Source organism: Melopsittacus undulatus, chromosome 3 (genome assembly GCF_012275295.1).
Source record: "Melopsittacus undulatus isolate bMelUnd1 chromosome 3, bMelUnd1.mat.Z, whole genome shotgun sequence".
In the NCBI taxonomy this organism is placed as follows: domain Eukaryota; kingdom Metazoa; phylum Chordata; class Aves; order Psittaciformes; family Psittaculidae; genus Melopsittacus; species Melopsittacus undulatus.
Genome location: NC_047529.1, coordinates 48,753,811 through 48,821,240, shown reverse-complemented (window position 1 = coordinate 48,821,240; position 67,430 = coordinate 48,753,811). Strand labels below are relative to the sequence as shown.

The 67,430-nt window shown below is 41.7% G+C and overlaps 2 protein-coding genes across 4 annotated transcripts; both read right to left on the bottom strand.

The window, feature by feature from the left end:
- Nucleotides 1-22,673: 22,673 nt before the first annotated feature.
- CYB5R4 (cytochrome b5 reductase 4) lies at nt 22,674-62,853 on the bottom strand. Of its 3 annotated transcripts, none has more exons than XM_013130066.3 (16): nt 62,742-62,853; nt 61,340-61,493; nt 58,167-58,267; nt 56,879-56,963; nt 53,225-53,263; nt 49,752-49,806; nt 48,124-48,181; nt 47,928-48,021; nt 47,331-47,363; nt 46,548-46,670; nt 36,007-36,147; nt 27,552-27,704; nt 26,774-26,924; nt 25,858-25,944; nt 24,264-24,428; nt 22,674-23,298 (listed from the first exon to the last, which is right to left on the bottom strand). In XM_013130066.3, exons 1-16 carry the CDS (start codon nt 62,814-62,816, stop codon nt 23,244-23,246), a joined length of 1,569 nt encoding a protein of 522 aa, XP_012985520.3. In that variant the 5' UTR covers nt 62,817-62,853; the 3' UTR covers nt 22,674-23,243. The 3 variants fall into 3 exon arrangements, with proteins under 3 accessions (XP_012985520.3, XP_033916577.1, XP_033916576.1); XM_034060686.1 differs by lacking the exon at nt 62,742-62,853 and adding an exon at nt 62,299-62,426; XM_034060685.1 differs by lacking the exon at nt 53,225-53,263.
- Nucleotides 62,854-63,942: 1,089 nt separating this feature from the next.
- RIPPLY2 (ripply transcriptional repressor 2) lies at nt 63,943-66,278 on the bottom strand. The gene is made up of 3 exons (XM_034060746.1): nt 66,072-66,278; nt 65,861-65,925; nt 63,943-64,102 (listed from the first exon to the last, which is right to left on the bottom strand). The coding sequence occupies exons 1-3, from the start codon at nt 66,276-66,278 to the stop codon at nt 63,943-63,945; spliced, it is 432 nt and encodes a 143-aa protein (XP_033916637.1).
- Nucleotides 66,279-67,430: the final 1,152 nt, after the last annotated feature.

Below are 67,430 nucleotides of genomic sequence, written 5' to 3'. Positions count from 1 at the left end.
ATGTATAAGCAACAAGTCTGAAAAACAATTCACCAAACATCCTGTATAAGTGTAAATTGGGGTATTATCGGTGCAGAATTCCCTTCCTTGCCCTTGTTCACTGACTATTTCTGGTTCTGCAGGATGCCATTGCAAAAGCCTGATCAAAGGCCTTCTTGAATGGAGTTTTTGAGAGGCTGGATCTCAAATATAAGTAAACTCTTTCCATCCAAGCTAAAGCTCAGAGAAGATCTTAGCTGCTTTCAGTGTAGTGTTAACGCCCTGCAAAAAGAGGAGAAGCAAGGTAAACTATTTCCTTGTATAAGGGAATAGTTACAACTCCAAAATCATGGCGGGCTGCCCAGGCTGCCTCCTCTCCCACATAAAGCCCTTCCAGTACTCTTGCCTATTCAATTGGGTTTATCAAGTTAAGAGTATTCAGTCCTGTATATACAAGGAGACAAGAAAACCTGCTACTGAAATTCCACAGATTTTGTCACTTTATAGTAGGTAAACAGTGTATTTGTAAAACATGTCTCAAATTGTCCTTGTGAGTCTCTAGAAGATGCATTCAAAAAAGGCACCAAACCCTCATCGCTTCACATTTAAAACAACCAATTTTTCTTAACACCTAATAAGGTCTTGGAGGCTGCTTGCATCATCATCCCAGAAAGATGTGAGAACAAGCAGACTTCACTTGTCAAAGTGCAAGATCAAAGGGGAAGATCAAAGCTACATGACTGAAAATCCAATTATTCTGTTCTTTTGGAGGAATAAATGGCTTGTGTAAACCAGAGCATACAGTGGGCCAAACACCTGCTCTGCAAACTGTCTCTCCACAGTGTTCTCCAGTATGCATCATTCCATAGGCTCTGAGGTCTGTGAGACAAGCCCTGCACTTCTCCTTACACAACTGACCACTCTTCAGTAGGTGCAAGAGGAGATACAAGGTTTGTAAAGCATTTTGGCAGGGCTCATCTTTACTGTATTCACAAAGGCCCAAGTTAGTGAAGAACCAGCCCTACAGCATCAGTATCCCTCATATTAAGAACCTGAACACAGTCAAAGCAGCCTCCACAGAGCTGTGTGGTTTCTAAGATGCAAGCTTGAGAGGGCTGGTCAAATCCCCAGCTGTTTCTCAAGAAGATGACATAGCAGTCATGTAAACTCAGCTTTGCTGGCAAGTTTTCTATGCTTTGTGAGAAAAAAACATCAGGGAAGATGCTAAATTATTTAACCTGTTTTCAAATATGCAGAGGAATATGCAGGTCACATAAGTCCTACTACATGGGAAATCTGTTATTCAATACAGGAATCTGTTATTCTTTACAGGAAGATAATCTCACAGGATCTTCTGCACTAAAGAAAAGAACCTTGCTCATTTAGCAAATGTACTAAAGTCCTGCTAATAGACTTATATTTCCTGGGACGAATGGTATAGAATTTTGAAGGGACAGTAGATGGATTTAAGATGGTTACTTACTTTTTTTTTTGGACTTAAACATGCTGCCATATAGAATCTACTCCTGTTTTGCTCATTCTTCTTGTCGAATGGATAAGGGCAGAGGATAGGTGAAGATTAAACCTCACAGTGACTGTAGCATTTAGGAGCAAATGCTGCTGCTCCAAACAGTCTGAGCTGCCAGAGGTATGGGATGTGCTTTTGAACAGTGGTTCAGCCTGCTGCAGAGGTAGGAGATGGCTCTTCCTTGAGACACTCATGACAATTGCTGAAGCTGGTGGACACTTTGTGCCTCTTAGAGCTAGCTTTCCTGCCCCTGCACTTAGGTACCTACCTTCCGGTTCCTAGCTTTTAGAAGTCTTGCCCCCAGAATTTAGTGCAGTTACATTTTATGTACCTTCCTGCCTCTCTTCTTCCAGTGCTCTAAGAGCATCTTTCGAGGCCTTTCATCATTTAGGAAATCGACAACTGTATGGAACAGTCAACCCAATAAAGCCTTTCTCTCATTTTATAGTGCATAGAAGAATCTAGATTATAATCTTCCTGGTTGTGATTTCTTTCCTTTCATCTCCCAAACAGCTGACAATTAGAGCTGTCACTCATATCTCCCTTATTGCCATTTTGGAGCATGCATTGGAGCAACACACACTGGAGCTTCTGCACATGTTTTCTTGCAGTGGTCACAATTCAAGGTGTAGTTGTCACAAGTTTAACTGAAGTTACAATTTTAACTGAAGTGATTCCTCTCTAAAATGATCATCTTCCCTTCACCTTCTTTGGAGCTGATGCTGAAAGTTTTGCTTTGTGTTCTGCACTGACCTGCGTTGATCAAAAGGGACAAAGTTCAAAGCAGTGATCACCGAGGCCAGAAAGGATCACCTTCACTACATCCTGAGCTGGTCAATCAGTTTAGCATCTTTACTGGGAATGAGCCAGGCATTTATTCTGACTCACTAAGGAGAAAATTTGTATCACACTGTGCTTTAATTAACATACCTGGGTTTAAACTTACACTGGCAGAAACATCTTTTGCAAGACAAAGTCAAGTCGATTTGGGCCACATGAAGTTATTCCTCTGCCACATGATTTTGAGTCTTCCAGCCTCCTGCCCCCATTTTCTGCCAGGTGGATATATACGTACCTGTTATCTTCTGCAAGTGATTCAAACTTTTTGTTTTACTTGCCTTTAAATTTGCAATGACTAGATCTTCCTCACTCCATCTCAGTGGATTTCAAATGGGTTCTTCATTTCAGATAGAAAATACTTCTAACAGGACCTTGTTTTCTACCTACAGATACAAATACAGATGGGATTGCTAGCACATACATTTTGGTTAGAAACATTTGTGAGTTGATGACAAAATCCAGACACTCCTCTTTGATCTCTACAAGCCCAGTCATCAGGAACAGAATCAATAAATCCCTTGGGAAGCTACAGAACCCACTAGGTGAGTGCATTCCTCATGGGTAAATGTGGGAGTATGCGCAAGATGGGAGGAATATACTGCTGTTTTAAGGTTTAGTACCATCACCTGCAACCTAGGGAATGCTTTACTCCTTCCTGGGGCATTCAGCACCAGCTCATGGCAGATGTCTGGCACTGGGACTTAGCAGCCAGCACAGGCTGGATGCTTTTCCACACCTACTAGCATTTCTTACCTGTGTTGCCACAGCAACTTATCATGCCCAGTCTGTGTGAAGACAGTAAGCTGTTTCCATAGGAACCAAGCATCCAGGCCTGCACTGAAACTTCAGACTGGGAAAACATGAAATTTGGCCAATAAAAGTCAAATCAAAGAATGACAGGTGGCTTAGTTAACCAAGGGGAATCTGCATTGCATACTCGTATGGAGAGAAAGGCAGGGAATATCTACTCTGGCCCAGGGCTAAGTAAATTCAACTCACTGATCACACACACTAAGATAGCTCTATAAAAACATGATTTTTTACCCCCCCCCCCCATGATTGGCAACTTTAATACTTAGAGTTTCAAGGAGCTGAAATGTGGGACTGGGGTATGGGGAGTTTGGGTTTTTCTTCAATGCAAATTTCTCCATGTTTATGCTAAGTGTGAAAACAGGTATGTTAATAAAACCATTTAAAGTAAGAGCAGGAAAATCACAACTGCTAATCTTTTAGTAGTATATCAGTAAAAAAACAAAATACAGGAAAAACCTGCATTGAAGACTGTTACAAAAAATAATAAGAAAACCTAAACCACAGCACTTTGTAATGTTGTCACAGAGAGACACTAAAGGATACATGCAGACTACAGCTACACTTGGAAAAATCTCTGCTTCGGTTCTAATCAGATATTATTACTTTATGTCACTAGTGATAGAAGACCTAAATAACGCTACTGGGGATTCAGGCAGCCAGTTGGGCTTCAGATGTATGGAAAACAGTCTGACAGGCATGAAATGAAATGGGGGAAGAGACCCTGTGTGTAGGTCTGGCTTGGCATTGAACATCAAAAATGGCACTGAGCACCCTGAAGCCCCACCCAGCTCAGCTGAACCAACTCTCAGACCTGCACAGCCTGTGCTGGTTTGAGTTCTAGTGATTACAAAGGGAGGTCAGAAACTTAGCTGCAGGCACCTAATTTTAGGCATCTCAGCTTCAAGCTGAATCCTGCTCGGGGGAGATTCCTGAAACAGACAGCCAAAGCTCCGAACTGTGAGGTGCTTAATTCTTTCTAATGACATTTTTCTGTCATTATCTCTCCTACCCTGTAATGTTCATACATGTAATAATGTGTATGGATGAAAGAATGGAAAAATAACTCAACTTGACAAAAACATTCATGATACTTTCAACATCATCCTGCAAATGAAGAAATAAATAAATTCCTACAAGTTAGTGCTTATACAAGCAGAGATAATCGTTTTGTGTGTAAAACACCTGCTGATATTCAGCTAACAGCAGACCACGTCTCACACACACAAAAGGAAGTGCCATCGATCACAGCACAATTAACATGCATTGCATTTTCCCACCTGCGGCTAGTTTTACTGCCTTCAGCTGTTTAGAATTAAATTCTGTTATGCTATTCTATGAATCTAAACTCTTCCTAGGCTCGCAGTGAACCAACTAGACTTTGACTATGGATCCTAGGGCTGGGAAAGCCTCAGATGATCTTGATGATGGGACAATCTCGCCTAAAAATTGGCTACTGCCAAAAGGAGAGGTTCTGCCTGACTAGGGACTGGAAGAGCTGCAGCACATCAGTTCTGTGTTACAAGCATGAAAAATAAATTCACTTTTTAATCACAGCTGTGGTGTAGCAGGGCATCAGTTCCTGTATGCACATCCAGTGCACTTGAACCTCTGTAGCTGAGCTGTCAGGATTAATTTACCCATTGTTACAGGAGCTCAGTGGACGGGAATCTGAGACAGTCCTTGAAAACCTCCCACTGTATTCTATACAGTTTATGTGCTTAAATATGTTGATTAACCTCCAGGGTGATCCCTGCTACACCACTGATCAACTTGTACATACATGTTTGTAAATAGTTTATAGGTTTACTCCCACAGAAAAAATAATGTAAGAACAAGAAGAGACTTTTCTGCATAGTTAAAACATTTAAGAGATGCTTTGTCTGTACAAAAGACAATCAGTAGCAATGCATCATGCACGTTGTGGAGTGTTCACACAGGACTGTGTGTTTCAAGAACTAAGCAGAACCAGTTTCGAGAGCCTCACCTGGTGCAGCTGATAATGGTGCTGCAAAGCCCATTGCAACAGAGGTTCCTGTCACTATGAAGTCAGCACCTCACTCTCCTGGTTGGGAGATCTGATTCACTAACGTGAGCCAAATTCCCACTAAATTACATTTCTTTCTTTAACAAAATCTGTGAGTATCTGCGCAAACCCAGATACTTTGTGTCAGCCTTGATATTTATCTCACTCCTCTTGGCAACCTGAATTAGCTCAAGGTGGTAAAGAACTTACCCAGAAGAAACAGATGAAAAAACACTGAGTTTAAGGAGCTCAAGGTGCATCACTGAGCAATTGTCTACAGCTTGCAGGGGAGGCCATGGGATACAGCAGCACCCCTTTCCTCACCACCTATGGGCTCAGGGCAGCCACACAGGTGAACAGAGGCAGCCACTCCCCTGCTGTAGCTAACTGCCAGGGGTTCCCACTGATGACCAGCTTTGCTTTCCCCTCATTAAAGGTGCACATGGCTTATCCTTCACTGTTTTATGAAGGGAAACCTGTTCAGCTGAGTCCAATCACTTCACTGATAAGGCTTCCCCTCCCCCCCCCTTATTTGTAATAGATAAATATAGTTTCATATGAACTAAGACATTGCTCTCCAGCTATGTTATTTGATTATCACCATCTCTGCAAGTTTTCATTTGTAATCTCTAATCACCTAGTCCTGGTCTATTAGGATTTCCTTTTATAAGCCCCTGTCCACAGTAGACATAAACAGTACCTACATTCTATTACTTTCAACAAAGAGAAAATTACTTCAATTTGTATGGTTTGGGGTTTGGGTTTGTTTTCTTTTTTTTTCATTTCCCTAAAGAATACTTTTCTACCTTCTTTTAACTACTTCTACCTCTAAAACCATAAAACATGGTACATAAATGTAATCTGATTTGCAGGTTGTCATGGGTTCAGCAGTAGCTCATGCTCTGCCAGGGAGGAGGGAGAGATAGGGCGCCTGGTCTGGGCTAGTCGGGGAGGTATTCCATACCACAGCATGTCCTGCTCGGGGAGGGGACTGGAAGCTGGCCAGAAGGGAAGGGGTTAACACTCTGGGCTGGGCTCGGAGAGGGAACTGGAAGCTGGCCGGGAGGGGAGGGGTGAGCTCTCTCTTCCGGGCTGGCCTCGTGGTGGCGGGTGGTATCGTATTCTCTCTCCTTGTTTGTCTCCTCTAACATTGGTTTGTTATTGGTAGCAGTAGTGATTTGTGTTATACCTTAATTGCTGGACTGATTTTACCTCAATCCCTGGGAGTTGTATTCCTCTGGCTCTTCTTCCCATCCCTCCGGGAGTGGGAAGGTGAGGGGGGGGAGGGGAAACAAAGGAGTGTGCAGATTTAGTTTAAACCACGATACAGGTACATGAAAAAGAGTAAACAAACCAGATGCAGCACTGAGTATCTCTGCAACTTGAAATGATAATAATTCCTCCTTTTTCATGAATATAATTTTTCCTACATAGACTACCTACCATACCATAAGTAAAGGGATGGTATGGAAAAAACTGCTGCATAGTCAAGTATTCAAATTTACAATTTCTGTGCAGTAATCCAATACTGTAGGCAAAGTTGCTTCTTATTTATTCACAAAAACACACATGTGGCCACAACACTCCAACAGCCACATGCTTCAAGAGACTAATCAGCTGCTGATGCTGTCATCCTTAATACAATATTACAGGTTGAGTGAATACACATGTGAAAAAATATGATGAACAGAGAAGGTGCATGGTCCTGATGTGCCGGGTGAGTTATGCTCCTCAGCAACAGAATCTGCACGAAACTGAACTATGGATTAACAGGAATTGTCACCATGAAAAAGGAAGTCTGCACACACATTCATAGAATCAAAGAGTATTTGGGTGTGAAGCAATCTCAGGAAGTCTCTAGTCCAGACCAGGTTGCTCACAGCTGTACTCAGTCAGCTTTGGAAAGCCCCCAAGGGCATAAACTGAGCCACCTCTTCAGCAGGCCCTTCCAGCCAAAGTTTCCACAGAATTCTACTCAAGAATTGTGCTGGAAGCATTTGTCTGAAGATCTGAAGTACTTTATTTCCCTGGCATGTTTTATAAGTCACAGAAGCTGCTCTGCAATATGCCTTTGTAAGCACCGCCTCACACAGGAACACAGAACAGTTGCAGGAATGTGACTGTTTGATCACATCACCAGCAATAAAGGTTAATTACAAGAGAAAACCAGACTGTCGGCAGCTCACTTCAACAGCCACATAAGGCTGTGATGCTGCCTAATGCAAACAGGCAGACCACAAACATCACTACCTTAAACAAAGACCATTTTCACTGGCTAATAGAAATTAGCCTTGATGTTAGATATTCAGCATGCTGTCCACCACTTCAGGGATTTAATATAAGATTTAGAATCTGCAACAAGTCTTTCAAGTGTTAGAGTAAGTAAAACTTGAAGTTACACTTCAGCCACTTTTAACACTGCATGCAGATTAGAGAGTTGAAGTAATGTCAAATGGCCGTTTGTTGCTAAGCTACTTGTGCAAAGCTAGTTGTGAGTAGTAACAGATCTATTAAAAACTTCAAAGGAAATCAGAGGCTTTTAAAAGTATGACAATTCATCTTAAATTACATCTTTTACATCCTCAAAGTGCCTGAAGTTTTGAGAGCCTGTCTTGGGGGAAACAAGCAGCTTTCAAGTACATACTTGGGTGTGATGTGGATTTCAATCTTTGCAAAATGAAGCTTAAATAGGCATTTTCCCAATTGTAGAAATGCCATTCTTAAAGATGCCCTCCTGAAGTGGTCTAGGAAGAATCACTATAGGGATATAAGCCTTGGTAAGGTCAAACCAATGAAAACTGTAGGTGGAATTAGAACATCTGGGGACTACTCTCCTTTTTCCAAATGCAGCTCAAAGAGTCACATTACAGACCTATCTGCAAGAGAAGAATAAGAGAGGGGAAATGCACCGGTCTTCCACAGCAGCATTTTATGAGACAGTGAGTTCACATAAACGGTTTGTTTCTGACAATTCCCATCCAAATTGTGATTTAATGTGCAGGTTTTGTGGGTGTCACTCCCACAGGTCTGTGTGGTGGGTTTATGCTTTAGTTTGGTTTTGGTTGGTTGGTTTTTCAAACTGCAGAATCAGGACGCAGCAGTCTGATGTAAAAGGCAAAAGGTTTATTTCCAAGACACTAATAATATACCTTCTTATGAAGGAGGAGAGCAAACTGTTTATTTCATCTGCGTTGATTCGGAGAAAACTCCATGTTCCCCTTGTTTCAGCGTGCAGTCTGAGCCACTGCTGTTGAACAGTCACTGGCACACAGAGTTTATGACTCTTTTAAAAGTAAGGTGGGTGTTGCAGTGTTTCATAATGCAGGACTTGTTCTCGAAAAGCAGCCAAGAGTTACTATGACTAAGGATACACCTACGTGGAGGTTTCTTTGGCTTCCCCCCCCCAGATCAATTTTGCCCAGAAAACAAGAATGCATGGGAGGAGACATAGAGCGAATTTTTCAACCTGGCTCTGTAATGAATCTCCAACAGAAGATGGGAACAACTGATGCAGTGAAATAATAAACACTGCGTAAACAAAACATTAGAACTTGGGGTTTTTTTTGTTAATGAGGACCTACTAAATGATTACATGCTTCAAATTCCTTATATTTAACTGTGTGGTTTTCTTAAGGGTGCTTTTCTATGAACAATTACCTCTTAATGGACAGACAAACATCTCCTTAAGCAGCAGCAGAAGCATTATCAATGACACCACATCACACTGGCTCCTCTCACCTTGTTTTAATCAGTGATTAAGCATGTAAGAATTCCAGAACTAAACCAAATATATTTGCAACCTCACATTTACTAAAGGCAACAAAACCCAAGCAGCTGAGTGTTTTAAAATACAGCTGGCAAATAACTGTTACAATTTATCACCCCTTTTTACTATCAGCAGCATGCAGCAGCTAGCTATAAAGCAGTCTTACTCATGGATCACTATGTATAATTGGGATTTCAATCTGTATGCCTTCAACAACAAAATCCAGTATAAACACAGAATTAACTATTGTATTTTTCATGCTTCTCATGTGGAGAAACTTAAATACTTTACAAATAGTCTCTCTGCAGACTTGTTAATATACTGTACTCAAGTATTTACTTCAAACTACCATTTTAATTACACAAAACAGGTATCTACAGCTGTAAATGTAACAAATTACATGAGTTTATCCAAAATATGTTCCAAACAAAGAGCTGGAAGACTGCAGATATCCCTTTTTTCCCATGAATGATTTTCCATGTACGTTCTCCATTTGACTCTGACAGCACAGTAATTAAGCCAGTGCCTTTTGATAAATGTTTCCAATTTCCTTTTTGAAAACAACAAAAATAGTTTGTTTCTTGGTGAACTACCATGCAGAGGTGCAGAGAGCATCAATTCAAGAGAGTTTATCTGGTACTAACCAGGTAATAGGAGAATAATACCCACTGCCAGGCCTCGCCTGGCCCCTGGCCCCAGCCCAGGAGCAGCTGGGTGCTTTGACACTTACGGGTGCCCAGGCCAGCACATCTCTTACACTCCCATGTGGCCTCATGGCTGTTCCCCAGGTTGGAGCAGCGTCTGTGAGTGCTCACAGCACATGATTTAGATGATGCTGTTAAAAGGTGTATGGAAAATATGCATTCTTTATTCTAGAGGAAAAGATGTGTCCAGCCAGATGCATTGCCACCTGGCAATTTAAGAACTTCACTGTCACTGCTGCAGCAGCTGCTAGCACGTGCTGGGGAGCGCTGGGATAGCCACGACACAGCCCACCTGCGTGTGCTCCTCTTTGCACGTGGTGCTGGCGTGTGGCTGCTCTAACAGCATCTCTTGCGCCGCTTGTTGGGAGTTTGTGCCCGGTGTTGCAAGCGGGAGCGATCTCGCACCAGCACAGGCCCGGTTGATCTTGAGGCGCTGCGTCTTTGTCGTGCTCCAGAGCCACGGGATGATGGTGATGGCCGCTGTCTTGTGGTGCTGCGGCTGTGGCTCGCTCATGCTGGTGAGCCCTGGGCCAGCCTGGGCGCAGCCTGTCTGTGGGGGCTCCTCCCAGCTCGAGCTGGTGCTGGGCAGCTGCCCTGGGAGCGTCTTCCGGGCCGTGCATAGGGAGCTTGGGCTCGACGCTGCAGGCGGGAGCGGTCTCGTGCCCGCACGGGCCCACCAGGTCTGTTGCTCCTGCTTCTTGGCAGTGCTGCAGATCCGCGGGATGCTGCCGATGGCTGCTGCCTGGTGGTGCTGCGCCTGCGGGCATCACGGGATGGGGAGTGTTGTGACAGCCGAGGCACCGCCTGGCTGCGGGTATTGCTGGCAGCGCGTGTTGCTGGCCGTCGGCTTCCCTCCTGCAGTCTTCTAGGCCATCTGTAGGGTGTCTGGGTCTGACGGGTGACCCGGGTTTGGTGTCGCCGTCGGTCAGGCCCAGGGTGGCTGGAGCGGCTGCCGCCCTCACACACTGGGCAACCGTGGCATAGTGCTGATGGCATCTCACTGCTCCTGGGGCTGCTGGACTCCTGTGCTTGAGATTCCAGAGTCTGCACCGATGATGCTCGGCTGGCAGTGCTGGGGCTTCTGGAATCCTGTGCTGCATGACCAAGTGTCTGCCTCGATGATGACTGGCTGCTGGTGCTGGGGCTGGGGCTGGGGCTGCTGAAATTCAGTTCCCCAGATCCAAGAGACTGCTCCGATGCTGCTGGGCTGTCAGGGCTTAGAGAAGGAAGCTCTGAGCTGGCACTGGAGGCTGCAAGGGAAAGCAGAACATGAAGGGCTTCGCTCCCAGGCCTGGGGCAGGGTAGGCCAGAGCAGTGCCCCAGCCCTCCTGGAGCATTCAGGCTCTGCCAAGCCCACACCAGGCACCCACTGCCAGGCCTCGCCTGGCCCCTGGCCCCAGCCCAGGAGCAGCTGGGTGCTTTGACACTTACGGGTGCCCAGGCCAGCACATCTCTTACACTCCCATGTGGCCTCATGGCTGTTCCCCAGGTTGGAGCAGCGTCTGTGAGTGCCCACAGCAGCGCAGGAGCAGCACAGGAACAGCTGCCAGGGCCTGGGAAAAGAAATGGGTTCATGTCTCTAAGGATAAAGTGCCCGCAGCATGGGATTATCCAGCAGAGCTCTTGTTCTCAGCCCTTCTGCTTTGAGCCCTTGCTGAGACAGAGATCCTGTGCCGACCCCCAGGGTGCATCTTTGGCAACTTACCCGTCTGGCTCTGCCCCCTCCCTGCCTTCTGGACAAAAGCACTCCCTGGCATTGCAGCTCCCATGCCTCTCGTACAGTCCTTCAAATGCATCGTTGTCTTCCCATGATGCTTGTCTGATGGAGAAAGGAAAATTGATGAGCCCCTGCTGCCACAGCATAAGGCATATGCAGGGCCTCCCCACTCTTCTTTTCCCCGACACCCTGTTTCCAACTCCTGCATGGAGCTAAAGCCTAGACTTGGGGGTGAGCGGAGGGCCACAACTGTGGGGGCAGGTCCAGGCTTGGCACAGTGCTGGCAGGGAGGACACTGACCTTACGGGGATTCGGATCCCCATGCGGAACATTTCTGTTTGAAAGAGTTTCATATTTTGACACAGAGGGCAGTGCAAGCAAAGTGCTCCAGCACGCATAGCCAGTCCCTGCAGGAGAAACAGAAAGAGCATGAGTGAGGCTCTGGTGCTGCTGAGAGGTTGCTGTGCCCGGAGCAAGGGAACAGCTCCTACCTGGATGCAGGCCCTGTGGAACCAGGCACGTTTGCACACTGGGCACACCATGGTTCCATAGGTCGTTCTGCCTTCAAGTGGGTCCGTGCAGATGAGGCAGTTGGCGTCCTCTGGAGCCTCCAGCTCTTGCTGCTGTGGGCGGTGCTCCCAACAGAAGGAACTAGGGGAAGAGGGAAGGGATGGGTGAGATGAGAAGCACTGTGTCCTTCCCTGGTGATGGGGAGAAGGGTAGAGGGGGTACCTGTATGGCATGAAGTAACGGGTGACGCATCCACCCTCCGTGGCACAGGGAAGATGGAACCTGCGGTCGCAGCCCACCCCATCGCAGGTGATGGTGGCCCCCCTTTCACCACACACAAAGCAGACCTGGAAAGAGCAGAGCAGCTGCCATCAGTGGCAGCCTCACGGTCTCCACAGCCAGACCCACACCTTGGGGCAGGGCACAGGATGTGGCTCCAGCTGGATCACAGGCCACAGATCCACCTGGCAGAGCAGGCTCCTGTGCTGGAGCCTCTGTGAGGCTGCTGGGAGCAAGACTTCTGTCCCAGAGCTGGGTGGAAAGGCTGGGATTCTGTTCTTGACATCTGCGCTAAGCTCCTGCAAACCTCTCCTGGCATGAATCACCCTGATCATCTCAGATCCTCACCCTCTCAGCTGCCTGCTCGACTGTACGTTCAATATCCGTAGAAATAAATATCATTTGATCTTCCTGTTCTGTCCCTTGTGGCAGAAGGTCACTGGCAAAACGCTGCAGAAGAGCAGAGACAAGGAGCAGATGAGGGGCATGTGGCAGGACAGGTGCATTGCAAAGATGAAAGCAGCCCCAGAAGAACTCACCAGGCAAAAGCGATGGGCAGAGATCCATGGAAAATTCAGTTTTGGCCCACAGATGTCCGTGTCTGCCTCTGTGCGGCAACACAGAGCACATGCTGGAGGGGAGAGAGCAAATGCCACTGAGAATGAGCAGCTCTGTGGGGCCAGGGATGCGTCCCTGAAGGATTGCCCCCAAGTGCTGCTCTGTCCCTGTCTAGCTGGCTGCTGAGCAAGGCTGGAAGCCTTGGAGAAGAAAGGGCACTGTAGGCACGGGTGTCCTGGAGGGTGCACACTGCCCAGCCCTGGTCCCGCTTGCCAAGCAGAGGAGCGGCCCTCCCCCACGGTGTCTTTGGAGCTCCTGCCTCCCTGTGCCAATGTTCCTGGTCCATGCCAACAGCCTCAGGAGTCCCTCTGCCAGGCTGTAGGAGAGGGACTTTGCTCTCACCCTGCTCCGTCGCGTCGGGTGTCTCAGAACTACTTTCGGACATGTCAGACATTTGATGTGGGCGTTTGGAGAGTCCCTGTCTCAGCAGCGCTGGGGCTTCTTCTCCAAATGCTCCTCTGCTACCTCTGAGGCAGAAGAGAGACGTGGGTGAGTTTGCAGCACAGGCCAGAGCTCTGCGGTGCGAAGCCCCCTTCTCCGTCGCAGGCCCCGAGAGCCCTGTCCCTGCCCTCTGCTCCCCGCACCTCACCAGGTCGCAGTGATGCACTGTGCCCTGCGTTCCCCTTTCTATAGGCCTGCCACCGCCACCGGTCACTGTGGTCTCTGTGACATCATCACTGCTGGCCTGCATGTGCCCCAGATACGGGTAGGGGCACCCCCAGCCATACACCACCCATTGTGACCCGGCCACTGCATCACAGGGCTGGCTGTGAAGTGCAGTCAGGGACCTGAGCCCTTGGCACCCAGGTCAGTGGGGCAGCTGCTCCACCTGCAAGTGCAGAGTCAGGGGCCAGCTTAGGGACATGGTTTCCTGGTGAACTTGGCAGTGTTAGCTTAACGGTTGGACTCGATGACCTTTACGGCCTTCTCCAACCTAAATGGTTCCTGTGACCCTCATTACCATTCCACTATTATTTTAGCAGCATTTGCTTGCTCTATGATTTTCCTTCAGTCGTCGATTCCTTACCATTAGATCGTTGCTTCATCCAGAAGAAAGCCCTTTTATTTAACCCACCAAGAATGACTTCCCTGAATAATTCACCTGTGACACCAGGACAAACACCAGACTGTGTCTGGAGCACAGCCAGAGTAGAAGAAAAGGAATGATGGAATAGTTTGGGTTGGATGGACCTTCAAAGGTCCACTTAGTGGCTGGTGTATAGTTTATCCATAAAAATAGAGAAGCCGCTGTTGGTTGTGGCAGTCATTGGGACTCCATTAAACTCATGTGGTGAGCGCAGCTGAAAGAGGCAGCTAACAGATGAGTAGTTTCTCTGCTTCCCTTTGAGATCTCCTGGGAACTTCTGGGGCTGCTGGAGAGCTGGGAACTCTGCAAGGGTTTTCAGGGTGCTAGCTGCAGCTGGGAAGGGAGAACTACAGGAGGACTGTGTTCCAGCAGGCTCTAGAAACTTCTAGTGAGCTCTGCCAGCTGCGCCTCATCAGAAGGTGCTTTGAGCTTTTTCTCCTTCTCCAGCTGACTCCTAGTTTGGGAAGAGCATACACCCTTTCAGCAGGTGCTGTGGAGAAGCCTATGTAGCTGCTGGTCTTAAAATGCAGCTCCCAGAGATAGCAGTTGATGCAGTAGTCCGGGGGGAGATTAGTTCTTCTCTGGGACCCTGAAGATACAAAAGCCTGAGCCCCTGGCTGTACTGAAGAATGTGATGGAAGTCTGTGCTTATCAGGCTGGGAAGTGAAGATTTCCAGGGTGGCAGAGGCAGAAGCCTGTGAGTTCTGGCCTCAGGAGGAAGGCTTCTGCTCCCCATGCAGATATGCAACTACAGAATAGCTTCGGTTCAGTGGGTCCGGATGCGGGGCTGGGGCTCTGTCCAAGAAAGCATCTGAGCCTGAGAAAGAAGGCTGGTGGTAATGGGTGACTGTGAGGGATGGAGTCCTCATCTATCAACCCAACCTGTGTTCTAGGGGATGTTTTCTGTTTACCAAGGGCTCAGATCTTGGATGTTGTAGACACACTGGTTGGGCTTGTCCAGCCCCTGGGCTATCACTCACTTCAGGTGAGCATTAGTGATACAGTCAATGGCACCCGGAGCGTATGCGTTATGGCTATAAGTTTTCACAGGTCGTGGTTGAGGACATGTGCCCCAGATGGTTTTCTCATTTATGGGGTAGGGCTAGAGAAGGAGTGGACAGACCCTGTAGGTCTACAACTGTTTGCATATTTAGTGTCAACAGCAAGGGCTGGGCTTTTATGACTATGGGATCTTCTTTGGGGATCAAAGGTGCCTACAAAGCAAGGTGATCTTCCTGATCAAGTGGGGCAAAACCATCGCAGGAATGATGGGGGAGGGCAGTGAGGAACCACAGCAGGTTTTGCACTTCATGTGAGGGAACTTTGCTTTGGGACCAAACAATGAGCCGGCTGGGAGCTGCTAGGTCATACTCAGAGAGCAGACCAATGGAGGTGTTCACCACAGACCACCAGATCAGAAAGAAGGAGATGACTCCTTCTTCAGACAATGGGAAGAAGCCATCCCAGAGGAGACAAGGCTCAGGGGATTTTATCCATGTGTATAAATATCTGATGGGCGGATACAGAGCCAGAGCCAGACTTCTTTGTGGTATCCAGTGAAAGGGCAAGAGGATATGGGCACAAATTGAAATTTAGGAAATGCCATTAATAAAACCCCCAAAATGCACAGCTTTTCACAATGTGGGTGTGTGGAAACTGGCACTGACTGCCCAGAGAGGTTGTGGCCTCTCCATCCTTGCAGCTATTCAAACCTTGCTGGACATGGCCCTGGGCAACATGCTCTAGCTGACCCTGCTTTGAGCTGAGGTTGAACTGGGTGATCCTCAGAGGTACCTACCAGCATCAGGGATTCTGCAGCTCTGTGGGAAGCCACAGTCCTTCTTTTCCTTTACATCAGTGAGGAACAAGGTACCTAATTTCTGGTGATGTGCATGGAGTTTATGTGGAGACAAAAAGCGGGAATGATTTGCAGCACAGCTTTCCCAAAGCATATTTTCTTTTTGTGAGTGAAGTAATCTACCTTGAATGGCTTAATTATTGGCAATAAAAGAAACCACAAGGCTGACCTGCAAATTACAGGGAAATGATGGACAGGGGTGGTGCAGTTGATGTCATCTACCTGGAATTGTGCAAAGCGTTCGACACTGTCCCACACGACATCCTTGTCTCTAAATTGGAGAGACATCAGTTTGATAGGTGGACCACTCGGTGGATAAAGAACTGGCTGGATGGTCGCACTCAAAGTGTTGTGGTCAACGGTTCAATGTCCAGCTGGAAACCAGTAACGAGTGGTGTCCCTCAGGGATTGGTGTTGGGACCGATCTTGTTCAACATCTTTGTCAGTGACATGGACGGTGGGATTGAGTGCACCCTCAGCAAGTTTGCCGATGGCATCAAGCTATGTGGTTTGGTTGATACGCTGGAGGGAAGGAATGCCATCCTTGCCACGCTTGTGAGGTGGGCTGATGCCAACCTCATGAAGTTTAACCATGACAAGTGCAAGGTCCTACACCTGCGTTGGAGCAATCATAGGCACAGCTACAGGCTGGGCAGAGAAGAGACTCAGAGCAGCCCTACGGAGACGGACTTGGGGGTGTTGGTCGGTGAGAAGGTGAACAGGAGCCGGCTGCAGTGTGCACTCGCAGCCCAGAAAGCCAACCGTATTCTGGGCTGCATCAAGAGGAGTGTGACCAGCAGGTCAAAGGAGGTGATCCTGCCCCTCTGCTCTGCTCTCGTGAGACCTCACTTGGAGTATTGTGTGCAGTTCTGGTGTCCTCAACATAAAAAGGACATGGAACTGTTGGAACAAGTCCAGAGGAGGGCCACAAGGATGATCAGGGGACTGGAGCACCTCCTGTATGAAGACAGGCTGAGAAAGTTGGGGCTGTTCAGCCTTTAGAAGAGAAGGCTGCGTGGAGACCTCTTAGCAGCCTTCCAGTATCTGAAAGGGGCCTACAGGGATGCTGTGGATGGACTTTTCATTAGGGACTGTGGTGATAGGTCAAGGGGTAATGGGTTGAAATTTAAACATCAGAGGTTTAGACTGGATATAAGGAAGAAGTTCTTTACTGTGAGGGTGGTGAGTTGCTGGAATGGGCTGCCCAGGGAGGTTGTAAGTGCTCCATCCCTGGCAGTGTTCAGGGCCGGGTTAGATGAAGCCTTGGGTGCTATGGTTTGGTGTGAGTTGTCCCTGCCCGTGGCAGGGGGCTTGGAACTGGATGATCTTGAGGTCCTTTCCAACCCTAACTATTCTATGATTCTGATGTCATCTTCTACTTTTAATCTTATTTCCCAGGAAAGCATAGCTCTTTCCTGGTCAATCTCTGCAAAGCACATGAGAGCCTATTCTCTCTCTCCTCTTCCCATCCAATACCCCTGCATCTGTAGCTCAGCTTCAAAAGAAGCTGGGTAATGTATCATTTTGCTGAGCACAAACTTACTGTAAAAGTAATTTTAACCAACTGAAAGCTTATGGGAAGAGCCATTCAATTTCAACAAGGCAATTGAACCAATGCTAAAGAACTAAAACTTGTACTAGTACAGGACAAAACACCCCACAATTTTCCAGGAAATTAACATGTTGCATCCCTGGAAAATTCTTTGTGAAGATTCTTAAAGACTTACACCATAGGCTGACAGTCTGCCAAGGAAACAAATACTAGGTATATGCTTTTTTAGGGGGTTTTAGTTTCCAAAACTTAGGATCTCTTGCTCTGTTACAAAAAATCCCCATACATTATAACTATCGGAAGTTACAAAATAAGCTTAGGTACTTGTTGAGAACTAGATGCCACCACAGCTGTAGTGCAAATATATTACAAAAAACCCCAAATTAAAAGCCAAAAAAAAAAAAGTTACCTACCCTAATTGATTATAATTTGTGACAGTCAAAATACCAAAGTATAAAGCTTTCCATAAGAATATTAGTTCTTAATGACTTAAAACAGACTACATCACAAACCTATCTGACCTCATGAAATTCAACAAGGCCATGTGCAAGGTCCTGCACTTGGGTCATGGCAACCCCAAGCACAAATACAGGCTGGGTGGAGAATGGATTGAGGGCAGCACTGAGGAGAAGAACCTGGGGTGCTGGTTGATGAGAAGCTCAACTTGAGCCAGTGTGAGCTTGCAGCCCAGAAAACCAACTGTATCCTGGGCTGCATCCAAAGGAACATGACCAGCAGGTAGAGGGAAATGATTCTCCCCACCTACTCTGCCCTCGTGAGACCCCACCTGCAGTACTGCGTCCAGCTCTGGGGACCACAAGACAAGAGGGACATGGACCTGCTGGAGCAAAGTCCAGAGGAGCACTTTTGCTGTGAAGACAAGTTATCAGCTTCTCAAAGGAAAGAGAAGACTATTTAATGTTCAACATGTCGCACCTCAGGATCATCAGCTTTTTTGTAATCCCCCAGTGCAATGGGATCTCCACAGCACACTGGTCCAAATGATAACTTCATTATCTGATTCATGGACAATCTCATGCAGGAATCACCAGCCTTGCCCCTTTACTAGGCCACATTTACATACTCAACTTTTATTATGAACAGAAAGACTTCTGAATTCAGTACCTGACAGTGACCAAATGAATTAATCAGAAACTACCAAAAGCAGCCCCTCAAAAGATTTCAAAGGTAAAACATTCACATTTTGAGACCTCCAAGAGTTTCTTCTACACGTTAGTCTTTTGCTCCAAATCAACATCAGCATCTCAGAATTACTTTTAATTAAGTATTAATAAAATATTAAATGAAATTAATATAATTAAATTGATTAAATAAAATTAATAAAGTAATTGATTTACATTTTAATTACTTTTAATTTTTAATGTAAACATAATAAATAATTAAATTAATATTTCCATTCAAAATACAGCTTCAACAGGCTATGGAAATGGACTCTTCTCTTCCCTGTGGACAGCAGCAGCTGAAGATCAATGTAGCTTACTCCAGCTCCATAAAGATCTGACTTGGAAGAACCGCCACAGCAGAATACATCTGCACTCAACATCTTGTTGGACTTGCAAGGGCAACTACCAATTAGACTGCTTTCCTTGCTTCACATTTTAGGTATTTTAAGATCCACATGCCTTACAACACTGAACACAACTGATTGTGTCAGGGTTTTCCCTGCTTCAGGATGATGGTCCTGAAGCCTCCAAGAGCACTAATTCCTTCAAGCTGCAACTGTAAACAGTGATTACCAATAGTACACCAGATTGAAAATAAACTTTAGCAGATGCACATTAACTGAAGACTTCACAAACTTTTACAGCTGCTCTGAAGTAGTTCCACATTCATTATCACCACATGGACTGCAGGAAGCCTTCGAGAAGTCATCATCTATTGACAAATATGGTCTATGCCCTAAAGAAAAGGATACAGTCATTGACACACTGTGTCACTACAGCTACTTACACAGATACTCCTGGATAAAGGCAGATAAGGACAATCAAAGCACCAGGGGCAGGATATAGGCAAAGCAACCTGTTAAAACCAAAAAGCCTGAGAAGGAGGAAATTAATGAAATCGTTCTACACAGGAGATCATCCCATCACATCCTGGGTGATGGGAAGATGAGAAATTCCTCACTGCCCTAAGGAAGACATAAAGTTTAGTCATTAATACAAAAATGTAATCTTCTAAGTCACCACAGTAATTCTGCATTTGTGACAAGAAAAATAATAAAAATACATTGAGGGTTTTGTTGGTATTTTGTTTTTTTTCCAGCATAGCACTGAAGTTTCTGCTCAGCAGAAACCTGTTCAGAGCTTTGTAGTACAAATCACCTTAAATAATCCATTGCAAAATTACAACTGAAAACATTCAGATCCTTCTAGGTGACAAAATGATGACACTACCACTGTTTCTGGTGAAATAACTTGCTATCTATTGGCAAAAACTGACAACCAGATCCTTTTCTAATTTCAATATATGAAAGGTCACTGTAGAGATGACAGCTTATTTTATCATTGCCAGTCACTGTCAGATAGCAATTTTGTCACAGAAAGTCAGGAGAATAAAACTCCTATACTGATGTAGCATTAAGAAGCAGGCATTATTTATTACAGCACCAGACGCATGGGGGACAGCTCTGCCTAACGTGCATGCCGATTCTTGCCGGTTTCTTGCTTATAAGCATTCATCTCATCCACATACATTAGAACTCCCAGAAATCTCACACATATTGTAATTTCTCCCCTGAACTAATTAACATGGCTTAGTACCCACTAGAGCATGCACAGTTTATTTTGGGTGAGGGTCCCAAGGTGGCTGTATCTTTGTGACCTTCGGCTGAACCTCTCTCATTTCCTTTTATGGTCTTAGGTTGGCTTCTCTTCTGGCTTTGTGAGAAATGGTTCCCAGTTCAATGAGCTGGATAGGCAAAAAATGTTCTTTACCCTTTATCTCGGTCCTTCTTGACACGTATATGGTTTTGTTTGCCTGAAGATCAACTTGGCAGCTTGCTTCAGCTAACAATGAGTAAAACAATTTCACTCCTATAATTTCCCCCCTTTTGAAACTTTTCAAGGCCTTTGAGCCATGTGATATATTTCAACTTCAGTTTTGTCAATAGCAACATATACTCCTGCCATATTTCATGTGATGATTTCCTTAATACAACCTAAAGCAATTCCAATGAATATAGTGATTACAATAATTACAATTATTTTTTGCAACAAGCTAGCAAGTCAACCAGTAGGCTAAAATCCCATGGAATATTGTTTGGACAAGTGGCTTCCACTGTCCTGGTATTATTTCAAACCCCAAGTAGGTAACTTGTCACAGAATTTGAGCCTTTTCTTGAGATACTTTATAACCTCCTTAGCACAAAAAATTTAAAGGCTATGTTAGTTCCACACATTTCTCATTAGTTTCCATCACCAATAAAATGTCAGCTACATATTGCAAGACCAACCCTTCTGGATTATCTTTCTTCTGCACTTCTAATTCTTTTGCCACTTGGTTTCCAAAAATTGTTGGACTGTTCTTGAACCCTTCAGTTAGAATGGTCCAGGAAAGTTAGGTCTTACAACCAGTTTGAGGGTTTTCCCACTCAAAAGTGAAAATGGTTTGGCTTTGCTGATTGAGAGATACGCAAAAGAAGGCACCCTTTAGATCTCTTACTATAAACCACTGATGATTTTCTGCGAGGGATGTTAATACAGTGTAAGGAATGGCAATGATAGGGTGGACATCCTGAACTATTTGATTAATAGCCCCCGGATCTTCACTAATCTATAGCTGTCTGTTCCAGGCTTTTTTAACAGGTAGGGTAGGAGTGCTGTCCTCTGACTCCCATTCTATTAAGAACCCAAATTTCTTAAAATTTTCTATCAAACCCTTTATTCCATTTCTTGCCTCTAATTTTAAAGGGTATTTTTTTCCCGTCTTACCAGTCTTGATACAGGTTTTAGGGTAATGCTTACAGCTTGAGCTTCTTGGGAGCATCCTGGAGTTCCACTAGCCCAAACCAGGGGTGTTACTGCATTTTCTACTTCCTCCGGTACTCCTTCGAGATTATTTGGTTCTGTTTTTCCCTGCAACATCAAAGTCCTTGCCTTGATGGCTTTAGTCTTGGGTACCAATAACCGTACTTCTCCTCCTTTAAATATAATTTGAACATCCAATTTACTTAACAGGTCTCTTCTCAGGAGGGGTACTGGGCATTCAGGCATATATAAAAACTGATGAGTTAACTATTGCTTGTCAAATTTAAAATTAATGGGATTAAAGAAAGTCCATTTTTCCAGTTGCACCCACAATGATCACAGCTTCTTTGCTTAGACTACCTTGCTTGATATTCATAACTGAAAATGAAATCTAATCTAATAAAAATACTTTATCTAATAAAAAATACTTTTTGTTTCTCCAGTTCCAACATAAGCAGGGGTTCAGCTGGGGTCTGTTCCCCTGGTCCTCCTCATAGTTGACTTAAAGGAAAGTTTCAATGCTCCCTCCCCGGACAGCCTTAGAGGGCATTCATTCTTCCAATGTATATATTGTCCCTCACTGATTGCTATGTTGTACTAATTTTGCCTTGTTTAAACGATCCTCTCCCATTTGATTTCAGTGTTTCAACATACATTTTAAGGGAGATTTCCGGATATCCTCCCATGGTTTAGACCCACTTGTCCCCATTTCTTAGAAATCCTAGGGACATCACAAATTATTCTTGTCTTAATTACACCACCAATAGATTAAATTGATATTTACCTCAACAGTAGGACCTGGTGAATTCCTTTTTCCAATGTAACAGCATATATATAATATGAGTCTTCTATCAATTTCACCTTTCTGAAGCGTATTATTAAATTATTTTTTTTTCATGAATACTGAAGTATTAATGCCACAAGTGGAAGTCTGGCTACTACTTAGGAAGAAGAAATACCCATTCAACATAATAGGAGGATGTAAACAGTGTTAGATATCACACAAAACAATGCCTCCAGACATTACCGACAATATCTAGAAAGGGGGTAGTTGCTTTGCTGCTGTTTTCTTCTATTAGACAGGAGATTAATGCCTCATGATAACATATTTGAAATAGTGGAGCAAAAAAGCCCAAATTCAAATAACTTCATTTAACACTACTGCAATGTGTCAAATATTTTTAGCACTTCTGTGGTCCTTACACTGGTATCTGCAGGGCATAAACTGCCAAGATTTTACCCTCAGAATGTCTCATGACAGTGGATGCCCAGTGTCAGTGAGGCTACACAGAGTTTTGTGAGAGGCCACAACTCTTTACCTCTGTTCTTAGTTCTCAGCTTGTGTGCCAAGCTAGTGCAAACTTTTCTGTATAACATTATAAAAGAAAAATACAAAAAAAATATACAAAAATGCATGATATAAAATTGTAATTTTTTTATTATTTGATGTAAATTTTATACTTTACCAAAGTTACATCTATTCTTTGCTTACAAAGCTAAAAAATGCATCTGGATCACTTACAAGTCAAATAGAGAAATCAGATGAAAAAGAACATTTTTCAATGACCAGTTACCTGAGTTACAGTGCAATATTTCATTTCAGACAGTATTGCTCTTAAGACCTTTTACAGTAAGAAATAATAAGCTTTTTCAATTCAAAACTGAAATCAGTGCTTCGAATAAATTTCAGAATTCTCATGAACCAAAACCATGAAATATCTTACATAATGTACACTATACATTTTTGCTTGCCTCTTTAATAAATTAATACCCTGGATGACTTAAGTATTAGCAAAAATATTTACAAAACCAAGATAAAACACATTATAAATTTTTTTCAAAGATACATTACTTCTGGGAAACAGTTTGGTACCAAGAGTGAGATTTCAAGTCTTACAAAATTGCTTCTCACTTATTTAAATTCATGAAGGTAAATAAATAACATTGAATCATACAAACAAACATTAATGTCCTCCTATGGGATTATGCAGTGAAAGGGTGCACCTCTTCTTGGGAGTAACCAAGATCCTTCAGATATCTGAAAGTCAGAAATCAAGTTTGCAATATTAATACTCGGAGAACAAAACCCACCACAGATACAGCTAAACCTTAATTTCAACACCGCTATTTTGTTTTTATTCAGACATGTGCAACGCAGTTTACCTTTGCAAATACATTTAGAAAACAATTCAAGCTCAGGAGCCCATATGTACTATATGATCTTTTAGGATACTGAAACAAAAAAAATCTAAAAAGAAATAGAGATATCACTTGCATTATCTCAGATTTCTGAAGAGTTAGCATAATTAGTGGCCAATTCCACTCTCCATTAGATCCACACAGCTTACTTCAGTAAGGCTGCAGAAATGCAAGTAATGTCTATATTGGTTCAGTATTTTGCAGCTGGGCAAGACACAGTGAGAGGGCCTTTTATCTTCAAATATATGGCATATAAGATAAAGAAAGTATTAGGTACAGACAGAAATAAATGCATTAATTTAAAAAATTGAGAAGGGCTTGTGATAGAACAATTGCTTTGAATTTTACTTTTTATAACTCCATTTGTCAAGCTAACACCAACACAGAAAGCTTATTTCCTATTAGAGCAACTTTGCTATGAAAATCAAATTAAAAGCAGCATTTAAAACCTTGGGGAAAAAAAGGTTATTGTTAAAGAGATGCTCTTAGAAAGGTTTGGAGAACTTACTAGGGCCCATGAAATTTACACATTGCTGATATTTACTTAGCTATGCACTAAATAAGCTCCTCAAGTATGATGCCAAGTGTTTTTTAACTTTAATTTTAAAACAAAACAAACAAAAATAACAAAAAAAGAACCCCCCCACAAAACCAGAGAACCACTCCCAAACCACCAGTTTTCTTTCAAAGCAGAAAGCATAAGGTCATTTTTGAAAGACTGCCACATAAGAAATGCTATAGCAGGTTAGATAATCAGATTTTTAAAACTCCCTCATTGTCTAGTTCATAATTTAAAATACTTACTGTACGCCTTGTTCTGTAAAGGGCGTTGGACCACAGATGCAGATAAGGACTTTGGAGTCTTTTCTGCTTCTTTTCACAAACTCAGAGAGAAGAGATGAAGAAATCATCCCCTGTTTACCCACCCAGTCCCTTACTGGTTGTGAGAGAATGAACTGAACCTCAAACCTGGTAAGCAGAAGAATATTTCATAAATAATCACTCCTGATTAGAAGAAATCTGCTACACAAAATGCTAGTGACCAAAACACTGGTGCTTCCTAAGATTACATTCCTGTTCTGCTCAGGTGCCATGGCACAGCATCAGATCTCACAGACATTTAGTTATTGCTACTGATCAAGTTAATCAAATCACCTCCAGTATTGTGTATTTAATTATTCAATACACCCTTTCAATTTTGCTGCATATTTCACTTTACGAAGAAAAACAGCTGGTACCACTTGATACTAAGGCATGGATTTTCCTGTTCTGTTATTCCCTTATACAAATGTTGGTGTAGCTCAATGTACAAGTGATGAAATAAGAACGCTTAGCGCAGCTTCTGAAAATGTCAGTACAATTTCATCATTCATGAGAAAATACCGTAAGTGGTTTCAAAAACTCACTAACAGTAGTTACTGAGTAAAAAACAAGGATTCGTGCATCTGAGGCTGCTACTGAAAGGGAGAAAGGGTTTTTACTGTAAATTTGTACAGTATCTAGACTGTGAAGTTTTAAATGTGCCAGACACCAGCAGGCTATGAAATAATATTGATTCTTCACTTCAGTGTTGTGAAGGAACAAGTGAAATCAATTTGCTCATACAATTTCAGATAACAATTAAGTAAACATAATGTACAGTAAAAAGAATGTACTTCTATCATGTGAAGTCTGGGCAGTGACAATTTATCTAGGGATAAATGCAAGAGTACTGAAATTAAAAGGCAACCTGGTATTCCTTTGTCTCCTGACAAGAGCTATGGCCTGCTAAACTAAGTTGACATTACATGTGCAGTAGTGCATTTTAATCTGCAATTACATTCTAATGAAGGAAAAAATGCAACAATTCAAACTTAAATGCAACAATACAAAACCAGAAAGTATAAATGAAAGTAACTGGCCTATTTTAAACTGCAAATTTCTAGATAAATATTTTCTCAACTAAGTGACACCAAAGAGACTTTTCAAGACTTCCTGAAATCCAGAATGTTGCTCCCAGGAGTACACTATCCTTCTCTAGCACTCCTGTACTTCTCTTTGCATATCTGTATTTTTTATTGCTAAGGCTGATTTTCTTCACCTTCAAAAACCTTCTCAGACAGACCCAAAGATCATCTCAACTAACATGTAGTCTCCAACAAACACCTATTAAGCACTGTCAAATCAAATCCCTGTCTGTCTATGGGGCTTACAGATCCTAATGACATGGCCTGTTGCTATGCATCTGTAACCAATGTAAGCACATCTTACATTCCCTAGGTCTCATTAAATTCTTGGCTAAAAGTTTCCTGAATCAGCATGTCTTTGTGCCAAAGCTGTACAGTTAGTCTAAACCCCAAGACTTGCTCTCCTACTCACTGAACTGGTATAAGTTGTTTTCCAGAGTACTTTTAAATACCTTTCATCTTTAAGAGCTAATTGCTGTAGTTGGTTTCTCCAAAGTATATCATCTTCTGTTCTATTGAAGAAGATTAGCTTCACTGTCCTTAAAAAAATAAAAAAAATAGTAAAATTAACTGCTGATTGTTTCCCTATTTGAAACGCATGTTAAAGAATCACAACTTACTGCATTATACAGAAGCCTTTAACTTACATTTGTTGTTTGTTTGTTTGCAACTCTGCAATCCTCAGATCTTTCTGCCACTAACCCAGTATAGTTCTTTTTATTTGCTGTACCTGAAAGTCTGTTGGACGTATGACCTGTGTTCTAAATGTCATAACCCTGTCTGTGGTTGCAACCTCTAGTTCAGAAACTGCCTTCCTAAGAAAAAAAAAGTTTTTTGAAGTTACTATGACCTGACTGAAATGACAGTGGAGCTTGTCGAATTTCATCTAGTAGTTCCTCAATATTGCTTGGGCATTACGATTAGTCACTGGTATATCAACTCTGACTACCTTTTTAATATTACTTTCACCAGGTTCTACAGGTGAAACTGGAATTTCAAGGTTAGGTCAGTATTAATTTCATAACGATGGAATCTAAACACATAAAAGAGAAAATTAGCTGTAAGACCAAACTATAGTTCTGTACTAGGTTATCTTATTCCTATTTTGTGTGTTGATTTATAAAATCTATTTACCTGAAAGTTACTGCTTATAGGCATTATATCTGTGTGGAAAAAACAACAGCCACTTAAAGCCCTGTGGAATGCAGTTCAGGAACTGCTTGCATTTAACAGCACATTGTCTGTTTCATATCAGTTGTCCCCAGGGTATTAAGTCTGTCATTTTATTAACAACAAGGCTTGCCCACTATATTTCATCCTTCCTTTGGATTACTTTAGCTTAGGGTTAAATCATAAAAGTGTACATACCGGAGGCAACTAACTTCAGTCAGAGCAAAATTCAGCAGTTTAACCATTGGTGTGAAGCCTGTGCCTGCTGCCAATAAAAACAGATCTTCTGAGGTTTGAACCTGTGACTTCTTGAAGCTACCTTCAGGATTGCTGACAGAAACATAGTCTCCTTTATTAAAAAAATACATAAATAAAAGAAGGTGAACACTAATGAGAACAAAACAGGCTAATCACTGCTATGGGGTTTTTCAAGGCCATTTCATACTGCCTTCATCTTAGTATTAGGGTTCCTTTCAGAAAGGTACTATACATTTTACACAAGGATCGAGGATTCTTGTTAAAAGAAGAGATATTCAATTAAAACCTATTGTCTTGATGCATTTTACACTATATGAGTTCATAAACATTTGTGAAATCAGGTGTTAAAATCGACCTTGGTATCTGAAATGGAAAAGGGAGTATATCTTAAGTCACATAAAACAGACCTAGTTTTCCTGGTTCAAAAGTACAAAAAGTTGTTCTATAGAGTACATACTTTCAAAGTGATCAACTATGATGTGTGATACAGTTAACATATCTGAACAGTTAAACATGAACATATTTGGATGATCAGACAGGAGAGCTTTATGTAATGGACAGCTAGTTACAGTAAGGGCATAGAAAATAAGATTTTAAAAATATCATAAATATGTCCTGATGCATAAGGTAAACAGTAAGAACAATCCAATACTCAGGCAGGGAAACTGGAAAGATAAAGTGAAAAAACAAACACAAAACTACCACAGTATATACTTACCGATTTGTAGATGGTCAAGGGCTTGTGTGAACAGTCCACATGGATAAATTTTAATCATTAAATATATATGTGCACTATCATGGCAAGATGGTTCTTTGAAATCCAGCAGCAAAAAAGGCAATACAGGTGTGTATGGTTTTACTACCTCCGTCCCTAGACAAAAGACAAAAAGATAGCTGAAACAATATGAAAAGCACTTTACATCCAGCAAGTATATTCCAAGCAAATAACAAAATAAACAAATGGTAAACAAAGAATCTGTATATCCCATCAAAATAACACCATCACATGCTTTTATGTAAGTATATTGCTTTCCACAGCACCAGTTCTTATTACAGTAGCCTTCTGCTTCTAATTAAAATCTCCAGGCCACTGTACAATATGTTATTTCTACACTACTTAGCAATTCAAAACTCTGGAAGAAAAGATTTAGTCATCCCAAAGAACAAGAAAATCTAAACACTTGCATTTAATTGCAAGTAGCACTGCTTGATTTTTTCTAAAGTGAAACAGAAAATTCTTAGCACTGCATGATTTTATTTTCTCTCACTACCATTTCAAGAAGCTATTTGTATAATGATGTATAATGAGGTAGGGAGAAGGAGGTGCACAAACAGTTCTCAATTAAATGGTATTTAAAAATACTTCTGAGAAATCTCTCTACCATGTATACTGCAATGTAAGGACAGAGTAGGAAATGGGCAAATTAGAAAACACCCCACTCCCCAGGGCCCAAAAATTATAACACTAAGGAAATTTTAGGGTAAAATGCAGCTGCTACTTCCAGCATGGAATGCGGTTGGCATGCACAGAATCTTCCCTAAGATAGCTCCCCAGGCAACCCTGCAACCTTGGCATATGCTAAGAGAAACTGAATGGAGGGTAAAGCAGAGTGAAGGTCCTGCAGCCAGGCTCTGTTGTACTTCCTGCAGTAGTGGGAACTTGAAAGCACTGTGTACTGATAAACTGCACAGCAGCTGCCAAACAAGCAAACTACATTCATATTTTTAAAAGCAAAGCGAGAGGATTTTACATTCATCAGTAACAAAGCATGTGTGACTGGAGTCACTCAAGCTCCATAGGCATAGAGACAGAAAAATGGAAACTTGCGTTACTGTCAAAAGGCCTGAACAGATACGATGGCCTCCTACAACGTCAGGAGACCTAGGAACAACACTGATTTATGAGACTTGATAGTGGGAGAGAAGGCTCTGACCTTGTGTAGGCGGACTAAGGGAACAGGAGTAACAAACCTCTAATCAGGAATGACTACCCTTGAAGTCTGGTACATCCTGACAACACATAGACATCATCAAAATAAGGCTTCACATGTCAGCAAACATGATTAGGGTGTCCTTTAGATGAACTGTCTTCATTATACTCTCATTATAATGCTAAAAATCACACCCACAGGTCAAAAAGACCCCTGCCCAGGTTTGAGATCCTTCTCTCAGCATGCCCAGTAAGAAAATCCATGATGTAACTGTATGCAAATCAGATGGCCAATCCGTAAATGGTGGGAGGGTTATGGGGAGTTACTAACCTGAACTGAATTGTATAAATATGCAAAATCAGGAAAAGAAAAGTTAGGGAAGACTCCATTGTTACTACTGGGATCTATTAACAGGCTGAATCTGTCTTCTCCCCCCCACAGGGACACCTACTGAGTAAGAACTATACCCTATATGCTCTTAATAATTAACTAACTGGGTTTTGTATATGTTTTTGTGTATGTTATTTCACACTTGTTCTTGCAGTTAGTGTACTGCCAACAGCATCTTCAAGCCCTAATCTGCCACAAACTGATATATCAAAAATTCTCAGCTGAGATCTCCTTTTGTTTGTTTCTAGAAACTTGAATAATTTACTCAATGGGTGCATCTGTTAGCTCAAATCCCTAACCAGGACAGCTGTATCACCCTCCGATACAGTGTGCTGTCCAGTGGAGCACCTTCAGAGGGCTCTGACAGGCTGATTGTGACAGAAAATTGCCATAGATGGCAGGACTGCCATGGAAAAGTTACTACAAGAACAGAAATGCACCCCTTCCCAGGCTGGGAATGAGCGGGCTCAAAATTTTTGGAACACAGTTTTAAGAGCCTTTTTATCTGATGCACAGAAAGAAGCAAAAGATGTCCTTGCTCCCAAACGAATTGCTGATATAGAATATTTAATTCTAAAATCAGAGAATGAGGTATTGAAGTCATCATTAAATTCTGAAAGGAGACAGGAAAAAAACTGGGAACCCGAATTGATGAACTTATAACTGAAAATAATCATCTTAAGACTGAGGTTGACCGCCTTAAAACTCTGCTTGCTTTAACTGAGCACAGAGAGAAGCAGTTGTCAGATGGCAAAACTCGCACTACTGTGTGTCCAATCCTCTGGTCACCAATGGAATTAGTAGAATTACAGGAAAAATATTCAAGGCAACCAGGAGAATCTGAAGTTGAGTATGTGTGGCGAATTTCCCTTCTGGGAGGGGATTGAATTTTGTTGAGTGAAGAGGAAGCAGAAAGCTACTGGAGACCAGGAGTGTTTCTAACTACCACGGCAGGCGATCACAATTATTCCCTGACTGCACTGGCTGCATACTGGGCAGGCAGTATAAATCCAAAACACAGGAGAGCCACTGGTGATTAATACCACCAACTTCTCTGATTTTGCTGTGTCAGTGCAGAAAGCAGCATGCATACAAGCGATTTATGAGAGAGATGTGACAAGAAAATCCCCAAGGTTAGCTCCTATTGACCCAACATGATTAATTCTTCTCATTTGTGGACTTCCAGACTGCCTTAAAATGCATGCAGCACACACCCTAGACCGCATAGAGGAAGCCCGAGCTCATAATAAGGGCGACCGTGATAGCCAGTGTCCTGGGCAGAATCGAGTTCACATAATCACTTGGAGTGAATTTGCACAGGAGATTATATCGTATGGACGCTGAATTGGATGGGTCAGTGCAACTACAAACCCACCCCATTCCCTCAATTCTAGTCAGCAAGTCCATAATACGAGTACTCCAAAACCAAAAGTTCAGGAGAGTTCCAAATCTGAGAAGGAACAGAACCACTGGTGGAGAAAAGCCATAGAATTAGGGGTACCCCGACAGTGGTTACATGGTGTCTCCACTGGCAACATCCGCATGTTAGTTCAATCTCTACATAAAAGAGGTCACTTGGGTGGAGAAAGCCAATCAGTTAAAAAACTACCGCCTCACAAAGAAAGTGCACCCTTTACACCAGAGCACAGTTCCATCGATCTGGAAGAACCCTCAACAAAACCCACCAAACCCCGGGGGTGAGGCAGCGAGCTACCCTGCCTGGTAGGTGTTAACAGTGCCACGTCTCTCCAGTCAACATACTCAACCCCTTACTGCAATCCCTGCTGGAGCCCACAAAATACTAGTAGAATTCCCCAAATGCTAACACTAATGAAATGGCAGAAATTCCTGGTGTAAAGCTCAGCCAAGGTAAAACTAAATTCAAAGGGACTGAAAAAAAAATAAGAAAGCCCCACTGCAAAAATCATACTCTGGTGGCCAGGGGAACAAAAGCTAACTAAAACTGAGGCATTGATTAGTACAGCACATGATGATATTTTAGGCTTTAATGTGCTGTACGGGTAAGCCTGGAAACTCCAGGATGGAGTGGTGTGGAGTTTTGGCTGCAGTAATTGGGAGTGACTAAACATTGATCCTAAGGAAACTGGCACAGCTAAACTGTACTTACTCAACACATCTATTCCTTTACTCTCTTCAAAAGTTACCAACATCCAACAATGCCTGTTGCCAGCAGCTGCTCAGGCAGGGATTGATGGGATGGTAACAGATTTAGAACAGAGACACACTCTCACACATTTAGTTTAAAATTCCCCTGTATGGCCAGAGAAAGAAAAACCAAACAAATGGACAGTGACAACTTACAGTGCACTACAGGCACCTAAATGCTAATTCTGCACCCTTAATTGCCACTGTACCAAGTGTTGTTGAATTAATAACACTGATTCAAGGAGCATCCCATACCTGGATGGTGACACTAGATGTAAAGGATATGTTTTTACAGGATCAAGACAAAGCTCAACTCTTTTTCATGTGGAAAGGAGTAAAATACAGCTTTAAAATATTACCCTATGGTTATGAATAGTCACCTACTATTGCTCACAATGCATTTCCAGACATGCTGTTGCCATTCCCAGTACCACCGGGGTTACAACCTATCAGTACATTGAGGACATACTGATGGGGGGGGGGCAGAAAATACAGAGAATGTTAACACTGTCACGAAAGGACTTCAGGAAAAAATGACAGATTTGGCCCTGGACATTCCCAAATGAAAATGTCAAGGACTGACACAAGAAGTAAGATTCTCAGGACCATGGGGGGGTCAGAGGTGCCATTTCTGTTCCCCTGAGTACTATGAGGCAATTGAGTACCATGGAAGTGCAGCAAATTCTGGGAAATTTGATGTATTGGCAAAACCAAATTCCAGGGTTTTTAATTATCACCCGACCCCTCTATAATTTGCTCAAAAAGGGGAAAGCATGGGAATGAACAGAATAACACGCAAATACAACGGACTTTCTGATAAATGACTTAAAATTATTCCAACAGCTGGGACCCATACATCCAACTGATCCTGTTCATGTGGAGTACAGCTTTAGTGAGCATGGCTCTCATTATAACTTTTGGCAGAGAAACCAGATGGCCCAGAGAGACCATGAGAGTTTTGTTCTAATTCTTTTATTTATATTGAAACAAGACATTCAGTTCTTGAGAAAGGACTGTTGTCTTTGGTACAAGCAGTACAACAGGTACGAAAGAACAAAACAGCGATCATACAAAGACCTTTCCCCCTTTTGGACCTCGTCCATAGGGGTATGATGCCACCTACCGGCATTGACCAGAAACCCACTGTCCCTAAGCAGCATTCCTATTGGGAATCATAGAATAGAATCATAGAATCAACTAGGTTGGGAAAGCCCTTTAAGATCATCAGGTCCAACCATTACCCCAGGACTGCCAAGTCCACCACTAAACCATATAACTAAGGGTTCCATCTATATGGCTACTGAACACTTCCAGGGATGGTGATTCCACCACTTCTCTGGGCAGCCTGTTCCAGTGCTTGATTACCTGATCTGTGCAGAAATTTTTCCTAATATCCAATCTAAACCTCTCCTGGTTCACCTTGAGGTCGTTACCACTTGTCCTATCGCTTGTTACTTGGGAGAAGAGACTAACCCCCACCTCATGTCATGATTTCCTGGCTGCACAATGGTTTACAGCTCCTCCTATTTATTATCCATGCTGCAGGCACTGGCATAGGTGCATTTAGTTGCCCTGTGAATCTGGACTCCAGTGATAGCATGCTACCCTGTGGCTCATTTCTAGTGAGCCTGGTGTCATCCTTTTCCCCTTCAAACCTTGTTTAAAACCCTCTCTATAAGCCCTGCTAGCTCCTGGGCTAGAATTCTTTTCCCCCTCTGGAACAGGTAAAGGAAGTGCACAGGGAGACAACAGTGGGAGAACCCAGAGCAGTTTTACTAGCTGCACAATACATTGCAGATCATATTTACACTGATTTGTAACCCACTTTCAAAGGAGCCACTGATCGGCTAAGCCCCATGGAAGCCAATGACTGGCAGGTAAACAGAGTCCCAATCTGACAAGCTGATAGCTTGAAGCAGTTATTAGGAACAGGAAAAAAGAGCGTGTCATACATTGGCTGGGTTAAAGGATATGATCAAATATAATGACTGCTTAGTTTAACCAGCAGGTGGACAGCTTTACACATCTGTGGCAGATTGATGCTGTTGTCCATGATCAAGACTGGGAGTGCCTGCTCAAATGGTTACATGTTGAACAGGGCCACACTGGATGGGCTGATTTATATCGAGAAGGCATTGCCAGAAGATTGCCTGTATCAGTTAAACTATGTGAGCGAATAGTGACCACCTGTTCACACTGTTGTTTGCAACTTAACAAGGACCATCTGAGCAAGCCACCACCTCTGCATATTTGAGATAAGAAAACATTATGGCACATTGACTGTATCAGTCCATTGTCACTATCAGATATGAAAAAATTTATCCTGGTAGGAGTGGAAGTTATCTCTAGTCTCACCATGGCAACTAAATTTGCATCAGTGAGCAGGGAAATCATGGTAAGAGGCCTCAAACAGTAGTTTGGTACACTCCCCTTTCCGAAAGAAATTCAAAGTGATGATGGGACACACTTTACAGCTACTGCAGTACAAGACTGAGCCAAAGAAGAGGGAATTTGCTGGGTATTTCACATCCCCTATTATCCTCCAAGTCAATGGTATTCTTGAACGTACTAATAGGTTGTTTAAGCAATTTGCTAAAACTCATGAATCTGAGTGTCACCTGTGATTGTCACATGCCTGTCTGCCAACTGTCTATCAACTAAACAACAGACAGAGGAGATAGTTGACCAAAATATAAAGCCTGTTCTGTGTCTATTCACTAACACAATTGCTCCAAAAGTCTCCACTAAATCTAGGGAATACCCTGCTGGGTTTTATGCTGGCCAACCTGTATTAGTGCAAACTGGGACAGTGCCCATGGTACTCATCACTCCCAAGAATCTACATGACTGGGAAGCTAGGAATTGCTCAGGAAATGTACATGGGATCAGTACCTTACGGATTTTACCCTCCTCTTAAGTAACACCCACCGGTTGTATTTTCAACCGAGCATATGGCATCTCTTTTTTCTTGCAGGATCCCTGAATGAACTGCCTATGGATGAAAGGATTAGCCTATGCCAACTTTGAATGTATACACACAAATATGTCATCTGTTTTAGCTGTGGTGCTATTTCTACAGTGCATGGTCAGCTGGAAACCCAAATTTTAAGATGACAGAGAGCAATGATGCACCCATGCTAATATTCCAGGTTCTGGCAATGATGGTTCTTGTAACCTGTGGTCAGAAAACTCTAGAGTGGCCATGTTCCCAAGCCTACGTTTAGTACACTGGGGCTACATTCCAGTAAAACACATTTAAAGTTAGCCACTGTAATTGTGCTTGGACCTGAAGTATACACACAGCATGAGTAGAAGTGAGAGAAACTATACTCTTTTACAGATTGAAATAACTCGCTAAGTACCACTTCTGAAATATTAGCACTCCAAGCAACACCAGACAAAGAAATACAAATAAGGGTGCTGGGCAATCAAGGGATCCGTCCATGAAAAACCCATTGAAATATATCATACTAATTTTTCTAAACCAGATAACAACAAAAAGTCTCACTATGAAATACCAGAATCAGATTGCTGGTGCTACTTTACTTTTACACATACTTGCATTTTGTTCCTGGGGAACATGTAATGTAGAACTATTGTTTGATTTTGTGACTGTCAAACGCAAATAGTGACATTTTTGTGGCCATGTATAGAGATGTACATACTTCCAGATGTGCCTACGCCTGGTCTAAATTCATCTCCAGTAGTTCTACACAATAACATCATCTCTTAGAGGCAGGAATGGATTATGCAAGTGAAAAAAAACACAAAACCCACAAAAAACAAAACCAAAAAATCAACATGAATCATAGAATATTTAGGGTTGGAAAGGACCTTATAATCATCTAGTTCCATGAATGCTGGTATACTTTTAAACTATCCCTTTCAGCACTCACAATGAGTCATTGGACAGACCTCAACTCACATTTGAGCTTGGGTCTTCAAGATTAATATTGAACAACCATATTCACTAACTCAGCCCCCTACCAAACTGTCTCTCACATTTATAATGCTGGTAAAAGATACGAGAAGGTGAAGAACATACCCTACCCACTGAAATTCGTATGCAAATGTTAAAAATTATCCTTAAGAAAATAAACCAGATATTTCTTTGACCTCCCATTTTATTTTAAGTTCACCTTTTACAAAATTTGAAAGAATAACACTTAAACAGTGCTTTTTCAAGATGCATTTTTCTCACAACCTCATGCTATGACTAATATACAACTGGAGTGTAAAGCAGTGTCACCAGGACTACTATAAATCCCTCTGAAGACAAAAAAAAAAAGAAAAACAAAAAACCATGGGGCAAAATTGCAACATTACCCTCCACATGCCAAAAAAGCTGTAAACTAAAAGGAACTGGATAATCGTATATAACACATATACAATGAGCTTCCCCCTGCCCGCCAAAGACGAACAGCACTACTTCAGTAGAGAGAGTGTTTTAAAGGGAGTTGAAAGAAGAGCTGGTAAGGTCAACAGTAAGTACCATTCACTTTAACAGTTATCTTTCCAGCAGTATTGATCCAGTCTGTTCACTACCAAGCACTGACTGTGATCCTGGAAGCAGAGACTTTCTAACTACAACCAAGGAATTAGTTGCCATGGACTTGGCATTCTCCCAAGATTACAAAAAAGGATTTATGTTAATATATACATCGTTACATTCTTAATTTTTCTTACCTGCAATGATTTGTTTGAGGTAAACATGTTGTCCAGTGGGAACACGGAGATGTGTGCTCTCAGGCAACTGTAAGCAGAACAGCTTGGTGTCGTGGGTAACTTCCGCCTTAGAAACCAGCTTACATTTTCTGTAGAACAGTCCTAAAAACATGGTTTCACTTGTTACTTAAATCTCAATCTGTCTTCCTATACTTATGCATCTTTTAGCATGAGATGGAGAAAGGTATGTATTTCACTATAGACAATTATAAAAAGACTATAAACAGATGCTTCTTGTATAATTACTTAAAATTATTTTTCTAATTTTGGACTAAGGACTCATTTATAACCTTACACTGGATTTATAAAAAAACCGCATCTGTGAGCTATCAGCATTGATTGGAAAGCAGTAGAAAACCACCAAATACTAGCAGAAAACATAACCCCTTTTGCTACACTTCATCTGCACTAAATTCACCATATAACTGCAGCATGCATACACATATGCAGACTGAAACCAGCTTGGGTAATGCAAATGACAGAAAGGCTAGGTACAGCACCACAATCCTCAGTAAGAGACTATCCAAACAAAGCATCTTGGAAATTTATTGACTTGACCACCCCAAACTGTTGCACTTTCACTGCTGTTAGCACAATGAGAATTTCTGATACAGCTTTGAAGTTCAGGTACACAATACTAATACTTACAAATAAAATGTGTAAGTATTAAATGCTTACACACAATATAAAATGAAACTAACATCTGTGCCTACATAGGTAACACACTCTTAGCATTATCAATAAGTCTTTTAGACACGAATTGGTGCCTTTTGGCTAGCTAGAAATTATCAATGCCAGTTATATGTTCACAGGCTTACTTAAATCAACTACAAGGTCATATGCACAGCACAGATTTTTGTTGATACAGCTGTTTTGGAGTTGAGGATGTGGGTTTCAAATACAGTGACTTTCAACCTGTGCATCAACTAAATGCCAGGCAAAAGAGTAACTGAAAAAAAAAGAAAGCAAAAATAATAATGAAAAAAATTACTATGAAAGGTCTGCATTTCTACCAAAAGTTTTCAAGAAAATTAGAAAGAAATCAGGCAAAGAACATAGCTAATCAGAATAATTATAAAAAACCCAAACAAACGAACCCTTATATATACCTGTTAGTGATGGAGGAAAAAAAAATACTATGCGGAGAATAGGAGGAATATTTAGCTTTGTTCAAGGACAAAGAGGAAAAGCTATAACAGTTTCACCAATACCTGATGGAAGCTTAATTTGTTTTCTTTATACCTGCAGTTAAGCTCAAAGCAAGATGAGCCATTTAGTCTGCTTCTGCTACTACAGAAGCAATAATCCATCACTTATACTGAAAATTATCTCTGTGGCAAAGCGCTCACTGTAAGGCTGACCAGACCTACACCTGTTTTAACTAAGCAGCCATCCTGAGCTATATAATCTGCATCATTATATCACTTCACAGTCTAAGAGAGGATTTGAAAACATATCAAAATAGAGGGCTATGCCCTGCTGATCAGAGCCAGAGACTGCAGAACATAAGTAGGAATAAAGCAGCAAGGAATAAGTACTAGAAAGAGCAAAGGGCACAGATGCAAAAACAACCACTTGGTAGCTTTTGTTCTGGAAAGAAACATACTTACAAATGTTAATTTAACAAATGACAAATATAGGAAGGTATTCCTCAACTCTATTAATTGACACTGGCCTTTTGCCATTACCACAGTAGGTTAGTATTTGACTAAAATAAATATTTGACTAATAAGTAGCAGTTTTTTGTCTCAGTCTTCACAGGTAACCAGCCACACTGCCCAAACTGCAGAAGGCAAAGGCACGGACTGGTTGCATGGAGAACCGTCTGCTGTAGGAGAAGATCAGGTTTGAGACCATCTAAGCAACCTGAAGGTGCACAAGTCCATGGAACCTGATAAGATGCACCCATGGTTCTGAGGGAACTTACAGATGAAGTTGGTAAGCCATTAACCATCGTATTTGATAAGCTGTCGCAGTCCACTGTTGCATGGACTGGAAAAGGGGAAACAACCCCCGTTTTTGAAAAGTGAACTAAAGGAAGTGCCGGGGAACTACAGGCCAGTCATTCCAATCTCTGTGCCCGGCAAAATCATGCATCGTATCCCACGAAAAACTATGCTAAGACACATGGACAACAAGGAGGTGATTTGCGACAGCAAATATGGCTTCACTAATGGCAAATCATGCCTGGACGAATTTGGTGGGTGGCTTTCTACAATGGGGTTTCAGCATTGGTTGGATAACGGATGAGCAAGTGACATCTATCTGAATTTGTGCAATGTATTTGACACTGTCCTGAGTAAGATCTTTTTTTCTAAACGGGAGAGACGTGGATTTTATTTTTGATGGGGCTTTGAGCAACCTGGTCTAGTGGAAGGTGCCCCTGATCGGGGCAGGGGAGTTGAAACTAGATGAGCTTTAAGGTCCCTTCCAACCCTAACCATTATATCATTCTATAAGAACCCCAACTTTCCTAAAATAACAATTGCCACATAAGGCAATTGACAGCATACTGCAGAAAACTAGATACAAAACTGGAAGTGTAAACTGGAGATGACCAGAAGTGATTCTTCCTGTTCTACCTTTAGAATAGCATTTTTCCTCTAAGTCTTTGCATAATAATAAGCCCTAGTATTTTAGCTCTAACCTGAAATACCAGTGTGAGGACAGTATCACTCTGCCTAAACAGGTCAGGAAGTATAACAGGCTATACAACAGTGGAAGCGGAGCTACCTAAACTTTATGCTTCCAAACCAAGCAGTCTGTTCCCTACAATAATCCTACCATGTTGTGAGAGTCTGATCTATTGTCTTAGAGATGAGATCTATTGTCTCTCTGAGACTGCCCATTGTCTCAAAGATTGGTCTGAGAAACTGAGATGTAAATCCACCTATCTTTTGTCTCAGAGATGGGTGGGAGGAGTTGAGCTAAGACTCTTCCATCCATTGTCTGGGAGAAGGGTGTGAGGAGCTGAACTGGGACTCCACCATCCATTGCCTAAGGGATGAGTGGGAAAGAGCTAAGACTCTTCTGTCCATTTAGAGGACTGGTGTGAGCTATTATCCCAAGAATTACTGCAGACACGTGTGTGTCAAATAGCTGGCTGCAAGACCAGGGAAACTGGTAACGTAATATGCGACATGAAGAGCAGAGGTCCTCCCCCCCAACTCTTTACAAAAGAGGAAAAGGTAATCACCAAGAGAAACATTGCCAAGGAGCCATGGCCATGAGGATTACTCCAGAAGGACACCTTCATGAGGACACTCTCCAACGATGACTACTACAGACCCTGAGGGACACCCTCCATGAGACATCACCATGAGAGCAACTCCACGAGACACATTCCACGGGGTATCTTCAAGAGAGGGATGCCTTCACGAGGATACCCCCACCGACTTTTGGGAGACACTCTGCTCTGATACTGACTACAAACCCTGAAGAACTCCCACCACCAATGACAACAGATCCCTGAACACTGCTGGATTCATAGTGGTGATTCTCTCTCTCTCTCTCTCTCTCTCTCTGCACCCTGAATTCTTACTCCATTTTCTGCCTTTTTTCCAATCTGTCCCATTGCTAACCCCTTTATTACAATCATGTCTCTTTTTTTAATAACTGCCTTTTTGTAATTTGTAATAAATAGTTTGATTACAGTACTTGACCTTATTTGTATCTTAATTTCATTCTTGGGATCATGAAGTGAAACAGGGTCCAGCACTGGGGTTTTCCTCTGATCGGACCCTGACACATGTCATTTGCTATTTTCAATGTAAAATCTGTAACCATTCCTAGTAAATATTTTCACATAAAGCCCTTCAAAATTTGACAGATTCAAATATGAGAATACTTGAGCATGACGCCCGTTTAACCACACTTTCTGCATTGAAGCAATTTCACTGATGTAACATTTCTTCTCCCCTTTTTTTCTCATTTTACTGAAAAATACTCAAGTCACTAGCATCAACAGCTGAGCTACTCATGAAACAGGATGAGATGTAAAGGACAAAGCTGCAACTCAGGAAATTCCTACCAAGAATCACCATGAGGGTGGTGTCATCGAACACTGGGGAAAACACCCGCTGCCCAGACCCTCTGTCCTTGGAGATATTCAGACTTTGACTGGACACCTTCAAGCAGGAGGCTAGACCAGATGACTTCCAAAGGTCACTTTCAACTGCATTTGATTCCACTGTTTCCACTAGTCTATGATTCCACTATTTCTTTACATCTTAATAGCTACAAGAAGAAGTACCTTATTCTTTTGTATTTTTGCCACTGCAATAGTAGATGCTTCTTTGCTTCCTGACTTAAATCACATGCTGGTTCTCTTTTGAATAGGAATGAAATTTATTACTGTAATAAGTGTACATCACTTGTAGATGGCCTAAATCCTGAAGTCAGCCAAAATCCTTCCTCAACAACACCTCTTCTTAAGTGAGTCCTGCCTGACAGAGGACTTATGTAAGTTTAGAGTGAAGTCTTCCTTAAATGCAAGATAAAATATAAATGAAACTCTAGGCACTGCTGCAGCTCAAGTGACCACTGCCATTGCTTCCTTGCTCTTTTACCTCCAACAGCACCACCAAAGGGAACCCCAACTCTGTAAAGCTGGCTGAACTTCATTTTTTACTAGGACTGCAGTTCAAGAACAGACACCAATTGCTGGACTTTAAAAAAACAAAATAAAAGCAGCTTGAGAGGGTCTCAGAAAGCTAGCCCATCCATTCCCCTTCCCCAGTGGAGAAAGGACTGCTTTGAGTATTTCAGTGGCTTCATCTAATGAACTGACATTTTCTAAGTAACTTATCTGTACTGCAGCTCCTTAATGCAGCATTATTATCATTTTGCTGTTCCCAGATATTCTGGATTAAACACACAGCCAAAGAGTTGAAGGCAGCTGGGGATTAGTCAGAGGGCTCCATGATGGTGCAATCAATTGCTGCCTGAAGGAATGGCCATTGCTGTTAATATTTTATTCTTCAATAAGCACAGGATCACAGCCTCCCAGTTCAACCACAACAGAAACAAAGTAATTTTAAACAGAGGAAGGCTTTCAAACAAACAATATCTATTCACAAAATTCTTAAAGGTTAAGAGTTTAAACAAACTGTTCCAGGTCAGCCATGCTTCCAATTGGCTTTATTTTCAAGAGTGTAAATAAACTGTGCTAGAAGGTCAACTGTCTAAATATATATACTTATGCATGGAAATCTACATGCAGGTTACTAAATCTTAGCTGCATATGCAATTTGTGCATGGGCTAAATTAGTATCAAATTCATTACATACCACTACTGCCACAGTAGGTAGCCATAGCATTTTTCTGCATACACTTGCGTACACTCTAGTAGAGTTGTCTACTAGAAATGTGTACCCAGACATGATGCGAAGCCTCTGACATGGAATAGATCTTAACTATTTTCTCACATCTTTTACCTAACATCCTACAAGCTGCTTATTTTGAATGAGCAAACATTTCAGATGTACCAAAAGAACACCTACAGCGCTGAAAAGTATAAGGCAACAAGTCCATTTCATACCAATCTTCACCTTGAACTAAAGAAAAACAGCAGCTCTCCATATATATATAAGTATAAAAATATGATAGAATTGCTGTCAATTCTGCAAACTTAAGACTTATTTGAAAGAATTTGTGAGGTTGGTAATATAGGTCACAATACTGAACAGCTGATACTTTTCCAGATGTTTGGGAGTAGAGAGAAAAGTTAAACTGATTTATCATCTGATTCACCATTTCCCAGCAATTTTCTGACCTTTCCAAACAGACAAATTCCCACATGTAACAAACTAACCTTTACCTTCCCCTTTTTCTTTTTAATTTTCCATACAGAACTTTCATGACAATTCAATCCATCTGATTTTTGAGAACAGACACCTTTCCAGGTCTAAGCAAACTCCTAGTTTAAGTTATCCTCTTTCCTATATTAACTAACATTAGTTCATTATCAGTGGTTCCAATAAAATCTGGAGCTACAAGCACAACAACTGACAACGCAGAAAAGCCTTTCAACACCACCAGCCTCTGGTAGCAAGCTGAAGTAGAACAGTTGCTTTCAGGAACCCATGAAGCCAAGTTAATTGTCACATGCTAAAGACATACAAATATACAAAGTACAAAGCAAAAGGCACTGCTCCCACAATTCTGGAGAATGATGCAAGTACCCAGAAATAAATCCTGATTCTCAAAGTATAGAAAGCAATTAGCGAGGAAGTTAGGTTTGACCAAACTTTCTGCAGACATCAAGTGTATCATAGCTCCTAATCTCTTCTCAGCGACCACTGCTACCAAAACCTTGCTATATAAACCCAATGCAATCACAGGCTAATCACCCTCTAAACTGAATTTTCTCCTCTGCTAGAATCAAGACATACATCACCTTGATACACAGAATCACAGAACAGTTTGGGTTGGAAGGGACCTTCAAAGTTCTAGCTCACCCCCCCTGCAATGAGATACTTTATGGAGAATGTCACCCATTTGCCTACTGGGTTCTTCTTCACGTGCATGCAGTATTTTCTTATTCAGAGCAACAAGTCTTTTGAAGGGACATCAGAAGCAGATCTGTACTCAGCAATGAAGTTTTATGTAAATGGTCAGTGGTGAAAGTCTTGATTATAATTTGGCAGAATTCAGTTTTTTCCACAAAAACAACTAGCACATTGATACACACATAGACAAAGTCAAAAGATCTGTTTTACCAGCCAAAGGTGAACAAAGCTGAAATTCAAGTCTGGGTGGGTTTTGGTGGTTGGTTTGAGTTGCTTTTTTTTATTTTCCAGTTGCAGTCTTTTGAAAATGCAGATCTATGTAACAGTATTACAGTGCTTGCCTGTAACCTCCAAGACTTTGCTGCAATTCCACCTTGACACAGAAGCATGATACACAGTGCTGATCACAACCTATCCCCTCATGAGTGAGCTTCCATACCTTATTTCCCAGAAAAGGAACATACAAGAAAATCATGCCTTAATACCTAGGAGAAAAACTGTCCTCTATCACTGCAGTGTGGGTTTTGTTTGTTTGGTGTTTGTTTAAACGAGAAATTTCTACCTTCCTAATACTGCATTTAAATTTTACAGGATGCTGGCACTACGACCATTAGCTTTTGTTTATGCTTCCCAATGAACAGTTTCATAATAGCTAGCTATGAGTAATGTCACCAACTTCCCTACACTGACAATCTAATTATATTGAATTGTGCTTTCAATTAAATACTGTGGGGTATAAATAATTACTAAGCACTTAATCCTTCTTAAGCAGCAGAAACAGTATTGAATATTCTTCTGAACCTACTGAGAGATCCTAAGATATGGTGTAGTTCCTGAAACTACAGCAATATTTGTTTTAAAATTACCCTCAACTTTGAAGAAATTCCACAATTCTGCTCCTTCCTCTCAGTTAACTAACAGATACACTGGCCAAAATGTTAGTCTAAACTCAGCAGGAACTTGAGACTCCATAGGCAATTTAAGCTGGTAAAGTGATATTCCCAGACGCAGGGGAAAAAGGGGTTATGCTAATTGATTCTTCATAGCAAGTAGTTATCACAGGCTTCAAGTATCATCTCTGCATTGCACCACTGCCTCTGAAGAAGAGCTTCACCTCTTTTTTTTGTAGAATTTAGAGCTGGCCAATGGCAAAATAAAAGTATAGGGGCTTGGGAGGGTTGTGATGGTCACCCCCTCACATCACGAATCACAAACTCATTCAGGAATGCTGTCATGAACAAGTAATAACATAAAATCAAGTAAAGTTTTCAAGTGTCAGTCTTGCCTGGTTTCAGCCCTTCTGCCTGTGCTTTAAAGAAAATGGAAATGTTTGAAATTATCAATAAAAAAGAAAATATTATAGAAAAACCCAAGATAAGAAAAACCCAAGGCATTAAACATCAGTGCTCCCATAAGCACTCACTACTCATAGCCTCAGAATAATCCTGCCACAAAACTGGAAGCGTGGAAATATTCTGAATAAAACTATTATTTCTATTAGAAAGTATCAAAGTATCAGGAACTTTCCAAAAGAACTACAAATACACAAAACCTGAATAAATAAAATCAGATATAACAAGAAAACACTACTTTCGAATCTGTTCCCAGATTTTCAAAAGCAGAAATTATCAGTTAATGTCTTAAAACGAGACTCTAACATTCATCACAAAGAAAAGGCAATGCTGAGAGTAAGCAGTGGAAGATACATAAATCCAAGTGAAAAAAAGAACAGAATATTTAATGCAAGGCATCTGTGCTACCCTATATGTAGTGCTGCACAGAAATACTAGATATTAATCTATAGGTTTAACTAGCCAGTTAAGGCTAGTCTTAGGTCAGTTAAGGTCAGTCTTAAGGCTAGTCTTAAGGCTAAGTCTTGGAAGCAAAGCAGCTCTCACACGGAACTACTTAAACACTGGTACTGCTTCTGCTGCTCACACTCAAATCCTAGTATACCTTGTGCCAGCTGTTCCACCTGCTCTTTCCAGCCATGATAAAACTACTTACCAGGCTGGAAGTCTTTATTTCCAGCATAAAGTTATTTTGCTTCAGAAAAAGCAGTTTTGCATACAAAAATAAAAGCACAGTCAATAAAGATACAGATATTATCTAGAGTTGTTAATTGTTATTTCTGTACTCACACTGTGCAAGGTGCGATTTTCTTCACCCATAACGTTATTTTGTACCCACAGAAGAGGAAGCAAAATTAAAAACATTGAAATTTGGAGTAAAAGGCAGCGCAATTCTAAGCAGAAACAGAAAGCGGCTGCTTTAGACTAAACTGAGTGAACAAAAGCTTCCAACACGTAGATTTTATGGCCGAGTTGAAAGCACAGCATTGAAATAAAGGACAGATATCTAGGCCTGAACACTCTTGCTCTATAAGCCTTCTGGCATGTTCCATTTTAAAACTGGAGTTTCAAAATTAAAAAACCTGCAGAATAAAAGTTTCTGGAGTAAGGATTAAAAAGCCATAGATACCAAGATATTTGCTAGATTCATCACCTCTGTAATCAGGGAACTGAAGAAACCTAGGCTCAGCAAGCCCTTTACCTTTAGTTTTCTGGAAGTTCAATTTAAACTGATCTGAACTCATCAGTGATACCTAATAAAGTTATCCAACACCTACAATACTCCTCTGAATAACAGGACAAATGCTATTTTGGAGACTGACTTAAGAAAAAAAAAAAAGGCTGGACAATCATCTAGGAAGCACTGGTTACTAATGCTCAATTTGGATTTTTGATAACTGCATCGAATCACCCTTACCTTCTTAATATCCAAAGGATTCATAAAGCCACTATGTTCTACAGCTCTTGTTCTGTCTTATTTTCTCATTTTGTTTTTCTTAATCATAAAAAATGGCAAGGAGGGAGAAAATGAGCAATGGACAGTGGACAACATATTATTCCAGGTTATATCCCCTTAAATACAGAGGATTATACTGAAGAATCTGATATCAAAGAGCATGACTTAACAGTTTCTAAAACTGTCATAAGGAAAATTACATTCTACATAAGCTAAAGGGAGTGAAAAAGAGATGCTTTTATGCTGTTGGTCTTCCATTTTGTACCACAGTATCATCTCAACTTTAAAGGCTTAAGTAGCACAACTGAGAGCCAGTAAGAGGTGTACAACATGGTGAACATTTAATTAGCTCTTAAAAGTGTACAGCCTTGCTTTCACACATAAGGCAGACTAACATCAGTCAATTTTTGAGCACTGTCAGACAGAAGGTCAAGGAGGCTCCTGAGAAACTGGACAGCTGCAGTAACACAAGCATGCTCCTGATGTTACATGATGTGCAGAAATTTCAAATATAGCTATAAAAAAAGCAGCACACTGATCAGGGTAATATTTTGTGCTGCATCAAGTTCATACTATTCTATTACCACAACTGAACTCTTACAACAACTACTGCTTCTTAGAGACACATCAGCTTATTCAGGGCTGGCTTTGATACCTACACACGGCTTGAAGTCCTTAAATAATCACATCTCAAATTACAAAGATGCAGTGTGCTGGAACAACATTACTATAGATGCAGTAAAGCTGGAAGTGGATTTTTTTTATTCCTCCACTACAGTTACTCCTATAATGATTGACACAAGTCCATGCATTATCTTCTCAGGGTCTACTGAAGTTTTCATATGGACATAAAGGATATTAAACACACAGATAGCCGCAAGACAGAACAATGCTCAAGTAGTCTTCACCTTCCTCTATTAGGTTCTTCCAGTCTTTCTGCAAGCCTGGAAGACCTCCGATTCCATTGTGGGACAAAACAAGCCAGCAAAGCAAAGACCAAAAAACACCTCTAAGGCTGAACCCTTTCAGGGAGAATTCCTGAGCAGCTTTCACTGAGACCAGACAACAATGCTGAAAGAGACAAAGGTATGACTACAGAAAAAGAAAATCCTGGGAGAGACCAAACATGACTAAAGCTCAAAAAAGTCCTACAACAGCTGGTAACATGGACATGAAAGTGCTTACCTCTGTCCGTACGTTTCATAAATGTATTATGATTCTCCAATGGCTGTCCTAGAATTTTCCAATGAACATTATCCTTTTTCTTTAAGATAATCTCTACTTTCCCAACTTTTTCAGCAATGTTGACTAAAAATCAAAAGGTTTCACATTGTTACTTTTAATTACACTTTGTACAAAAATCACTCCACTATAACTACAATTTAGAAGAATCAGTCATTCCTCAAGACACACTGAATTAACCTGTTACATTAAGATATCAAATTAAATATACTTCCAGCTATCTCTCTATAATGCTTTACAGTGTGTTTAAAACAACAAGCACTAACTTGTTATGCACAACCAATATATCTTATTTACTAAATACACTGTGAAAAGCTTCACAGTCCATGAGGTCAAAAAGGCTCATGAATTCAGAGTCCTCTTTTACTTAAAATTGGTAAATACCACTATTTACTAGTACCTTTCTTCTCAAGGCCATTTGAGTAATTAAATGTTAGAAAATCCCAGTCTAAGCAAAGAGAAGTTTATAAATACACAACAGAACCAACTTCAATTATTTTAACATTTAGTCATACTCAGAGGGATCAAAGCACCATCAATGTATTACTTTCACCAGTCCAAATGGCACAATTAAAATAAATAAATAAATAAAGATATATTTTGGTTTGATCTGATTGTGTCAGAACCTGGTGGTAAGCAAAACTGTTAAAGTGTCTGGCAAGTCAGAGAAGTTCCACATTCTGATATTAGAATTGATACACAAGGGCTGCAAGAGATGGCACTTACCAGCCATGTCTTCCTGAACAGCATGATCCAAATCTGAAATTAAGAGAAACAATCTCCATGTTAAGCAAAACCAAAATTACATTCTAGTGTCAAATATGCACACAGTTTAAGGCTAGGAGTACTGAATTAACTAATCAACTAGAACTCTATGCATCTTTATCTGGCCCTGAAATTTCATTTCTTACTTCTGCAGGCCTAATACATAACATTAACAAAGTCATTTTTTCCCCCATTACTTTTAACACTGACTTGTGGCAAGCTCCCAATCTGCATTTATCTACATCATTCCACTTGCCCTTTCGAATAAGGGCATTTTAATAACTATCAAAAACACCCTTGAAGAATAAGTCTATACAACTTAAATATCAATTTCTTATTACATTTTATTCCACATGTAAAAATTCAGTAGATACTAAACAAATGAAGATGTGAATTGATAAACAATGTAATTCATTTACATCAAGGTACTTTAACTATTTCTAATGAAAGAGAAGAAAAATATTAAATGGTATCTGTAAAAAGTGTATGGTCTAATGAGAGTTTAATAAAGCAGAATGAAAATGTAGTACTGTCAAACTGCAAAATTACCGTACATACCAACTTCTAAAAGATATGAATAGTCATCCACAATTATCTCTCCCCTTAATCGCTTGTCTTCACAGTCAAGTATCACCAACTCTGCATTCATACCCTTTCACAGACAAGGAAAAAAACATTTTAATAAAGCTCTCTCAGAATTCAAGCTGGATCACAAATGGATCTAGTAATTCTCCCTTTCATAAAAGACACTTACCTTCTGCTTAGTATATATGACAATGGTGATTAAACTATCTGTTTGGAACCAGTCATAACTGTAAAACAAGAAATACAGTAAAGAATATATACTTTCTTTGGGTATACCAAAATATATTTAACTAGCAGTTTTCAAGTAGAGCTTTCATGAATTTACAAGCCAAATACATTATTTACTACTTTTTAAATAGATAAGTTAAAATAACAGGAGTCTAATTATGCATCTTGATCGTTAGCACATTGTAGCTAAAATTATATGGTGTTAGATTTACATGAAAAGCACCTGCATCCTCTTTGCAGTATAGGAACTTTACTAACATAATGATGATAATCTTGACTGCAGACAGAATTATTATACAGCCAGGGTGGCTTCCAAGAATCATAGACGGCCTGCACATACCACAAAATCACAGTTCCTTTCATCTCCGCAAATCAAGATTTTGCATTCCTATATTCCCAAGCTGCCCAAACCTTGCAATAAATCCAGGGAAAGTTATGAAACCAAAAGCCGCCAAATGATAATTGGAGGAGTTCATATGGACTTATACCAAGAAGTAAGTTACCCACCTAACCCAGAAAAGCTATTCCTTTCTCTACCCATTTTCATGGGGCCCATGTGTCTGACAATCTCATGTCTGGCTCTCCACCACAGACATCCATAGTTCTCACTTAACTTCTATATGGGTTGCAAGCCCTGCCAGTAAAAGTCAATTCTATTCCCACAACAAAGTTAACCCCTAGCACCTACATCGCTACCACCTTCTCTTCCCCACAGTGTCCTAGCCACTTCCATCTACTGTTTGCACTCCTGGACCAGAAAAAAAACAACAAAGAAAAAAGGCAAAAGAGGAGAATGCCCCTCCCAGTAGACAGTCCTGACAGCCAACACATTCTAGGCTGCACACATCACACACCAGAAAATGCTAGACACACAGGAAGAAAGGCAGCAAGGTTTGGGATCACTTCAAAAGGTAAGCCACATTTCCAGTTGTTCACAAGCCACAGTATTTTGTACGACTGCATGTAGGTAGCCCACGAATTACACATTCACAGGACATTTTTATGCAAAGTGAGAACATAAACCCTGGTGACTCAAGGTGTCGTGAAGCAAAACAATACCTCAGTGACAACAGCAGGGATACCACAGTGGGGTTTTAGTGCCTGCTTCTCTTTGCATATTGTAGAAACTTGAATACAGCTATCATATCTTAATATACTTCAGCTTGAAACCAAGTACTTTTCCAAGGCATACCAACTCATACATTAATGGACAGAAAAACTAAAGTCAAAGAAGTAAGCAGGCCAGTTGGAATAATTTTCTAGGAGCTTTCTCGAGAAGCAAGGCTGAAAAGCCTGCAAATAGACCATACATTCGTTTACGATAGGACGCACTGCAAGCATTAGAAACCAACAGAGCAAGCAAGCATCTGCCTATACCGTCAACATGACCTTGGCAGGTTGCTTAAGCATAAATCTCAGCTTTCCTACGTGAAAGAGGCTGCTAATGATATACACTCATTTAGCTGAAACATCAAGAGCTAACCATGGAAGAAGTTGCCTGCATTTTCCAAGAACTGCACAGAACTACTAAATGGAACGTTTGACAGACAACAAAAGACAGAAGTTTACCTTGGAGTTAAATCTTTAGAAGAAGCATCCAGAACTTTCTTCTCAGGAAGCATACCTAGAATGAGCAGAGAGTCATTAAGATATTTACTGTGATGCTGGCTTAATAGAAATTGCAATCAGAGATACTTTGGGGTTTAGAAACTGAATGTTCTAAATATCCCTCCATAGTATTTAGTGGCTTCATTTCCTCAGGCAGCCAGATGCATCCATGTACTTCTTAAATTTTATTTTTATTCAGCACTTTCTTTTGGAGAGTAAGCTCCTTGAATATGAAGTTCTACTTCAGAAAATATATTCCATATAGGGCAGAAGGTGTGCATGCAACCCTTCCAGTACATGTAGCTTGGTCTCAGTTTCATCTGTTACTAGCTTGTGCTTTCACACTTTACGACAACAAAGCATGGAAGAAGGGTTATTGGAACAAATCTCCTTTAACAGAAGTAATTTGTTTATACAATTCAGATGAACAAATTCAACTTGGGACACCTGGTCTAACTTAATTTACAAGGTCAATTACACATCAGGCAGTTAAGCGAAGCTATTAGCCTTAATCTACTTTGCACTTCTCTAGGAATTTTCACAGAATTCAGTTACTCACTTTAATAATTAAACAACATGAAATAGTCTGAAAAAGCTTTTGCGGGAGGCAACACTTGGTCAGTCTTTGAAAATGTCAGCTATACTAACCTCTGGCCTAACAGAAACTCAACGTATTTGGCAGGAACTTGAGCAGAGATGACAGATAACACTGATGAAGAATTGCAATTGCTTTTAAAACAAAATACTTATATAGGATCATGATGGAGAAAGCTGCACAGACGGAAATATAGTACGATTTGTAACGCCACATGAAGAGCAGGAGTTTTCCTGGACAATGGCTCAGCAGAGGTCTCAGATAACAGTTGGTAAATTCTAGATTCAAGGCCATTCAAATTAAACCTTGCAACCCTGAAACGGCTATGCATCAAATAATTAATGTATGCCTTCTCAGTTACCTAGATTATCTTCTAAATGCCAGTAAATTTTGTAGTTTGACTATAAGCTTAAACACAGTAATTGAGTGGCTCCACCATGTGGAAAGTAGATAAACAGAAAGCCACTCAGGTCTAATCCAATCTGTCAAAACTATTTGATCATCCAGATGGGGGAATTAACCCAAAGCAGTTAACACTTGGTGGAATTATTTATTCTTTGATCCTTAATTACCTCTAAAGTATACACCATCTGCAGCTTCCAAGGAAGCTAAATGGCACAGCAGTCAGATCATTGCAAAAGAAAACCAATTACCTAATGAAAAAGCCTTCTCAAAGGCTAAGCCCTCCTTGAGGACAGCTGGAGAGAGACTTTTTACAAGAGCCTGTAGGGACAGGACAAAAGAAAATGGCCTTAGAATGAAAGAGGGTAGATTTAGATTAGATATTAGGAAAAGAAATCTTCACTGTGAGGGTGGTGAGGTGCTGGCACAGGTTGCCCAGAAAAGCTAGGGCTGTCCCATCCCTGGCAGTGTTCAAGGACAGGTTGGATGGGGATTTGAGCAACCTGGTCTAGTGGAAGATGTCCCTGTCCACAGCAGGGGGTTGGAATTAGGTGCTCATTAAGGTCCCTTCCAACCCAAACCATTCTGATTCTATGGCATATATCATATGTGTAGGTTGGCCTCCATGGATAAGAGGAATTCATGGTCATACACGCTCCTTTTTGATTTTGCAGGTCAACAGAAATATGTGAACTGCCACAATAAAATAGAGCTTTCTGGCAAACCAAGTTATTTATGAATTATTCTACAATGCTGTATGATGCTCTGTGAAAACAAGAAGTCACACTGCAATAAAAATACAGTATTTCTATGATTCAGGTGATCAATAAAGCAATTAAGTGAAATGCTCTACTGGTCATGGTGGTCATAAGTAAAGAAGAGCTGGTGGTGAAGCCAAAGGCTAACAGCAGACATGAAATGAAAGAGTTTAAGGTGACCAGGATGAACAGCAGAATTACAGCTCTGCATCTCATGAGAGCAAACTTCACCTAATTCTGGAAACTGCTTCATGGAATCCCATGGGAGAGCAAGGCTAGTGATAAGTTTCTCACATTATCTTCATAGCCACACTGGAGAGAGCTGGGCTTAATATGTGGGTTAAAATCTGGATAGAAAATTAGTAGGGCCGTTCAGTCACAAAAAGTTTGATCAGCAGTCCAAAGTCCAACTGGTGGCTAGTTACAGGTGGTATTCCCTAAGAACAGGGAATGCCAATAGTGTTTCATAGTGTTATTAGGAACCTGAAGGGCACACACAATGTCCCACTATTAGGCAGTGAGCAATAATGAATCATAAAAAGCAGTCAGAACACAAATGATTATGTCTTCTATTCAAAGGGATGTAGACCAACTGAAAAAACAGGCTGACAAAAGTTCCAGGAAGCTCAGAAGCAACACAAAAATTTTGCACCAGGGAAAGGAAAATAAACCTGATGCAACAAAACAAACAGGACGCCCACCTAGACAGAAAGGAGCTTTGCAGAAAATCTTCCAATAACTTGGCAGACAAGCCAAACTTGGGCAGATAACTGCATCTTTGTTTTGATGAAGGCCAACTTTATCCTGGACAAGAGTACAGCCATCAGTTCAAGGGAAGCAATTCTTCCTCTCTGTTCAGCATTTGTGAGGCCAATCTGGAGTACTGTGTCCAGTTTTGGCTCCCCTGTGCAGGACAGACATTGATATACCGGAACAAGTCCAGAGAAAGGCCACTAAAATGGTCAGCAGCTGGAGCAGCACAGTATACATGAAAGGACAGGGAGGGAACTGTAGGTGTTCAGCCTGCAGAAGAAAAGGCTAAGGAGGAAATACGAATACAGTTGTCAACTAGCTAAAGAGAAGGAGGTGGGAGAGAAGGAATTATAGAGAAGACAGCCAGATGCTTCTCAGGAGAGGGACAAGAGGCAATAGGCAAGTTGCAGTGAAAAATTGGCGGGAGGGTGAAAAACCAATATACCATACCTTGTCTCCTCGCCTCTTCCCACAAGGGTGAGACTGCTCATGAGCAGTATCATGTATCATCTAGCTTTGAGCAGGAGACCAGACAGAACAAGCTACAGATGTTCCTTCCAACCTGAACTATTTTGTCTTGACCCTGTTACTCCAATCCTGTGGCAATCTATCTTTTCCGATACAGAGAAGGATTTCTACAGCACACAGTAATTTGTGACCTAACTTGTCTCACTCAAGCAGAAAGCTCATCCATCTCATACCTCCCTTATCTATACTACTCTAGAGCAGCCTTTTAAATACTTTTAAACACTGAATTCACAGTACCTGATTAGGATTCTGCCTTCTGTAATTTCCACAGATCACTAAAGCCTCAACATCAGATTTAAACATAATGACAGAGAGAAGCCTGGACAAACAGTACTCATTCAATAATACTTAACTAAGTTTCAGATTCACTCCTTGCCTCACTCCAGGTGAATACTTACCATTAAGCTGTTTCTTCTCTTCAGACACAGAAGTAATCTCTACAAACATTAAGAAAAAATGAGCACCACAGTAAGAAGTTGCACCATAGTACTTGCACACATCATGCTAAAGAAAGAAGCCAAGAAAGAATCCCCAGCTAAACCTTCCAAAACATTGACTGACCAGGATGCTTCACATGCAGCATTGGTTGCCATTCCAAGATTACATGTAATTAAACAAACAGCACGTTAAACACGCCAGAAGTTGCACAGCACTAAAAGGCAGGAAAAGCAATAACTCCAGCACTTCAAAACAAACACCACAGATTATCTTCTGCAATTACAAACTTCACAGCTAAGAAACTCACTAGATCTGTCAGACCTTCAATGACACTTGCGTTGTGACAACACTTATTTGAAACTGAATCTGACCAACCCAGTGTTTGGAAATCGAAACCAAATCCTTGGCAGAAACCCAAGGGGAAAAAAAATGTTTCTGTAAGCTCCTTCTGTCAAATTAATTTATTTAATAAGTTATTATCTGAAATTTTCATTATATCCACAGTATGCAACTATTCCTAACACACAACTAGCAGAAGAAAACCCCCTAAAACCCAAAAAAACAAACCATCAAAACAATAAATAAACAAACAGACTGACCAAGCAGGAGAATAAAACATCATATCATGTCATGTCATAGATAAGGTGCTCAACTCGAGTGGAAAGGCACTGCACCTCCCAGCCACATATCCTTCTGCTCACAGCAAACTGGTGGTGAAACTAAGCTCCTTGGATGTGCCCGGGCCCCCTTCTGCCTTTTCTACATTGCACATCTCAATGTCCCAATATAAAGGTGAATTTTATATTCTCTTTTATTGGAGCCAGGTTTGGGGAAGTGGGAGAAACAGCAGTGTGTTCTTCCTGCTCCCTTTCATGAAAACCAAAATGTGAACTTTTCTCCCCTGCTCTTCTGAATCCCTTTCAGTGCTCTGCATCACAGCAGCCAGTGTCAGAGGAAAAATGACACTGCAAGAGAAGTGAAGGAAAGGCTCCTGGAACAAAACACCACACATACAATACTGCAAAATTATTTCAGAGCTGCCCAAGATTTGTGCTCATCAAAGGCTTTCACATAGTGCCACAACAAAAAACACTCAAGATAAATGGGACAGTTCAGCCAAATGCCTGTGTATTCTTATTCTAGAGTACACAACTTCAAGCTTTCTGCCAGGATAGGCAAGTCATTTACAAAAATCTCACTTCTGATGAAAGGTAATTTTTTTGTGTTCAAAAGTCTGCTCTCACATCACTACATTTTAACACACTGCACCAAAATTGGCATTGCAATTTTAAGGACATTTTGAGGCATTTCCAAGACAAAGCCCTACCTCTCTTCCTTGGATGACACCATAGCTCTCAGTCTACCTCACTGAATTAAGAATATCACAACATGCATTCCAACTCCCAAGTTACATTACCATTGAAGTAACAAAGGGACATGTACGAATGTGTCTGATAAACATTAGCAGGATTAAAAGATATCCAACTAATGTCCTTACTAGTGTTTAGAGCTGAGCACCCTGAAGTGAAAGCAAGCAGTCTAATGCCATACAGGTTTGTTGAGGGAGACACTGAAAACACCTCTTACATGCCTGAGGACTGCTCTGGTTACTGCACTGATCTTCTCAGGAAGTATAAACACTACAGGTTTCAGTGTACAGATCCACCATAACACTTCAGGGAAATGAAGGGACACTTCAGAATTTCCTATTAGCCACTACCATACCATTAAGCAGCATTCCCAATAGACAAGTTGACAAAACATCACTTTTAACGGCATTTTCAAAAGACTCTTCTTTCCTAAAGAAATAACAAACTAGAGTATGCAAAGACAATAGCTTCCTTATTATATTGTTTGATGAACAAATAATTGTACCATCTTTCAAAAATACACCAGAACACAGTAAAGAAAAACTAAGTTAAACCATGAATCTTCCAGTAATGCCCCAACAAACCTATAAATGCCCTACCTGCACTGTATTGAGACTGTACCAAACAGCAAGTACCAATGCTTGCCTAATGTCAAACATCCAGCTTCTGCCACAAAAAAAAAACCCCACCACTGTATTCCGTAATTTGAAATCCTGTCTTTCCTTGATATTTATGAGCCCACTTATTTCTACATTCAAAAACATGCACCTTACTTAGTATTATTCTGTTTTCAAATGCAAACTTTGCTGAATATGGTCCTTCTGGAAGGATGCAAGACTACAATTATTGCTGGCTGACAGTGAAGTTAGTTAATCATGTTTTTGACCTCAAAGTCAACTTTGAGAATTTCACAGTGAAGAATTTTAGCAAATCCAGTCTAATCTGGTTGATTCTTACTGAAATTACATTTTTTTTCAAGCCTGAAATGGCTAAGAGACACAAGCAACGGAACTGGCTTTATGGAGCTGGCAACTTCTATCCTGCAAACTTTAATCTGGCAAAATAGATAGAAGAGTCCTACTATGGAGGAAAGTGAAAAAAAATATACAGCAGGAAACAGACTGTCATAGCTGGCAAGAGCAAAGACATGTCTCAAAAATACCTTCTAGTTGCAAAAGTCAGGTTTACTTTTAAATTTCTAACTGAGCTGACAAAGTAGCAATAATTTATCTGTAACACCTTGACTCCATTAAGCAGTTACATTTTTGAGGTTTCTTCATACCTTTGTGCATTCACCCCAAAAGCTCCACACTGGAACTAGCTACCCAGCAACATGGAGATGTAAAATATTATTCTCCTTCATGTACAGACCAAACTCAAACTGATAGGCAATGTGATATAAGTGCTATGGAAGCATGCAGTGCACCTTGCCAGAAGCTTAAGAGCTACAAGAGATGCCAAATTTGTGAACTAAACGATGCCACTGAGTTTGAGAAGCGCTGCTATCATTAATTTCTTCATGTTTTCCCTGCAGTTGTGCTAAGGGTCAATACTCTGTAACAGAGTCTGATTCCTACTTATAAGAAATTTTTGCTGTGGCCTACAAACCAAAACAAATACCAAAGATTAAACTCTCTGGAAACCATCATAGGTGTTTTAGACAATATATCTCTTGCTGTCCTGGCTCAGAGAAGTCTGTTGTATCAGCAAAATCTTCTCCAACTAAATTCAAACTAAAGAACCAAATAAAGTATTCTGGAAAGGATAACTGTTCATAAAGTGTATTCGAATATCTCAATATATATATGGAACTTGCCAGACACATGTCTGCTACTGAAATCACCAGACTGAAAACACAAACTTTATTTCAAGCTAAGAGAGGTATGACAGTTTGCCCCCGGGGATCAGAAGGAGAAACAGGGATGTGGGAGAAAACCCCACAACAGTATATATATATATATATATATATATATATATATGCATGCATTGAACACACAGATGTCTATTTTCTGATGACTAAAAACAAAAGAAAAAATGTAGCAGTCCATTACTAAAAAAAGTCTTCACGCATAAACTGGATCCATCTTCAGGTATCTGCTATAAAAAGACTGAATATTTGCAACAGCCTTCATCTCTATGCCAGAATAGACTCCTTGTAAATATGATGACTTAGGATTCCTTGCAATTTCCAGATCATTTTTGAATACAGCATAGTAGAGATTACTGTATTCTTAAAAACCTCACCTTTTGGGGCAGCAACAGGCTTGACAGCCATTCTCCCAACAAGACATTCCTTCAGCATCGATTCATAATTGACCCAGCGATGAACCTATAGTAACAAAATATGTTTTCATACAATTTGCAATTCTTACTATGTTGTTCTAAGCACTGAAATAGAAAAATAGAAAGATTAACCTTTTCATAGTGGCTGATGATATAAAAAAAAAAAAAGTATCAAGTATGTATCTGAACTTAGTAACAACTTGATGGGCTTCCCCAAATATGCTGATGCCAAGATTCCTGTTTGGGAGTATCATCATCTAACAACACAGCTACAGAATTCCAGGCGACTACTTGATTCCACATGAACTTTAAGGAGAGAAACTCCAAATTTCTGGAAACCAGAGAATTATGCCCAAATTCAACACTGCATTTGCAAAAGGGTTAACCAAAGATAAACTGAAAGCTAAAAGGTTAACCAAAGATAAACTGAAAGCTAAAACATCATCACATCTTTATTTACATTCATTGTTAAAAACATTTTGCAAATAAGGACATAACATACTGTAATAAGCCAATTGTAAAGAGATAACAGATTTCCTGTTCAGAAACAGAGGTTTCTTTTCTGCTCTTTTCCAGTTTCTCAGACAAACCTTATGAGCTAAGGAGACTCAAAGAATCTGTTTCTAAAAAATGCCAACTCAGTGAATCATCTTTTACGGCACCAGGTTTGCAATCTATTTCTTACAGAAAATACACCCGTTCTGCAGACCCCTTATTTTCCAAGTCTTTAAAAAACATTTAAAGAAATGTAGGAGCTCAACTGATACCTTATGATTTCTTCACTGTCACGTAATACCAGCCCCAGCATTTTCATTTAGCACTTCACTCCCTGATAATGCAGGGGGCAAATTAATGGGTAAAAGAATACTACAAGCATTTTTCAAAAACTTGAACTTCTGAGAAGAAAATGCCTCTCAAACAACAGCAATCAGTTATTGTAGTGATTTATTAAGAAGGTGGTATCTCACATTGTTGCTACTTTATTGTTATTTCTCCTAAAAAAATAATAAAATGGTCAAAATGAAGCAACATTTCAACAACAAAGTGACACCTTGATTACTGTCTTCTGGTATGCTTCTTTCAGTAAGTAAGTGCCATTCTGAGCAATACCTCACAGCCTTTTCTTAGGCCTGAAAAAGTTCAAATCGCCATTTCCACTGGAATGTCCTAAAAATAATCAGAAAACATGCATTTTCTTTTTCAAAATACCTTTCAAGGAGCAAGTGTACTGTACGCTGCCAGTACTCACCTGGTCAAAGAGATCGGTACCATCAGTTCCTGCCGCTTTCATTAGTTCATCCTCACCACCGGGATGATATTCCATATATGGTGTGACATTATATACAAATCCTGAAGAAAATGAAATATAAAAACATGCAAGCAGCATTTCCACAAGCTCTACAACCACTCCTATCTCCAAAACCAGTGAAAAGTTTATGTATATTAAACAGTGTCATGTCAAATAGCAAACATAGCTGCAACAAATAGTATGACTTCACAAAACACAATGGTACAGCGAAGAAGAAAGATGTTCCTACATGGAGATGCCAATCCTACAATGCCATGCCACTTTGTCCCAGTGAGCATACTAAGAAACCTGCAGGGTTAAGGCTTCAGCCTTGAAGGTGAACATGGTATATGCTAGCTAGGGGGTAGCTAGGACCAGAGACTGATTTAAACAGACATAAAATTGAGCCTGTTAGTGCACAGAACTGTTTTCACTCTCCCTTCCAACTAAGTTACCCCTGAAGTGCTACCATAATTGTTTCTGTATACTCCATCACCTATGGAATAAAATTCCTACAGGAATGAACTGTCCCCCATAAGGACAAACTGCTACCATCAGCAACAAAACTTTAATTCTTCAGATTCAGTAACATAAAAGAACTTAAGATAGTCTATGCTCATTAAAGGCTTATAACTCTGGTACCAAATTTATCCCAGTTAAAGGGCTCAGCATTCCTTCTGCATGAGTCTTAAGATTTCCAGGAAGATACAACAATGCCTCTTCACAGGTCTGAAATAATGATATCTAATTATTGTTGCTATGCAACCAGAGTAATTAGAGCCTGGAGAATGCAGCTATAAACAGATTTAACTGCAGACACGTTGGTGTTAACAAGACTGCTGCAGGCCTACCTAGCAGAATATTTAAAGACATACCCATACGTAAAACAGGAAGCTAAAAAAAGTGGAACTGCACCAATGCTTTTGTAAGAAGCTTTTAACACATTAAGAAGAGTACATTAATTACTTCGGAAGAAGAGGTAAGCATTCAGCACTGGGCCTGGGGAAGACATACTTGGGAGAATCCTAGTTGGTAAGAACAGTCATCCCAGACAACAAAGGAAAGACCTCTGCATGTTTTACTGAGCCGATCTTCTGATGGACGTATTCACTACGCCATCTTGCGTGCAGCATCTATTACTGCACACACTAAAAAGTAACATTGTTACGACCTCCTGAATATTAGTCAATCAATTTACCGTCAAACTTGAACGAGCAAAAAAGATCTCATTTATATATCCTTCACACTTTAACTGCCCTGATATCCCACTTACATATATAAATCTGTGTCCCATATAGCAGCATTATTTGATGATCATCATACCAGGGTTTTGAACAGAGTAAGCTGTTCTTTTACTTCACTCTCCTCTCATCAGTTTCTGTCCTAACAGATACACAGTCTAACTACCAATGAAAAAACTTCATTTAACTTTTCCACAACGGTGTTATATTGCTACCTGCTCATATATTGGATCTATGGATAATCTACCAGGGTTCTCAGTTATGCCGGTTTTTTTTTTCAATTAGCCTGTCAACAAAGAAAAAGCAGAAATGGAAAAATTTAGAGACAGATACAAAAGCAGCATGATGGAGTTCTTGTAAAACCAACCTCAGAGATGCAGTCAAGGGGAAATAAGAGATTAAAACCAAAACAGGAAAGTTCTTAAGCAATAATTTTGTATTCAGTAGATGTCCCTTTTTGAGTGAGAAAAATGAATAGACCTCCACAGTAAATACGCTCTCCACTTTAAATGTAGTTTTGCTAGCATATGCAAGTGCACACAGAGCATTAATAATCCTACTATTTTGTTCAAAAGCCAGTACTGAACAACATTTTACCCTTGCTCTCTTATTCCTTTTAATGTCAAAAAAATCCCACAGTCACCCTCATAGAGACACTGAACTTCCTTTTGCTGGAGTTGAGAAATGACATTACAACAAAAACCAATGCTGTTCCTTACCAGAAGAAAGTTACAATTAAATGAAACAATCCTCCTACAGAAATGTCATGTTAACTACTCAAATGTTATTAATCTACCTTTGTAGAAGTGGTGTTATATATGAAGTGATATTGATGTATTTTAGCCTCTAAACAAATTAACCAGAGAAAATATTTCATTCCTTTCTGTAAGACAACTAGGAACTTTGTTTTCAGCACTGAAAATACCTAGCTAGAGCTACTGCTCCAAAGTTTTGAGCTGAAATTTCATAAAAATAGCAGCATAAAGAGAATGGCTTATTTGCCACAAATGTTTGATTTCTAGATAGAAATTATGATTGTTCCCTGTGAGAACTGTCATTTGCCCTACTAAGTTTTATGGAGGTTTATACAGGCTTGCACACTTGTTTCCCAACAACCATTCCACAGGTTTAAGTAATAATTTTAGTATTTTTATGTCTCTAGATGCCTTAAAGTAATCACTAAACCCAGTCAACTGTTAAGGATAATAAACTGATGAGTGTCAGCATTTTCAATGACTTATTTTTTTGCTAAGCACTTGCTATTTGAGGCATTACCTTATATCTTGTTTTTATAATTTTCATATGTATACCTGGGGCTTCTAAGGATGCTGAGGAGGGACTCTTCATTAGGGACTGTAGTGACAGGACAATGGGTAATGAGCTTCCCCTTGAAAAAGGGGAAGTTCAGGTTATATACAGGAAGAAGTTCTTTAGTGTAAGGGTGGGGAGGCACTGGAATGATTTGCCCAAGACAGTTTGTGAATGCTCTATCCTTGGTGGTGTCCAAGGCCAGGTTGGACAGAGCCTTAGGTGACATGGTTTAGTGTGAGGTGTCCCTGCCCATGGCAGCGGTTCTGGAACTAGATGATCTTAAGGTCCTTTCCAACCCTAACTATTCTATCATTCTATGATTCTATATATAAAACAAGTACAAAGTACACTCATTTGGAAGACTTCTTATGAAAGGCTTGAAAACAAGAAAATCTTTGGGACACAAAATCTCTAACTTGATTGAAGTTCTGTCCAATTATGTTAAAATTATACCCTGTCCAGACACAGAAGGTGCATAGTTTGTTTTGAGGTGTGGCTTTTGTTGGGTTTTGTTGCTCCTTTTTTACGTACAGAAGAGAAAATGTAGGCAAAAAACACAGAAGGAACATCACAGCAACCAACCTCTTATACATATCCAGCAGTCCTCTTTTTTGTTGTGCTTAGCAAGCTCATCTTCAGTCACTTCAATTAGTCTTCCTTTTAAACCAGTCATGTCTTTCCCACTTTTAGTTAGTCGAATCCAATCCATAAGACTCCTTCCTGGCTTTAAAGGTACCTGAAAAATAACAAACATACAAACATTGTTAAACTCTAAGGAAAAAAAAAGAGCCATTCAAAACACTTTTCTAAACTCCCTAAGAGGACTCAAACAAAACAAGAAATAACACAACCTGTATTCTTCACTGATATTTGGGAGCCCTACTCAGCAGTAAGGGTGCTTAAGAAAACATTCTATCCGGTAATCCAGACAAAGGAATTATTGAACATGAACAAACATTTATATGACTTTTCAGAAAGCAAACTGCAGATACCAAGTCCTCCTGTGGTGATAAAAAGGTTCTACCAGCATCATTTGAGATACAGCCTAGAAACCTATGAGCAACAAGGAAGAGAGATTTGAAAATCACGGCCAGGTAGGACAAGGTAGGGAAGTTCACCTTCACAGCATTCATAAAGACTTTCTGCAAGTCCCTCTAGCAAGTGGAAATCTCACCCAGAGAAAGGTGGGACGAAACTCTTCCACCTTACCAGAAATGTAATAGTCATGGTGTGCCCTAAAAGACAGAGCAAGACCTTCATCGTCTAGCACCTTCCTTTTCAACACCACCAGAGTGGGAACCTCTTTGATTCTAACTCTTAACAGCATGGAACAGGGTTAGACAATCGTGGTCTTACGAAACTGCAGCAAAACCAGAACCGAGAAAACTAAAGACCACATAGACCCACATCACTTGATGGTACTTTAGTCTAAGTACGTGTTTGCTTTCCAAAGCTCACATCTGCAGACACCAAAGGCCCCCAAAACCACCCCAACACGTCTTCAGAGTAAGCTGAAAGTCTCCATCTCCGCACAGAAGGACCTGCAGACAAGCTGAGAAAGCAGAGCAGGAAGCGTTGTCACCACCGCCTTCGAAGACGAGAACTACGAAACATTTTTTGGCGAAGCAGCCGATCCCAGGGGCTCTGACACAGCCGCCGTGTCCCCTCAGCGGCTGCTATCGTAGGAGACCTCTCGAGGGACGCCGCAAGCCGCAACCCCGCCCCAGCCGGAACCGGGAGCCGACCGGCAAACCCCAGCAGCTCGGCCGAGAGGGAAGCTCAGCACAGGCAGCCGGCCGAAACGCACCAGGCAAAGCACTGGCCTCACCGGGCCCTCCATCCCCCACCAAAGCGTAGGTCACCGGCACCCCTGCGGCCGGGGCATAAGCAGGGCCACAGGGCTCTGAGCCGCGCTGCCGGGGAAGGCCCCAGCGCCGGCTGCTATTGACTCCTAGCACCGCGACGGCGGCCGAGCTGCACCTACCTTAGCGCGGCCACCTGCCGCCGCCCGCTGCTGGGAGCTGGGCGCAGGGAAGGCCGGCGGCGGCACATTCAACATGCTGCCGGCACAGCCGCGGCCTGCGCCCCGGAGGGCAGGGGAGGGGGCGGAGCGCTCCAGCGCAGGGCGCAGGCGCGGGACGGGTGGAGCCCGGGCCTGGGCGGGGTTGAGGCGTGTAGCGGCCTTGGGAGTGGAGGCGCTTGCAGCGGCCGGGCTCTAGGCTGCTCGGGTGAAACCGCCTGGGATTGAGCATTGCCCGCTGCCAGCGCGGGGCCTGAGGGTACCACAGAGGGACGGGGCTGTGGCAGGGCGAGGAGAGGGGGTCTGCGTACCGCGTACACCGCGTCTCCCCTGGGGAGCTCGTCGTGCGTCGCACTCTAGTCGGTTTAATGTCCAGGTCCCCCAGGTATGACGGGGTGAGCTTTGCAGGGATGCTGCTGGCACGCCGAGCCAGCCCCGCCTGCAGCAACACACACACGGGCACCTTAAAATACATGCACTGACGGTGGAATAGAAGCTTTGGCTTTTTTGTTCCATTAGGGGCTTTGTGTCAGTTACCAAAGCCAAACTCAATCAAAACTACTCACAGTAGACGTTCTCATTTCTTGGTCTCTGCTTTACAAACTAAAGCAGAGATCAGTACAGTTTCATACTGTATTTCCATATAACAATACAGCTCATGTATGTGAGAGCACGAGGAACTTAAAAAGGGGGATTGCCTTAAAAGCAAAAACTAGAGCAGCAGTTGCACCCTTCTCTCCAACCCGGAAAGAGGTCTCTTTTCCATGTTTGAAGCTCCATTGTAACAGCATGGCTGATTAAGAGTACTGAGTCTCATGATTCCTTGACATGCTTCCACGTGGAGTCTACTAAATCACAAAATACTTCCTTTGTGTGTCCTCAGACTTTGAGGAAGTCACATAACCTTTGAGTCCTTTAAAGCACAGCTTCCCTTCTTTGCTTCTAAAATCGAGGTCTACAAAATATAGGACCTCAGATAAAAATACTAATCAATACCTTCCTGCCTAAAACAGAACTAAGGAAAAAGACTCAGATAAAATTACAAGACATTTCAGTTTTATTAAGAATAACTTACATACAAATAAATTATCTTTAAAAATACTATAATACATTTTTATATTAGGTTTAAATTAAGTGTTAGAAGTTGTGTTGGCCTTTCCTGAAGTCAGCAATCTGATGCTATTCTTAAATCTTGCTCCAGTTCATCATCTTCACTATCCGAGTCTTCATAAAAGGAAATTGTAGCTTGAACTGGAAAGTTTTTCAGAAGTGCTTCGGCTTCCTGATATAAGTAATCATAGCACCTTGATTTGGGCCAAAATAGTCTGAAACGAGAACACAGTGTGTTTGCTTATTGTTGTTATATATTCTACTTGGAAGCTGACAGACAACAAACAGTAAAATTCTGTTCAGCATCCTACAGAGTTTTTCCTTCACACGCTAAACTGCTTTCTACATTTAAATAGAAAAGAAATTACCCAGATTCTCTATTTTTGTCTGAAGAGACAAACATGCACTTAAAGTGCTGTTTTCACAGCAAAACTGCTGTAAACCCCAAGATCCACAGCATCTGAAACTTCCCACTCCAGTGCCTCATTAACAGTATTACCTGGGGATCCGATCCAAGCAGTACTGCCTTCACTGGAACTATTTCTAGGGAATAGAATGGGTGTCAAACTGGATCCTCAATGTATTTGGATTAAATTAGGAACTTTGTTACTGAAGGTCCCCATCCCATGTGTTTACAATGATGTGAGACAAATCTCAAAGTAAAAGGAATGATAAAGGTGTAGAAAGATCAGACCTTGATATTTCACCCCTGTCTTTTCAAGAAGAATCATTCTGTGATCCAACAGACTCCTCATGGAAGATGTCCCCCCAGGTCTAGATTTTTTAATATAGTCTGTCTTGTATCCAGAAATTAACATAAAATGCTGGTAATACAATGATTAGCAAGGGCTATCAGCTAGTGCTCTAATGTACTGCAATTAATATACTCCACAGTTTCAGTTCCTTTTCAACTAGCATTGCTAGTTTGATGCTCTTTTGTTTACAGTTTGGAAATAGCTGAAAGAAACAGACAAGTCTCAAGAGCTAAGATACATGCACATAGCTACATAATAAAATGCTGACTACAGATTGCTTATAATACAATGTTTACATTAAGAAACAAACTAGATAGTTTTATAGCAATTACAAAAAGTGCTTTCTAGGCTACTGTTTAATAGGACACTGCTTCCTTTGAGGCACAAAGTAACTGACACTTGCTTTATAGGATGTCTCCATTCCCTGTGCTTCCTTCAGCACTCACTCATCCCCAAGCCCCAGAGCAGTCACAGTGAAGTCAAGGTCTGTGCATCAGTATGTAAAGGATCAGAGCCTAGATTTGGGAGAAAGCCACATCTTGTCTGGAATAAATATTTGTGGAATTACTTTCAGCACCTTGCAACATCTACTGGTACTTCTGAATACAGGCTCACCTGCAGATTCAACTGTAGCTTTATTTCCTTTTCAGAACTGACAATTCAGATATTGCCATTACCTTCCTCATTAAAGCAGTAAGTACATGAATATCTTGTCAGTGTTGGCTTAGTCAGTCCATATCCTATCATCCTGCCACTCTTTCCCATACCTGCACCTGCTTCCTTGCACCAGGACGGTTGCACAGCAAACTACCCCACCTAATTTTTTTAGTTCTGAGCACAGGAATGAGTAGCAAGGTGCTTCAGCCAAGTCTGCTATCACACATCACAACAAATCCTAAAACCAGCCACATGTACAACATGTTTAAGTCACACCACAGCAGCATGCCAACATCTTATCTTAAATTGCTGGTAAACCCACAAGCACTGACAGTGATTCACCCAAAGGCCTGTCAGTTCATAAACACTTGGATAGCTAAATCACTCTGAGCAATCTCTACATAAATGCATGGGTGGGAACAAAAGGGGCTGGGGAGCCGCTCGGTCACCCCAGTACCACACTCCCGATTAAGGGACTCTTCCCTCTTTCCCGGCCGCGCCGTACCGCGGGCCCCGGTGCTGCCCCGCAGTAACCCGCGGCAGGCCAGGACGGGCACTTACCTGACGGGGTGCTTGTACTGCGCCAGCTTTCGGGAGGCTTCCGCCAGCCCGCAGGGGCGGAGTGGCTGCGGGGAAAAGAACAGAGATGAGCGCACGGGCACAGCACCAGCGCTCGGGGGCCCTGCCAGAACTCCATAAACGGTTCTCCCGGACCCACCCCACGTGCCCCACTCACCACGGCGGAATCGGTGTCGGTACCGCTCCGCCTTACCGCCTCGCCTGGCGCGGCCACCCACGGCCTCCAGAAAGGAGCAGAGCTACGGGACAAGGGCAGAACCGTTAGGGCTGAGCTAGTCTGCGCCCTGCAGCGGGCCGAGGAGGCAAGAGGCGAGCATCCCTGCGGGGACAGCGCTGCTGGGGATGGGCAGACACAGGCGCACCCCGTCCCGCTGCTAGCATCCATCCTCCAGCCGTGCATGTCTAATCGCCTGACCCTATTCGCTCCGGGCCTGGAGGGTTTTATAGCCGGCGGCGGAGCCCACCTCCCCCAGCTCATTTGCCAGCGCCATCCGCAAAAAGGCTGCGCGCGAAGGCGCCACTGTGTAAACACGGGGCGCTGGCACGTGCATGCTCCAAATGGTCCTGGGGGGAGTGTAGAAAAGGGGGGGTTCGCAAGTCGGTGTTAATCGCACTTGAGCAGACACATGGCTGATGCTCGCGGGAGTGGCGAGTCCCTGTGGGAACGGAGCGGGAGGTGAGCCGCACCGGAGACGGGCCCGGGTTGCTCTCCCGCCCCGTTGTCGGCTGTCAAGCAGCCGCCAGCACGGCCTTTTGTCGTTAAAACCGTGTTTATTTAGCTCCCCAAGCGGCGAAGCAAGGCTTGTGGGGAGGAAGCGAGGGAGTGAGGGCGGAACGGAGAACCGGCGGCTCCGCGCCTCCGGGCATTGCGGCCCTCGCGGGTGCTGATACCGGTACCGCCGCTGCTCCTCTCTCCCGAGCCGATGGGAATGCTTCCCGAGGCTCCCAAGCGGGGTCCGCGGGCACGGCCAGAAGAGTCTCACCCTGGAGGATGGAGAAAATGATGCTTAACACCGCGTCACCCCCCGACACGCACCGTGACATGCTCCCCCTACAATAACATTGCTTTCTTAGTGTGCGCCCACGTACACTGGGTCGAGTTTGGTGTTTGTTTTGTGTTTTTTATGTTGTATTTTGACCAAGGAAACCTGCTGTCCTTTATTCTTCTTCATGTGATCCCGCTCCTTCATTCGTTGCCAGCACAAGATGCTGCTGCTACATGGAAGAGGTTTCAAGCCAAACTTACCATTTCCATGTTACCTGATACCAACAGTTTCTTCTTATGTCTATTTTCATCTTTCTTATCCTCCCTCCCTCCCCTGTTCTTTCCGAGGTTTCAATCACTGATGCAGGGGAGAGGGATGGAAATAACAAATTGATCGCATATAGGACCTAGAGTACCAGTAGTAACACCAGCCCTGGGGAAGCTATAGTGGGCTGCAGGTGCCCTAGATGCTGGAGGAGGGCTTCAAACCCAGGTAATTTACTAGCAATTCTTAGGTACCAAAAGGACCGAAGCACTCTACTCTCTGAAATAATATTTTACTTTTAC

Excerpts from the sequence above, each read along its gene's own strand:
- CYB5R4 (XM_013130066.3), bottom strand. The coding sequence starts at position 62,816 with ATGTTGAATGTGCCGCCGCCGGCCTTCCCTGCGCCCAGCTCCCAGCAG. Across the intron at positions 58,268-61,339 it reads CTGCTGGATATGTATAAGAG|GATTTGTATATAATGTCACA; the intron begins GTTGGTTGCTGT and ends CATTTTCTTCAG. Across the intron at positions 56,964-58,166 it reads GTACCGATCTCTTTGACCAG|GTTCATCGCTGGGTCAATTA; the intron begins GTGAGTACTGGC and ends TTGTTACTATAG.
- RIPPLY2 (XM_034060746.1), bottom strand. The coding sequence starts at position 66,278 with ATGCACGGCTGGAGGATGGATGCTAGCAGCGGGACGGGGTGCGCCTGT. Across the intron at positions 65,926-66,071 it reads TGGCCGCGCCAGGCGAGGCG|CCACTCCGCCCCTGCGGGCT; the intron begins GTAAGGCGGAGC and ends TTTTCCCCGCAG. Across the intron at positions 64,103-65,860 it reads CAGTACAAGCACCCCGTCAG|ACTATTTTGGCCCAAATCAA; the intron begins GTAAGTGCCCGT and ends TTCTCGTTTCAG.